This window comes from Quercus lobata, chromosome 5, assembly GCF_001633185.2.
Source record: "Quercus lobata isolate SW786 chromosome 5, ValleyOak3.0 Primary Assembly, whole genome shotgun sequence".
Lineage (NCBI taxonomy): Eukaryota > Viridiplantae > Streptophyta > Magnoliopsida > Fagales > Fagaceae > Quercus > Quercus lobata.
Genome location: NC_044908.1, coordinates 54,927,596 through 54,999,684, shown reverse-complemented (window position 1 = coordinate 54,999,684; position 72,089 = coordinate 54,927,596). Strand labels below are relative to the sequence as shown.

General features: G+C 33.1%; 4 protein-coding genes across 4 annotated transcripts; 2 read left to right on the top strand and 2 right to left on the bottom strand.

The window, feature by feature from the left end:
• Positions 1 to 3,124: 3,124 nt before the first annotated feature.
• On the bottom strand, positions 3,125 to 18,145 carry LOC115991680 (protein PLASTID TRANSCRIPTIONALLY ACTIVE 12, chloroplastic). The gene is made up of 12 exons (XM_031115521.1): positions 17,926 to 18,145; positions 17,650 to 17,708; positions 17,465 to 17,529; positions 15,008 to 15,667; positions 14,075 to 14,187; positions 9,577 to 9,836; positions 9,023 to 9,144; positions 7,873 to 7,941; positions 5,291 to 5,344; positions 5,042 to 5,149; positions 4,391 to 4,550; positions 3,125 to 3,541 (listed from the first exon to the last, which is right to left on the bottom strand). The coding sequence occupies exons 2-11, from the start codon at positions 17,681 to 17,683 to the stop codon at positions 4,455 to 4,457; spliced, it is 1,581 nt and encodes a 526-aa protein (XP_030971381.1). The 5' UTR covers positions 17,684 to 17,708; positions 17,926 to 18,145; the 3' UTR covers positions 3,125 to 3,541; positions 4,391 to 4,454.
• Positions 18,146 to 31,896: 13,751 nt separating this feature from the next.
• On the top strand, positions 31,897 to 40,043 carry LOC115989709 (hydroxyproline O-galactosyltransferase GALT2). Its single transcript, XM_031113530.1, has 7 exons — positions 31,897 to 33,453; positions 35,829 to 36,061; positions 36,393 to 36,683; positions 38,688 to 38,816; positions 38,933 to 39,106; positions 39,433 to 39,540; positions 39,640 to 40,043. Exons 1-7 carry the CDS (start codon positions 32,544 to 32,546, stop codon positions 39,847 to 39,849), a joined length of 2,055 nt encoding a protein of 684 aa, XP_030969390.1. The 5' UTR covers positions 31,897 to 32,543; the 3' UTR covers positions 39,850 to 40,043.
• A 5,650-nt stretch (positions 40,044 to 45,693) lies between these two features.
• Positions 45,694 to 48,627, top strand: LOC115993091 (flotillin-like protein 3). The gene is made up of 3 exons (XM_031117370.1): positions 45,694 to 46,251; positions 46,731 to 47,126; positions 47,954 to 48,627. The coding sequence occupies exons 1-3, from the start codon at positions 45,718 to 45,720 to the stop codon at positions 48,452 to 48,454; spliced, it is 1,431 nt and encodes a 476-aa protein (XP_030973230.1). The 5' UTR covers positions 45,694 to 45,717; the 3' UTR covers positions 48,455 to 48,627.
• Positions 48,628 to 66,764: 18,137 nt separating this feature from the next.
• Positions 66,765 to 68,576, bottom strand: LOC115992366 (tyrosine decarboxylase 1-like). Its single transcript, XM_031116546.1, has one exon. The coding sequence runs from the start codon at positions 68,519 to 68,521 to the stop codon at positions 66,965 to 66,967; it is 1,557 nt and encodes a 518-aa protein (XP_030972406.1). The 5' UTR covers positions 68,522 to 68,576; the 3' UTR covers positions 66,765 to 66,964.
• Between the last annotated feature and the right edge of the window lie 3,513 nt (positions 68,577 to 72,089).

Below are 72,089 nucleotides of genomic sequence, written 5' to 3'. Positions count from 1 at the left end.
TTTTTTGCTGAATAAAAATAATAAAATTTTCAATGTAGACTCATCAATCACACGTTATGTGACGTCAATGGATAATATCACGTTTATCATTGGAATCTTGATGGGGCTAACTATAATCGTGTACACAACACATTCATTGAAGCACTATTACTCAAACCACTTAACTTCAATCAAGTATTATATAAAGCGATATGAAAACTCTTACAACTAGATCACGTCTCTACAATGGTATAAAGAGCTAGCGGCTTTTATGATCTTGCAAAGGCATCACTTAGATAGTGTAGGCCAGAGGGGAATAAATTAAGGTAGACGGGAGAGGAAGAAATACCTCTGGACTACTTTGTTATATTATAGTATTTAATATGGTCCGGAAGTCACTGAGGGCCAAAAAGAAAATCTGGGCTATAATTTTCAAAAAGGCAAAATCTGCTAAGATAAGGAAAATCCTACTTAACGCCAAAATCTTGCTCTAATTTAATTCTTGTATACGATTCTTTAAGACTTTTGCTGCGAAATTTCAAGGTATCAAAATCAAAACTCCTAATAATTGATTTTTAAAAAGAAAATTACTTTTTTATTGGTCTGCCTTTAAAGTTAAACTTCAGTTTACCGTGTAATAATGAGAGAGAGATTATTCACTTACAGTCAACGTAGACTTCTTTAATCTTGTAGAAATATAAAATAAAACAAAATTACAGCTCTTGCTCCATAGTTACTGAAAATTATTACAAGGATAAGATATCCAACATTTTGTAGGCAAATTAAATCACAACTTTGAAGCTACAAACTCCACTATATATATTTGAAACTTTTAGTTCCTTTTGTCAAGGTAATTAAATCGTCATTTGTGAATAAACTGTGAAGGATTAAAATTAAGAAATTAATTTCAAACATGTGGTTATGATCTGAATAAGTTTCCAAAAAAAGAAGAAATTCTTAAACTTTTTCTTTTCAAATAATCTGCTAAAATTTATGACTTGGATATACTATGCAAACAATCTATATGAGATATTGCCTTAAATTTCGTAACTTTAGTGTGACTAAAATGATTGCAAAATGCTCAAATAAATTGGATGGAGCCATCAAGACACCATTGGGTTGTTGCAAATTGCAAGTAACTAAACAATCTCTGTCACTTTACAGAGACACAAAACTTGACCAAATTATCACAGAGTAGTACAAGTTGTCGGTGAACAAGATGAATTCAAAGAGTTACTAGTGTTGAGCATTGAAGTTCAACGAGTTCCTAAATTTTTAACCTACTTTAAGTATTTATGAAGTGCCCACATGCATCTTAAATGAAGAACTTAAAAAGCTAGTATTTATAGCCCACTACTTTCTTGAGTCTCATTTAAGCTTGCAAGAAGTCATCGTTTCCCACGTACTTTTGCGGTTTTGCCTATCTGTTAGGCACTCACACTAGCTGCCTTGCATATTGGCCACACAAAAAATCACTCTTTTGTGGCACGTTTTGTCACAACTTCAATGCGGCATATTGTAAATGATGAAAAAAAGAAGAAAAAGTAATGGATTTATGTGAAAGTAACAAACAGTCCGTCATAATCTACTCCATAAGATCATTGTAGAAAAGAGTATGGTAGATGTTGTGGTCTCAGAATTACTCCCGAGCCCATCTCATCTCATATACAGTTATATAATACTGTTGTTTATCATTGTTCAAGGCTTTTTTCGGATATTATATATTGACTTCAAAGCCTGAATCTACAACAGATAGAACCAGGCCTTTCTAGGACACGGGTCCAACTTACTACACAAATACCGAAAAGGCCCATAAACCTAACCCAAACAATGAATAAGATGGGGCTTCCATAAGGCCACCCTATTCAGAAATCAATACACCAAAGGCTTAATTTCAGATATAGTCCATTTATAAGCCATGCTCGGAATTTAAATTTTATACTACATAATAGAGTTATCATATATGTTGTAGTTGAACAAAATGGAAGCCATCTCCCTTTTATTTTATTTTTTTTTATTTTTTTTTTAAAATATCAATTTGTTCAATTTTTTTTTTTCCTTCTTAATGTCATGTGATGCTATAAATGCATTAAGTTACTAATATGGTCCTCCAACTATAGTGCAAAGTTCAATTAGGCTTAGGCTATAGTTTCTTTGAGTGAAACTCTATTGCCAAAGTTCCAAAAAGTTTGAAAAATATTACTTCAATTAAAATTCTACTACCAAAAGTGTTTAGAAATGTAAAAGAATTTTCATTTTTTTTAATAGTTTGCCATAATTTTTTTGTATTAAAAATAAAAGCTAAGTCATACACGACGTGCTTACACTACGTGACTTATCGTAAGTATTACAGGTTTTATGACTTAAAATAAAAAAATTAAAAAAAAATTCAATTGTCATTCCAAGATGTGTAAAACGAGTTTCATTACTTAAAACCACCCAATTCAATAGCATAGGAAAACCTCCCCTTGTGGCTAAAACCAAGTTAACTTAGCATAAACTGTGTTTGTAAGCCAAGGATAAAAGTGTAACAAGCTCTTGAACCAATATAGTTTACTGCTCATGATGACAAAGGTTTCTGATTATCTATCAGCATAAGTAACATGTCTTCTTAACAAAGGATCATTAACCACCATAAAAGAGCAAGAACTTAGATAAGGATGGGACAATCACTTCTCCTCCTAACCATCCTTTCAGCAAATCCCAAAACATACATTCATCAAGAAAGTATTTGTATCTATTTCTTGTCCCTTCCTAACTCACTCTCTCTTGTGCCTCATTTCTTAATTTCAATTTACTAACTCCAACTTATGGCTGGACACATTAATTTGAAAATTTTGAATATGTTATTAGTTTGGGCTTGCTACAGATGTTAAGTTGGTTTTGCCAAATATGTTAATTAAGCTTTGTGGTTCACAGTTTTGACCTTGCTAAAAGCAAGTCAGTGTACTCCATCACTTCTTCCTGTGTCTTGTGTGTAGGTTGGGCTCGAAGTGCACAAGTAGTAGCTAACATGAGATCTATTGGCAAGAGTTTTAGGCTTCACTCCTAAAAGAATCTGAGTTCAAAGACCATTGAACAACCACTTGACCCGTGACAACATAAAGAAAAAGGACCTCCCAAGTTCTCTCGGCATCGTATCAAATATTTGGAACCAAATTTCAATTTCATAAACGATTGAAATGATATAAAAGTGGGGACAGAGTACTCATCTATTTCACTCTAGTTATGAACTCAACAAACTTCTAATCAACCTAACACATAGATATATGCTATTCTAAAACCCCCAAAAACAACCAACATAAACTATAAGTACTGTATACTAGTACAAGCCATAAGCAAAAAAGAGTATGTACATCCAAATTGGTTGCATGCATACCATTAAGACATTAACCATTTTTTAACAAACTTCTAGGACATGAGCTACTACAATACAAATCACAGCCCAGACTTGACCGGCTGAACCCATATTCTAATGGAGGTCATTGATTACAATCCCCCTCTCCTTTCCCTTGAGAGTTCAGTCGTCCAAAAGAAGAAAACCTTTGCAGCTTGCTCTTGGCTGTGAGAAAATAAAAACCAAAGAACATAAAAAATTAGAAATATTTAGAGAAGCTTGAAGCAATGTCCTAGGCCCCTCACCCTAAGCTTATTTTAATACTCAAGACCAAGTTGGTCGAACCAATCCCATGTTCTACCTTCAAAGTTCTTTCATTCTCTGTGTGTGTGTGTTTGTGGTGGTTTTTGGGGGGGGGGGGGGGTGGGGGGAGGGGGTTGTTTGAATCCAAAGACAGTGACATAAAAAGGTAATATGATTTTGACATAATGAGCAAATTATTAATCTATAATAATTAACAGTTTTTTAGGACTAAGTGGGATCATAAGGATACTCAGTAATGATCTTATCTAGTGGTTTTTTTTTTTTTAAATTACATTATGTTATTTTTTACTAATGTAATTATTTTCTAGTATTAGAGTATTTGCAAATACACGTGGACAAACAATTCTTATTTCTGAGGACAGACAGCTATCTTGGTTTTTGAAACAATAAGTTTCTATTTGGTTCATAATGTTTAAGAAGTTGCAATCAAGTTATTTTAAATTGTCTGAATAAAGTCTTTTCATTAACCTCTCTCAAATCCTGCATAAATAGCTTTGTGCATTGAGTACTACCTTTTTAAAGTATTTCATCATCCTTATTCTCAATAACGACTTTAGAACAAGTCATCAACCTTACTCAAAGAGAATAGTGAACACTCAAAGCATAAATTTGGTGAAATGTAGCAGTAGAATAATTCGTAAAATATTATTAGTAAATTGTTTTTCTCTGTTTTTAATAATAAATAAAAAATTAAAAAAATAAATATTTTTATTGAGAGAAATTCAACTTCTTGTAAATTTCAGAAATCACCTTGAATTTGTGAAGCTCTGGAGTACTTTTCAATGTCACTCTCTATTTCTGAGACTTGAGAAAATCAGTTGTCTTCTTCAAAGTCCAGTAGAAAATCAGTCAAGTTTTCGGAATCATCTATGGCTTCTTCCAGAGACAAGGGTTCCTCCTTAGGTTTGTGCTTCAAGTTTTAAGGAAAAAAACAGACCAGATTATACAGCTTGAAATGAAAGAGAATTGTTAAACAAAGAGCAATATGAGTGGCGGAGTATCTTCCACAAGTTAGTGCTCTAAAATTTCAATTTCTACGTCCTTTCTCTTAGAGAACTTGTTGCTGCTATCTGGTGGATAGTATTGGTTCAAAAAATAAAAATTATTGACACCTTTTTTATCAATAAGGGATCCAACATAACATTTAACCATGTTCATGCAAGTATTAGGGAAGATGCACATTCATTTTAACTGATATATTTTGCTTGCTGCATATGAGATCCCACCTTTCCATTCTTGCAATTGTAGCTTCATTATATTTCTGTACCTTTTCTTTTTCCAAAACGAGATATATGAAATTTGTGAATTAATATTTATCTCAGAAAATCAACCATAAATTATGGAAGCCTGCAACAGAAACAGGATCGAATGAAGGATGGACAGAAATTCAAAAAAAATCACCTTGGTTTTGCGCAGCTCAGGAGTATTTTTCAAGACACTCCAATTGCGTGTAATTTTCTCCTCCCCTTCTTCCTCAACCTCAACCTCAACTTCACTATCCTCTCCATCCTATTGCAAATAAGTCAAAAGGGAATGACATTACTTAAAGAACAACCATTAGTGGCTTAGAATTCTGATCAAAACCAAGGGCGTCAGCATGAATTGAAGATGGATGAGAAGGATCAGAAAAGATGAAGAAATGAAACTTACATCATCTTCACCAATGTCAACAGCTTGTGCCATAGCGTCATCCATAACTGTTACCTGTGTGTATTGCAAATATTCAAGAGTCAAACAATTAACAATTTAAGGTCAGAAGCTATATAAAGTTCAAAAAATTTTCCTTATAGTGAGATTTCTTAATTTTTTGATAATTAACATACTTAAACAATTTATATAATATTTCAAGTATCAAAATCCATCACAGGTCAAATGATTCTTGGATAGATAACTTTATCAATAGAAAACAATTTCATATATGATTGTATCAACTTTGAAGTTAGGCAAGAAATTTCACATTATAGATGTTCTTCAAAATGAAAAGAGGGATAAAAGGTAAAAGTGCTAGATGGTAAAGAGGAATTGACAGCATAGATAACTAGTATGGATGGTCCACTCATTGGGCCATTTCGTAAATGTGGTTGACACTGACACCCCACCCCACCCCACCCACCCCATAAAAATCAAATTCCCAGAAAAGCCTACCCTTCTTTATGATATATTTATTTAGGTAAAAATCAACTAGATCAAAGACCATGTTAGATGGTTTTTTAAAGGCCACAACTCATTATATTATTGTGAAAATCCAAATGGACTTTAAAAATGCACCTAAACATATTACACTTTTATTAGTACAAGGTTACGCTATATAATTAAAAAAGAGTTTGATACACAACAGGTTTAATCAAATTGTCTGTCAAGTAGCAACATTACCCTACTAGGTTGCCAAAATGTACTCATGGGTGAGTGAAATTCCCCAATGCAATATCTAAAATGGAAGAAAAAGAAAAGGACTGATACAGAGAGAACTGTTGTGCCAGGGCTTCGTTTCAACATAAAATAATTTAAAATGTAATCAGAATTAGGGGCTTACATTTTAATATCTCATCCTTTTTCTGTTGTTTGTCTTTCTCATCAAAAAGACAATACCACCCTCACTAGATCAATTCACCGGCCAAATTAGAAAACCAAATGATTAAGAAATTGGATCCTATGTACCCTCAAAAACTATCAACAGTGGACACAAACACAAGTTAACTAAGCACTAGACTACTACTAGATCCTATTTCCATTAAACGTATCAAGAATATTACTCAACCTCTCTTCCTCCCATATAGTTAATACCATAAGAAGCTTGAAGAGATTTAAAATGAAAATAGCAAACGAACCACATATTCCAGGAACTACGTCCACAAAAAAGCTGAAATAGAGAGCAGTAGCAATTAATTGAGAAAATTTTAAGTTCCTTGAATTCCAGATTAGATATGTGATTTCATGTGACTCGAGAGTTCCTTAAAAAAATAGAGAACTGTGGATAATTTACAGAAAAGACAAATTATTGTAACAGAATGGTGCTATGTGTAAGAACTCTGGGGAGTCTGGATCACCTTCTGCTTCACTGCCCTATAGCTACAGAATTGTGGAGTATGGTTTTCAGCATGTTTGGGGTTCAGTGGGTTATGCCGCTAAGAGTTTTGGATATGTTCTCTTCTTGGCGAGGTTGTTTTGGGCTTCATCAAAATAGAAGAATATGGGAAGCGGTCCCTCACTGCCTTATGTGGTGCCTTTGTCGCAAACGAAATGCAACAATTTTTAGGACAGAGAAAGAACTATTCCAGAACTGAAGATGTTTTTTTCTTAATTCTCTGTTTTCATGGCTGCCTTCATTGGGTTCTTTTTCTTTTTCTTCTCTACCCCATGATTATGGTGGTCTCTAGTATATATCCTGTATACATTGTTTTTATTCTTCAATAAATTACGTTATCTATAAAATAAAAAAATAGAGAACTGCCTTTGTGTAGAGAGAGACAATGGATGGGGCCTGAAACATGAGTTCAATGAGAGAAATAGAATCTGACAGACCTGCAATGGTGGTTGCTGGTTGGACGGGAAGCAACACAAAATTACAACCAAGTGAGATAGAAAACCTAGGAATCAGCACCTTGGGTTGATTAGAATCAACATCAAGCCATTGGAGAAATTCCATTAACCAAATCAGGCTATTCCCATAGGAGTACAATAGCACACGTACATCAACTTCCAAGACTAATACCTAATCCTAGTTGACTTGGATAAATGCCCAATTATTAAATTATGAAATTAACTTTGACTCTAGGAAATTAAATAAAACACTAATAACCTAATTAGCTAATAAAACCTATAATAAAATCTACTGGACCAACAGTAAAAATACAATTGACTTACTAAATTTTTTTTTTTTTTTTTAAAAAAAAAAAAAAAAACCTAAATTTAAATAAATATGTATTTATGCTCCCTGCATCAGTGATGATCAGTCATTCTCCAACGTCAACCTCTAACTAGCCAATTTTATGACACAACTTAACATAGAAAAGAAATGGAACATGTACTTTTCTTCCCAATGCTCATTTTAAAGCAGAACAAAGCAAGGCCTAAACAAGCAAAGAACAAATTGAAGGACAACGATAAAATTACATGTCACTAGATACTACATATATATTCACAGTTTTGATTAGTGAAAATATAGTCTACCCAATTTGAAATACAAAACAAAAATCAACACACAAGTAAAGTTCATATGTATTGCTTCAAACCTTGAGATCTTCAGTCTTCTCTTTTGCTAAAATCTTTTCAAGCTCCTCCCTTGATATGATTTTGCCGTGCTAGTAAAATTGAAGGAAAAACGTTAGAACTTAAAATAAGACAAATAACTACAGGTGCCGTAGAAAATATTTAAATATTCTATTTATTGACACACACACACACACACACTCTCTCTCTCTCTCTCTCGATCGAACAACCACATCAGGCCTTGATGGAAACTCTATTTAAAAACAAAAAACAAAAAATGCCACCTATGTTTTCATTTATTCCCTCCATCCCATTTTTTTGATCTTTCTCTATCATTCTAATTATCTAAGGGAACATCAGATATTTCTTAAACTACATCACACTTATGCTTTGACTTGGTACTTGGATATAATGAAGGTGGTACGTGCTAGAAAATCTCAGCTTTACTTCCCATATAATTTGCCCAAATGCAGAAGTAATTATTGTAAGTATCTAAGCCCAAGTAAGCGATTCAAGCCCAAAGACATAATAACCAGATGAAAAGAATTATTTTACCCATTGACTTCTTCAAGGCAGAAATAAGAAAAGTAAAATTAATCCTCACTCTGTCCGAAAATAGACAGACTGTGCAAATGGCACACATTTTAATGAAACAAAATAAACATAAAAATCTCCTAAAATGCCTTTGGTGGACCAAGAAAGGTGGGTTCAAATGTAAGGATGGTATAGCAAGTAAATGGATTAATGCTTTTATTTTTGTAAACAATCATTTATTTTGGGACAGCACAAAAAGAAAGCATCCCATCAATTTAGTACCAGGACCCATCAAGTAACTGGATGGTAGAAAGTTAAAGTTGTCAGTAATTTGTCAAGTTTAGTCCATGGACCTATCAATCTATCCACGACCCTCTGTAAGCCATAGACTGGTCAATATATTACAAATTCCAGTTATCTGGTGAATGCTCCAACATTGAGCTGTGTCATTGTCACCCAAAGAAGACAAAAAATTATTCCCTTCCAGTTCAGCAACTGAAAATTTATTTTATTAAGAGTATGATTAGAATGTCATCAAGATTGATGAAATATTATGACTTGCTGCCTGACAATAAGCCTCTCTGTAGTGTTAGAGAGAGAGAGAGAGAGAGAGAATGAATTTGAACTTCGAGTGTTTACCTCCTTCAGGTGATCCAGCATATTGGGCGTGGGTTCATGAAAATCTGGACCTCTGAAATCAATCACTTCATCAGGATCTTGAATGTAGTTCACAGTTGGGTAGACAGGATCTCCTCCCCATACTGCAACCCCAACAGAGTTCTCAATTACCAGAACATAATAAAACAAATATGGCAAGAGAGTAATGGATTGAAAATTTCCAGCTTTGTTGCTTTAACAGAATAATTGTAACTAAAAATCAAATCTGACAGTTTTGAATGGTTAATGGCACAAAATATGCATAGGCAATGGTGACTGTCATTGTATAAGGCACCACGATAAAAGCACGAACATGAAATTTGTAGGTCAATTACACGACCAATATAGAAGAGATTAAAAATGAAAAAAAAAGACAGAAGAATCCATGCAAACAGATGTTTATTATAACAATAAACCCAATCACAAAATCGTAGAACTTGTACTTATTCATATGGAAATTAAGATGATCAAGCAATTTGATTAAACAATGAAAACATAGAAATAACGCACAAAAGTATTAGCTTTGGAGTAGATACTTTGCTTTATTTGATCCTCCCGCATTCGCATTGCTAGAGGATCCCTACGAATACGCACATCAGTCCCCATCATTATGCGATACTCTCGATCTGTTTGATGGCAAAACATCTCAATCAGTTGGGTGTTTTCATCTTCACCAGTCTCTTCGAAATGTTTCTGAACAGCTTCAAGTGATGTGTCCCTTTTCCATGCTTTTACCCATTCAGAGTAGTATGCTATTGGACCTATTCTGTCTAGTCTCTCTTGTTCAGCTCGAAGCCTACAAAACCAAGAAAGTATCTTTGTTCATAACACTACAATACAACTGCAATTGTTTGTGATCAAAAACTTTCAGGTGGCCAAGCAGTCAGGAATTGTAAATTAACGAAAAAGAGAAAGGAGGGCAAGTAGAAATGGATTCATTTCTTTTTATCACTCTTTATATCAAGCATCATACCAATGCACAGATACTTGCATAAATTTTTGCACAAATATTTAACATATAAACATAAGAAGTTAAACATGTCCTTTTACTTTAAGAGATAACTAAGCTTCATACATCAGCAATTAGGTTTGTTGAACTTCCATGCTTACATCTCCTAAAGTATCATTCAAACCAGGGTTCATTTAGCAGGCATGTTGAAAGAGTATGAACTACGATTTCAGTTGACATACATCTCTTGCCTGAATTCTAATGTGTACAACAAATGGAGAGAAGGAAAGAGAGCATAAGTTTTTTTTTTTTTTTTAATATAAGTAAGGAAAATTTTATTAAAAACCAAAACAAACCCAAGTACATCGCAGATTTGCTGCCTAGGAGATTAACTAATGATGTAGAGGAAGGTTGAAATGGGGGGGAAAATACCCCTATGGTAGAAGAAAATTGTGTGTTGTATATTGTGTTTTTTTTATTTATCAGTAAATAAAAACTTTATTGAAAAAATGAGAAAACAAGAGAAGAAGCAAATTCCTTGGCACACAGGATCTGTACAAGGAAAGCAAATGTCTACCCAAAATTACATAAATCTACAAAATCTAAAATAGCAGGTATGTCAAGACCACTCATAGCAGTCCTCCATTCAAACAAAGACAGAAGGAAAATGCACTTCAACTCGATGATAGAACAATCCTCCCCTTCGAAGATTCTGTTGTTTCATTCTCGCCATATGTTCCACATAATAAACTGTGGAATAACATCCCAAACAGATGCCGACCTATGTCGCCCAGCACCTCTAAACCAACAAGCAAGCAACTCAACGACTTGTTTAGGCATAATCCAGGAAATACCAAACAAGCTAAATACAAAGGACCATAAATCAGAGGCAAAAGGACAATGAATAAGCAGGTGGTCCACTGATTCCCAATCATTTTTACAAATACAACACCTGTTAACAACACAAATATTTCTCCCTTAAATTAACCGAAGTTAGAATCCTCCCCTTCGCCGCTGTCCAAATGAAAAAAGCTACCTTAGTAGGAGCTTTCACCTTCCAAATACTTTTCCAAGGGATGGGGTGATTACCTCTATCAGATAAGATTGAATAGAATAGCTTCACTTCAAAAGAACCACTCCAGGTAGCTACCCATACAACTTTATCTTCCTCATTCCTATCCACCTTAGAAAAATAAAGAAAAGCAAAGAAAGATTCCAAACTTGCTAGATTCTTTTACATTATAACAAGAAAGTTAGCATTAGTTAACGGTATGGCACATTGCTGGTGAGCAAGCAAGGTGTGAGAATTGCTCTTATTATTTTTATATTAGTTTGTTATTTTATAAGTGTAGGGCTATTCTTGAAATCTTGCTATATCACTCTAAAATAAATATATGCTCAGGTGAGGGACTAATTGATTAAGCCTTACACTACCTCTCTCTCTCTCTCCATTCTTCTCTTCTTTGTTCTCTCTAAACCCAAATCTTTCATATTTTACAACTCAACTCAAAATAAGCCCTCAAGCACTTCGAATTAAAAAGGTTTTTATCTTGTTGAAGTGGACAAAGAAAACATTTATTTTAAGTAAAGAAAGCAAGCTTCATAACATTCTATTCTTAAGGGTCCAATTGTTTTGAAATAGAACATTTTATTGCTAAAAGTATGTAGTGCAAAATGCCCATGAGCTGTAGCTCAAATGACTCCTCCACTTGTGAGCACAAGGTGGAGGTGAGGTCATGGGAGCCACTGGATGCATGTATTACATTTTTAAATGTAATAAATTTTATTGATTTGAAAAAAATCCATCAAGTATATAGGGGGTATATGAGATGAATAATGCATTAAGTTCTAAGATTACAATGACCCTTGAATTCTAATAAGTTATCAAAAGGATATGCTCCTATTGCCATCATCCACTCCAATAGTGTTTGGAAGAACTGCATTTTTACTTCTAAGATAGACTGTGAACACCCCTTAAAATTCTAGCATTTCTTTCATGCCATATGCACCACATCAAGCAGTGAGGGATAGCCTTCCAAATTGTGTTGTTTCTATGTCTTCCAACTCGGCCTTGCCAACATGCTAATAAATCTACAACATCCCTAGGAAGCACCCAATGAACACCAAATAGCCCCAAAACCAACTCACCAAAATTATATTATCCATCCTCAAATTATCTGCTGTTAAAAACTTAAATCTCCCCAAGGATGCAGTTCAAACAAAGAAGGCAACTTTTGAGGAACTCTGGGTTTCCTAATACTCTTCCATGGAAACTTTACAAATTGATCATAGATATACCAACCTCTATGCCAATTGATCAATAATAATAAGTAATAAATTAATATAACTACATATATGGATCTTCATCGTGCACAGGCAAGCCGTCCTAATTGAATGTTTCTTATCCTCAAGCAGGTCTGTCTCTACCTTCTCATGACTCGTTCTATTTGCCTTGTCTTGCCAACCATCCAAGTAAATATCCTCACTTTAGTCACAAATGTTTTTCAAACATGTTTACCAATTGCCCACTATGTACCATAAGGTATATTACAATAATGGTGAAATGATTAAATCTACATTCTATTAGCTTAAGTTTTTGGAACAAGTGGTAATTTATCATGGTATCATAGCAGATAGTCTTGAGTTTGAACCTTGTTTCCATTCTACCTTCCACTTAAAAAACTTCAATTTTCCATATATTGAACTTTGTTTCCACACATGAAAGGGAGTGTTACAATTATGGTTAAATGATTAAATTCCCCATGTTCTATCAATTTAAACATTTGGGACAAGTGGTAATTTATCAATATAGCTAGCCTTAAAATATCCTCCTCTTCTTGTCTCTCCAGATATGCCATATCAAGCACAATGACACCACATTCCATATTCTATTCCTAAAAGTTTTAGGACCACAATGCTAGCAATGAAGCACTTTACGTACTTTCTTTGGAATCACCCATCTCACCCCAAAAATTATTAATATAAACACTGATAGTGATGCAGGGAAGAATGATGGGCTGATATGATTTAGAACTAGATGGAAAGTGAGGTGCTTAGAAAAATTGATAGGTGGTTAGGCACCTCTACAAAGACCACACAGTTCTCAAAGAAAAGCTCTCAAGGCTTAATTTCAATCAATATCCAAAACTGATTTACAAAGTGCTTCCTTTCTGGTACTTATACCAGTTGTTTGGCATTGGCAGCCTTCTAGATGATCGACCAGTTTCTATATCCTATTGTCCAATGCTTAAAGAATCATCCAACTAACTAACTAATTAGTTACAAGAGGATTAGGGTGGCTACTGCAGCTGAAACTTAGCTGCTGACTTAGCTACTGTCGCTACAGGTTGTGTCAAGGCTGCAAATGTAAAAAGGCTCTTGAAATGCCCTGCATCAAATAGTTCCCTTGCTATCGAGCAACATAACAACAAATGATCAACATACTCACCATGTCTCACACATACACCAACAATTTCCTAGAGACCTACACCATTTAATAAGATTGTCTTTAGTGATTATCTTGCCCCATGATATAGAACACAAAGAAAGCTATTCCCAAAGGAACTTTCATATGCCATGTTGCTTTCCATGGAAATTCTACTGAGTCAAACCCTCTTAGCACCCTGTAGTACAAGCGAACACTAAAGCACCCTTTTTACTTAATTTCCAGAACACATTACTTCCCACCTCATAACAGTTGGTACAGTCATGGATATAGCTGATAGCCCCTAGATGGCACCTTTGGTTCTTATTTTTCCTGTGTTTTTTTAACTCCAAACCCTCTATAATCCCCAAACAAGCTTTCTTAATCATTAAATCCTAATATCTAGAGCCTTTTAGCCCATTCATATAGATTTTAGGACACCCTAATCTCTAAATAAAAAGACAATTGGAGATCACAATTAGTATACGTCCTTAATTAGTTCCTGGCTTGATAGGAATTATAGTACATATTCTCTCTCTTTGAATAGAAACGATAGAGAATTGTGTGTGTGTGTGTGTTTTTTTTTGGGGGGGGGGGGGGGTGATGCAAATGGAAAAAAAAAAAATTCAAGTATAAAAAATTAAATAATGATCAGATTTACCTTTCTTCCTTGAAAAGATGGCGTCTAGCTCTATAAAGAGAAGTCTCAGTTAATGTTGGATGTTCACCGTAAAGTTTTATTTGCCCAGTCTCAGCCATTGCTTTGAGAAAAACCTGCAAAAATTATTATAGGTCTAAATCAAGATAAAAGGCCACTTATTGTGTCCTAGGGATGTCTTGGATTTTGTATAAAGTGTGACAGACACATTTCAACCAAGTAATGCACAATGCTGATGTGAACATAATCCATCATGCAACTAATGCATAAAAGTGCAGAACCCACTAATGAAAGGGTACCAGAAAAGGGATTATCTAATTTGAAAACCAATTCAACGGATGGATTTTAACATTAGAGTTAATAAAACACCGTTAAATCACAAAGCTCAAAAATGGTCTAGCCATTCTGACTCTTTGGTTTGACCTATAGATCCCTCATGGTGGTAAAGCTCACATGTATGACATGTGGGCGTATACATGCAGTACATAATTTAGTGCCATCTGACCTTTGGTCATGTTAAGTACACCCTTAAGGCACACATTATGAAAACATTGAGAAAAATAAGCTGAGATGACAAGATCTCTAGGGTTAATTTAAGCATAGTTTAACAAGCACATATTGTTGATACAAGATAACATTCCTAGGGTTCTATTAAGTATACTCAATCAAACACGTTTTTAAGAAAACATATGATGAGAAAACATTTGAAGATGACGTACGAGATACTTTAGAACCAAATATTGATCTCATTAAATACACACCAGCTAGCATTGGGGTATATATCAAAAGCACATGTCATTTAGATATGCTTGCACTAACCCTCTGTCTCTCTCTCTCTCTCTATTAAATTTTTGACCCATGACAATGCAATCACAATCAACATCAAGCATTGCACTTAGGTTGCATCATTTTTTTTTTTTAAATGTTTGCACTAACCGTCTCAGAATCAGGTCTCCTCCTTTGCCACCTGGACCATTGCTCTTTCTCTGGCTTTCTCCAGTTCCACCATAGTTCTTCGCTAGTAAGCGGATCCTCTATAGGCTTCTTCACTTTTGGATCAACAAAGGGATGAGGACGTCCAAGTTTTTTGTCTAGATCAAATCCAGTTTCTTCTTGCACAGGTTTAGTGTCATAAACAACATAATCAGACAAGGAATCTTTAGGCTCTTCTGTTGTGTCCACTGAACTTTCATGTTCCAGTGGATTACTTGATTCTAAAATCACACTGGAAGATTCAGAAGAAGCAAACGATGTTTTGTACTTTTTTCTCCTACTGCCAGGATTTTTTCCATAAGATGGAGATCCTAATGATTCACCAGTTGGTTCAGGAGCCCTGGCAGCCCTAACTCGACTAACTGTGCCTTCTGGCCAATACTCCTCCCCTAGAATACTTGCACGAGCACCAGAGGCTGGTTCCATCTTCCCAGATGTCGAGTCCAAGTAGCTATAGTAGGGTGGACGCTCAACAGATACTTCTTTGTAGGGTTCATCTTTCTGCTCACACTTTATACAAGGACGTTGAAGAGTCCTCTGTGAATTATTCAAGCAATGTCTAACTTTCAATGTTCCTGCTGGAAATGAACCTATAAATGATGACTAGATAGTTCACAGAACATTAAACAAGTTAGTGCCAACAAAAACAATAAAAGAAGACAAAAGGAAAAAACTAAAATGAGGCTAAGTGATTTGAGGATGAAGCATCTTCAAAATAAAACAAACATATTTTGTAGTTTGGCATCTACCCTTTGATACATACTCATTGAATATGATCCAGTATACAATGTATACACGCTGAACAAATCCTATAACTCATAAACAAATTCTGAAAAAGAAAATGGACACATACAGGAACTATAATATGGGTCAGATATGGCCCTTTTTCAAAACTATAATTTCTATAAGTAAAACAATATAATATTATAGAAAGATTTAAACTAGGCTAGACAGAGAGAGAGAGAGAGAGAGCCATGGAAGCCCTAAACAAACTTGATAAATTTCTTACATCTTCACATGTGGTTTGCTTCACACCAATTATAATAACTCTTGAGCATATTATTCTAGATGAATTAACTAAAACATGATGTTTCTTCAATATCTTTTTCCAATTACATTTTTGTTTATCGTCAACTCCCTGCCATGTCTATATTTTACAAGTACCCCATGTCTTGATTCTCAATGCTATTTAGAGGCAGAGTATAATATTGAGTAAGCGTGATTCTGAATTTCTAACTATTGTTCTATCAGCAATTCTTAAACACAGAAAAATCTTGGAAAAAGGAAAGAAGGAAACACTTGGAAAGCAGACTTTTTGCCCAAAATAGAGAAAATCAAATCCCAAGCTAGACTCCCTTCCTTATGGAATGGAATGATGAATACAGCTCCACATTAAGATTAGATAAAGATATGTATTTGTTTTGCATAGGTCTGATCGATAGAAAAAATTGACATATTAATGAAGACTGATATAGGCCATAAAGAAACAGTCCGGCATATAATGTCTGTCCCAAATCGTGCTTTGGATTTAATTGTGCTTTATTTATTTTGAATTGTGATTAGTAGAAGAAACATGTTATAGTTCAATTTACAATTCAACTTTCGTTTATATTTGTGGACCAATAAGTCACAAGAAATTAAGAAAGACGTTGTTGAATTTGTGGTTTTCAAGCTATCTAGCCAAATTCCAAACCTTATAGTTGTCACTTATCATATTCAAGTGAACCAATTCATTAAAAAGCACAACAAGGGGTGCAACCCTAGGAACTATGTACAATTTGTAAAGTATGTCTCCATTAGGAAAACCATTAAAAAGCACAACAAGGGGTTAACTATGTACAATAAAGTAATAGGAAACCTAAGTACAGAGTATATTTAACTATTAATTAGTAGTTTTTTTTTTTAAGTAATAATGATTTTATTAATAGAGGAAAAAGAGTACTCTTAAGTTCACGATGATGAACACAAAGTACATGAAAAGAAATCAACCAAATCAATTAGAAAGGTTAACTTAAGACTGAAAATCAAAAATCAAAGTAGAACGCGTAAACCCCAAGCCCGAGACCAATCAAACAAAGACCTGATAACTGCATCACATCAGACATGCTAGTAGTTGTTTTTTATTTTATCCTTTTTATTTAATGGGTGATAAATAAAAACGATGGCAAGAGTTATGTTTTAATTTCTTCCAACGATTAAATTTCACAATTTGTTGATATCTTGGACCCTTTTTTTTTTTAGGCTACTTCATCCTTTTCAATTGAGCTAGTACTTTTTTATTATTATTTTTTTTTTAAATCTTACTTATCAAAAAAAAAAAAAAAAAAAATAATTCTCACAAAATTTGCAAGCATAAAATCTAAATCCACCCACATAAAAAAAAGGTATGGATAAACAAACCTTCAAATAATTCGAATATGGCTTCCCAAAGCCATCTGCAGAAGCTACGCCTCGAAATCCTCTGTCTACCATACACCCAAATAAAATAAACAGAATTATCATTTTCAAATTTAAATTAAGAATTAAGATAATAAAAAAAATAAATAAGAAATTCATGTATGTAACAAGAAAAATAAAAAACAAACCTTGATAGAACCAAAATGCAGAAACAGATGCCATTCTTTCTAATTCAACACATGGGTATCTGTAGAAATGACCAAATTCAAACAAATCAATCAGCTTTTTTCACAAATCACAGAACCCCATTCCACAACACGCACACACAAAGTGAATTTTGTATGCAACAAAGTTTCCTTAAATTTTGTTACTTTTTTTTCTTATCACTCTTAAGGTTTCATTAAGTCAAAAAAAAAAAAAGAAAGGAGAATGAAACCAAGTAAGGGTTGAGACATGGAAAGCACCGTTTGTTTGGTGAAAGATTTGCAGTGCTCCAGAGTTGAAAGTGAAGGAGGAAAAAAGGGGTTTATATGGTTGAGCCGTTAAGAGTTGTGCTTCTGAGAATGTGTGAGTTCGGTTATAACTTAACGATAAGATTTTTAACCGAATTTTGGGATTTCAGGGGTTTAAGCTGGAACTGGGTTTTGAGCTTTCTTGGGGTTTATCTTTTTTTCATTTTTCTTTTTTTGAGAAAATTCTGGGGGTTTATCTAATGGAATTTGTGAAAGTGGGACCCGCGCCAAGTTATATATTTTCATAACATTTTTATAATTATTATTGGTTGTAATTTGAATTCATAACTTAAATTACTTATTTTTTTGTCCATATATGTTTAAACACTTTCGCAACAAATTATATATGATAAATTATTATTGGATTTAATTTGAATTCATAACTTAAATTACTTTTTTACTCATCCATATTTTTAATGATCAACAAGTTAATAAAATACATACAAAACAACTGCACACCCTTAGCATGATAGTTATTTCACAAATACAAAGTTCTTATGGGATGTAAGGAGGAAGAGCCAAAATTTAAGTTTCCACCTTTTGTGACATCAGTTTGATACTGACCTAATGATCTGTTTGGATACCGCTTATTGCTGAAAATTGAAAACTAAAAACACAATAATAAAATAATTTTTAAATGTGTGAATAGTATTGTGGGACTTATTTTTAATGAAAATTTTGTTAAAAAAAGAGGCTTGTAGATCCCGTAAATAGTGCACGAACCATTGCCAAACGCTGGATGCAGATAAAAATAAAAAAATTTAGCTTTATCCAAACGTTCACTATTCCAATACCAAAATTAACAATGATTTTATTGAAAACACCTTTTAAAGATATTATGTATTAAAGTTTTTTGTTTTTTTGTTTTTGTTTTTGGTGATAAACCAATTTTCTTTGTTGATTTCAGCTCTTAGCGTTACACCAATTCTCCAATTGCATTCCATTTGCTTCGGTATATATTTTCAAACCAGCCAACATATATATAAAGAGCCTTGTTATAAAGATAAAAATTTAACTTTTCAATTGCAAAATTGCCTATTGTATCTATCAGTTATAACAAAAGAAGGTGGATGACCATTTTTTTTTTTTTTAAGAATATTAATTATTTTAACACACACGGGGAAAGGGAAGAAGGTTTTAAAGAAATTGAAATTGATGTATATCCAAAGGGCCTTAACTCTCGAATATACAGCGGAGAGAGAAGAATGTCTTAAAGAAACTAACAATAGTGTATATTAAAAATGACCTAATTCTTGGATACACAGCACAGACTTTAAACTTTTTTAACTCACACTTATTTTCTAATGTGGGATTAACCTACTATTTTAGGTTCTAAGATTTTAGGAACTAAATGTATTAGAACTTCAATTTATAATGTGTTGGCAAACCCTGATAAAAACTTAGAGTCTAGATTTAGGTTACTCAAAGTGTATTTATTTGTAAAGTTGGAATCGAGTGACTATAGAATTTATGTCTAAATTTGCAAGACTCGATAAATCGAAAATTAGACTTGATCAATCGAACCTCGTGCAGATTATTTTTTCTGCAGAATTTCCAACTCAGTCCAAGCCCCGTTTGACGTGTAGGGTTTTATATTTTACTCCAAGTATAAAAGGAAAAACTCTAGCTACGTTTTAGTGGTTTTTGATGTGTTGTGTGTTAAATCTCTTGTGAGATCTAGAAGTGTTTACCTTCATACACACTTAGGGTTATCAAGATTAAGATTATGTCAAGAACTTCGTGATCGCTTCAGTTGCTGCATAAAGAATTTAAAGAAGATCTAAAACCTTTGAATGGAGTTTCAAAGCCACAAGTAGGAGTAATTGTGATTACAATGGATCAAGAAAAGAAGTAGTCCGTGGACTCGGAGCTGTCAAGTGGTCGTAGTAGTAAGTTTTCTATACGAGGTAGTAATAGGATGTTAATGGTTTAAGTTCTATTATAAAAACTTCAATTCTTTCATAATAGATCTATTTTACCTTAAGGATCGCTAGGTTAAATCCTCCCCAGATGTTAGAAACTGAAAAAAATATGGATGGACACCCAAAGTGGGCATGTCCTCCTGTATACCTCAAGATAATTGTAACATCCAAGAGTTATGGAGTAATGGTTTGGACCGTTACTCTACCCCACTAAGTCAACTATCCCACTCAATATTAATGGAGTAATGTGTATATAAACACCAAGAGTGACTGTGAACGAATTCTACATTTCTCATAGTGTTTACAAAGTGTTGTGAGGCTCTTAGATTGTGGGTTATGTTTGCATCACTCTAGTAGTGTGCAACACCATCGAGAAACGTTTTTTTTTTTTTTTATCGTGGGTTATACAAACTGGAATTTAGAACGTGTTTGAATAGCTGGTCTGCGTGGAGGTTGGCTCTAGACAACGTACAACAATCTTGAAGCTCCTGTGTGATTGTCAGTTTAGGCCAAGAAAGGTATGCCGAATAACCGATTGTTTATATTCCGCTGCAAGTCTCTGTTTCTTACATTGGTATTAGAGCTTTTATAGGTTGTTCTCAATATCATAGACATATATATATATATATATATATATATGATTAGTTCTTAATGCATTTTATGCTTCTGAGATATGTTATGAATATCTATGCACCTTACGTGGCCTTCAATGGCAAGTTTTGATTTTGAGCATTTCGTGCCTTGAAATTAATATATGTTGTTTATATTACATGTATTTACTCTATTACTATTAGCATGCACTGTAAAGTAGACTCATGTGCCACGTTTGGGATCCTTGTCTTTGGTGAGATTTTTCTGTTTTATGCATATTAAACCTATTGATAAATGAGTTTCTTTAGGTGAAACGTACTATTCAGCCTAGCATTTATTTCTCATGAAACATAAAAGGTATATGCTTCAATGATATGAAATTGATTTAATTTTGTAAATTATTTAATTCCATTATTATTTCTTAGTGATATATGGTATTAATATATATATATATATAAATATATATATATATATATTTACACAACATTAAATATTATATTTAACGCGACAAAGAAATAATTATTTCTTAGTGAAATAATGAGATGCCTATATGAATTGTTCTCATGAGTTTAAATTGTAACAACATGTTTGGCTTAATAGTTAATTGATAATATTGATGAATTATTTTCAATACATATATTTTGTAAATGTTTAGAATTCAAATATGAAATAGTGGGAGTATGGTTGAGTTGTGTTATCTCCCATACATAATTTTGCACGAATAGATTAAAATTAAGCTTAGTAATAAACACTAGTGGCATAAGAGATGATTAAGAAGCTTAGCGAATTTTCGATCTTGCAACATGTGTTGATTATCTAAGTTTATTTTAGATCGAACCTCAAAATTTTTGAAATGTGTGTGTAATGTCCCATTTGTGAAATTTTGTAGTGAAATGGCTTCCAAAGATTTAGTTGTTGATCTCAATAAAGGAGAGAAACTAGATGGTGAAAATTACAATATTTGGCACTGCAAAATCCAGTATGTGCTGAATGAGCAAGAAGTCCTAGAGACTCTGACTCATTCGTTGAGTAAACCTGATGAGGGAAGCATTGAGCAACACCAACGTGATCTTATTGCCTATGAAAGTTGGCACAAGAAAGATTTGTGTGCACGCTTTACAATGTTAAGCGACATGCACAATGACTTGATTAGTGAATTTGAGCAGTATACAACTGCGCAAGACATATGGAAAGCTCTACAACTAAGATATGGAGGGATATCAGCCACTAGACTGCGTGGCTTAATAATGAAATTTGATTCATATAAGATGCGCTCTGAACATAAAATGAAGCAGCATCTCAGGGTGATGTCCTCCATGATTCGAGAGCTCAAATCAGCTGGAAACAATCTTACTGAAGAACAATAAGTCCAGGCAGTGATTTCGTTCACTACCAAGCTCATGGGAAACGATGTGTCAAAACTTGACACATAATGAGAACATCAAAACATTTGATGATGTGGCTTGTCACTTGGAACTTGAAGCTTAGCGCCTTGAAACAGCCAAGCCGATTAGTTCTGTGCACATGGTCGAGACTAGCTCGCATAAGGCATCTAGGCCTAAATGCAAGCAACCTGAATATGCTCCTAGACAAGAGAGACCTAATGGGCCACCGCCTAAGAAGACTAAGTTTGTTAAGTGCAATACTAGAGGAAAGCGTGCAAAGAATGATAAGTCTAAGTTAACTTGTTATAATTGTAGAAAGAAATGGCATTTTGCTTATGATTGCATTGAGCCAAAAAAGGTAACACCTAATCCTACATCTTACCATGTTTTTGTAACTAGTCATGTCCTTGTTGCTAATTTTGCTCCTATGTGGACTGTAGACTCAACAACAATGGAACATATAGCGAGAGATAGAGTGGGATTTGTAGAGTACCCTATTGGGAGTAGAGACATCAAGGTGGGAAACGGAGCTAGCGTGGAGGTACTACCTACAAGCTAGAGTTGCGAGGTGGTCGCACTCTATTACGCCATGACGTATATATGCTTCAGAGATCCGGAGGAACTTATTTTCCGTAGTTACTTTTTTAAAACTTGGTTTCCGGTTTATTTTTTAGAATAATTATGTTTTATTGCATTTGGGAACAATTTATTATGGTCGTGGTTTTATTTTAAATGGTTTTTTAATTTTGGATATTGAATATTATAATAATGATAGTTCGTTTTTTTTTTTACTTCATCTGATAATGCTTTTGATAATTCGAATATATGGCATGCTAGGCTTGGCCATATAGGGCAAGAAAGGATGACTAAGTTAGCTAGAGAAGGCCTTATGGGCAATCTCACTAAGGTCACTTTGTCCACATGTGAACATTGTCTTGTGGGAAAGTCAAAAAGAAAACCGTTTGGAAAAGCCACAAGGGCATCTTTTCCATTGCAACTAATCCACTCTGATATATGTGGTCCAATGAATGTGAGGGCAAGGCATGGAGGTTTCTACTTCATCACATTTATAGATGACTAGACACGTTACGGTCATGTCTATTTGATTTCTCATAAGTCTGAGACTTTAGATTGCTTTAGATGATACATAAGATTGGTTGAGAATCAATTAGACAAGAGCATTAACGCTTTTAGAACTGATCATGGGCGTGAGTATCTATTTGAACAATTTAGGGAGCTCTGTGATGAAAAAGGATTTGCAAGGCAGTTAATGATGCCCTATATGTCGCAACAAAATGGTGTGGCAAAAAAGAAAAATTGAACATTGCTAGAGATGGTTAGGTCAATGATGGCGCAAGCTAACCTACCAATTTCGTATTAGGGGGATGCACTTTTGATTGCAGCCTATATACTTAACCTAGTGCCCTGTAAATCAGTATCTTCCACACCTGATGAACTATGGACCGGCAAGAAACCTGACTTGAATAACTTGCAGCCATAAGGTTTAATAGGTGTTCACAATACTTCTTATAGATATGGGAAGTTAGGACCTAAAGGAAAGAAGTGTATCTTTATAAGATATTCTGAGCATTCCAAAGGCTATGTGTTGATAGGTGAACAACCAGATGGAAGTGTCACTAAATTGGAGTCACGTGAATTCCCTAACATAAGTGAGGTTGAAAAGAATTTGACTCTTTATGAAATGATGGATCAAGAGGTAGGCGCCCCAAGTAGACTAGTAGAGGACAAGGAAGAAATTCTTGAAACTCCTAAAGATAATGGAAGCGACTCACGACCTAGTGGGAGCACACCACTAGAAGTTGATCCACAACAACCTCAACCACGTAGAAGCAACCGTGGTAATGTTCCTCGTCGTCGTTTTGAGATTGAGGGGGAAGCTTTCATTATTGCTTCACAGGATGATGATGAGCCAAAAACTGTGCAAAAGGCTCTCTCATCTTCTATTAGTGATGAGTGGATGAAAGCAATGAATGATGAAATGGAGTCTATGATGACTAGTCAAGTTTGGGTTCTGGTAGACCTATCGTTGGGATGAAAAGCAATTGGGAACAAATGGGTTCTTAAAATCAAACGCAAGGCGGATGGGTCAATAGAAAGGTATAAAGCTCGATTAGTGGCAAAATGATACACTCAAAAGAAAGGTGTTGACTACGAGTAAACCTTTTTTCCGGTTGTGAGGTTTGCCTTTGTTCGGCTCATTCTGGCCATTGTTGCAAACTTGAATTTGGAATTATACCAAATGGACTTTAAGACAGCTTTTCTTAATGGAGAACTAAATGAAGAAATATATATGGATCAACCTATTGGCTTTGTGACCAAAGGTCAAAAGCACAAAGTATGCAAACTTAAGCGATCCATATATGGTTTAAAGCAGTCATCTAGACAGTGGTATTTGAGATTTCATCGAACCGTTCTATCAAATAGGTTTACGATGATCGAAGAAGATCACTGTGTCTATGTAAAATGATCTAAGGGAAGTTTCATTATTTTATCATTGTATGTCGATGACATATTATTGGCTTGTAATGACATGGAAATGATTATTACCACAAAAGGATGGATGTCCTCTAACTTTAAGATGAAGGACATGGGTGAGGCAAATTATATTCTAGGGGTTAAAATCCTTAGGGATCGCTCAAAGAAACTTTTAGGTTTATCACAACAAACCTAAATTGAGAAAGTTCTTGAGCGTTTCCAAATGCATAATTGCAAACCCATAGATACTCCTATTGCAAAAAATGAGAGCTTAAGCCTTGATATGTGTCCTAAGACTCAAGATGAAAAAGAAAAGATGGCTCGTGCTTCTTATGCTAATGCAGTTGGAAGCTTGATGTATGCAATAATGTGTACTTGGCCCAATATATGTTATGCAATTAGATTAGTCAATAGATTTCAGTCTAATCTAGGACTTGCTCATTAGAAAGCTGTCAAGAGGATATTAAGGCATCTTAAAGGGACAGCAGACTACATCCTTTGTTATTAGGGTTCAGATTTACGTACGATTGGCTATAATGATGTTGATTGGGGTAGTGACCTAGAACGCAAATCTACATCTAGATATGCTTTCTTGCTAAATAATGGCGTCATCACTTGGAGTAGCAAGAAACAACCTTGTATAGCATTATCAACTATGGAAGCTGAGTATGTAGCATGTTCAACAGCTGTTCAGGAAGCAGTTTGGTTGAGAAGGTTCTTTCAGAATCTTGAGGTTGCCAAGGATGCCTTATATCCCGTTACGGTACATTGTGATAGTATGGCAGCACTTGCTTATGCTAAAGACTCTTAAGTATCATGGTAAAACCAAATACATTGACATACGATATCACTACATTCGAGACATGGTTGCTCACAATGAAATGGTTCTAAAACACATTCCTACAAGCCTTATGATTGCTGATCCACTAACAAAGCCTATAGGAAGGGATGTCTTTCAGGCTCATGTTAGGAGTTTAGGGTTACGTAGAATATGATAATATATTGTTTTTTAGTTATCATTTATTGTACTCTTTTGGGATATTTTGTTTGAGATGCATATGATGTTATTCAGTTAATAATATGTATATTTACACACATATATACCATATGATGAGTTCTATGGTATGAAAGGTATGTCGACAGGCTTAGGCTGGCTTACTCACGTGAGCAATCGCCTCTAGCACTTGAGTAGTGAGCAGAGATGAAACATTGTGTCATTTAATGCTTATGTAGCATATATAGATGGTTGACACAAACAAATGTCACCTTAGTTGGAACTAAGATGAAGTCTATAATATATTTATCTTAATTAGACCATACATGGATAGCCCATGATCCATGTAACCTGTGGTTAGCTAGATGCGAGACCTTAATTTGACGCCTGAGGTACCAAGCGAATAAATGACTTGAGTTAGGCGCTTGAGTAGTGACTAGACCAAGATTTATACGGTGTATTGAGTTAAGATATACGCTCTTACTTAAGAGAACTCCACCGTAGCATGTATTGAGTTAAGACTTTAGGAACTAAATATATTAGAACTTCAATTTTTAATGTGTTGGCAAACCATGATCAAAATTTAGAGTCTAGATTTAGGTTGCTCAAAGTGTGTTTATTTGTAAAGTTGGAATTGAGTGACTACAGGATTTATTTGTCTAAATCCGCAAGGCTTGATCGATCGAACCTCGTGTAGATTATTTTTTCTCTAGAATTTCCAACTTAGCCTAAGCCCGGTTTAACGTATAGGGTTTTATATTTTACTCAAAGTATAAAAAGAAAAACTATAGCTACGTTTTAGTGGTTGTTGATGTGTTGTGTGTTAAATCTCTTGTGAGATCTAAAGGTGTTTACCTTCATACACACTTAGGGTTATCAAGATCAAGATTATGTTAAGAATTTTGTGATCGCTTCAGTTGCTGTATAAATAATTTAAAGAAGATCTGAAACCTTTGAGTAGAGTCTCAAAGTCACAAGTGGGAGTACTTGTGGTTACAGTGGATCAAGGAAAGAAGTAGTCTGTGGACTCTAAGTTGTCACGTGGTCATGGTAGTAAGTTTTCTACACGAGGTAACAATAGGATGTTAGTGGTCTAAGTTCTATTGTAAAAACTTCAATTTTTTCATAGTGGATCTGTTTTACCTTGAGGATGGTTAGGTTAAATCCTCTCCAAGTTTTTTATCGGTTTGGTTTTCTTGGGTTATCATATCGTGTGTTCTTTATATTTTCGCATTATTTACATGATATGATTTGATTGTGTTAACCTAGATTTGAATAATTTATCTAAGTAATTACTTGGCTAAATAACTAGGTTAAACAACTTGTGTTTTAAGGTGTCTAAAAACGTACATACTGTTTTTTCTTTTGAAAATACTAAATATTTTGTTTTATTTGTTATGTCTACTACTTCCTTTTATTTTATAAACAAAAAGGATTGATTCGTGTACTTATTTGATCAAATGGTTAAACACTTACCCTTATGAACAATCCACCATCATAAAGTCACAATTGAAACTCAAGGTAAAGTCATTTGTCTTACATCGGAGACACCTGGATGGTGGGCTCAATCAACTTGAAGGACGTGTCGTAAATTTAAAAGTTTCAAGTTTCATCCATAATACTATCGATTTACAAGATTTTTCAAGTGTCTCATGGTCAGATAGTGATATATATATATATATATATATGTGTGTGTGTGTGTGTGTGTGTGTGTGTGTGTTTAGATACATTAGTATTTTTTTTATGATGAATGATACATTAATATTTCAAACTTATGACGTTTTCTCTATGATGATTGTTTTTATCATTACCAATTAATTTTTAGTGTAAGTGGGGATCAAGCCTTAGATATTTTATTCGACAATAAGAGGCTTTCGCAATTAAGCTAACTTGATACTTTGGTGAGTATATATATAATATGTATGACAAAGTTTTGCTACAACTTGACTCGGTATAATTTTTATTGAGTGTAAATTTTGACAAAGCAACTATTGTACTACATTTTCTTCTTATAAAAGCTTGCGGGATTTCCAAAAGATCAAATGTCAATAACAATAATATCAATCAAATGTTAAAATTTTAAGTTTTTATAGTTTAAAATTATACATAAAAAATAAGTGTATAAATTAAATAGTAAAATGACTTGTGATTGACACGAAATTTGACATTAGCATAATAATCATGTAAGTGAAAGCTAGACTTTCAAAATGAGAAATGCTATGTCCACAATATTTTCACAATAAATATTAAGTGGTAGGTTGTTATTGATTGACCTAGAATAACAGTTTTTATTACACACTGCTCTATTACATACACAGTACACACAAATTCTGTGATTTTTATTCTATTATCAGATCACAACACCAAATCAATTTTTTATGTAGGTAGAGATTGAACTCGAGATCTCTTTATTTAATTATCAAAAACTTTATCAATTGAACTAATTAGAATTCACTTGCTTATGCAACAAAAAGTGAGTAATAGCCACTAGCCTAAAATGCATCATTCCTCTTTTATACGTGGGTTTTATTTCTTTCTCAACTGCTGCAAGTTGTAACTTCACATCGATTTAGTTGTAAGAAAATTATTAAAAAAAAAAAAATCCCATCGTTTGAAATTTCTCCTTGCAATTGCTGAAGGGTTCAGTTCAAAGTTCAAACCCATTTGGTCCAAATATGTGATCCTAGGTCAGAGTACAAAGTATTGGAACAGATTTTCACTTTTCTGTCAATTATAGATTACGAATCAGATGTTTTTAATTATACTGTGGCAAAAACTTTAAAAAGAGAGAGACAATGTTTACTTTAAAATAAATTAAATTAAATGAATGAGAATATGTTGATTTGTTTGTCTCTAAAGCGATAAAGTTTATGTGTACTTCGTATATAATAGAGCACACACTGCTATTCTAGATTTTATATTGTAGCAAAAACTTTAAAAAGAGAGAGATAATGTTTACTTCTCCTTTTTTTTTTAAATGAATGAGAATATGTTGATTTGTTTGCCTCTAAAGCCATAAAGTTTTTGATGAACCAATATAAAGGCAGGTTTGAGTAAGTAGTTTACAAAGTCTTTAACATAATCATTATCAAAAAAGACAAAAAACAAAAAACAAAGTCTTAAAGTGCTCTGTAGCTTCTAATCTTTCTCTTCATTTTTTTTTTCTTTAAATTATTATTTTAAAAAGCACTGTACCCTCTCACACCGAATCCGATAGTACATAACATTTTGCTTTTAAATGGAACTCACTCAAGTACAGTATTTATCTTTCCTTCGAGCACAAAAAAAAGTACAGTATTTATATTTAATTATTTATCTGTATTTATTTTTATGGAAATTGATCAATTACACTTAATTGCTTAAATGTCTCATTAAAGTCTTGGGATTATCATTACTAGGGGAAAAAAATCCAAATCAAGATGGAAAATGCTAAAGCTATAAAGTGATATTAGTGATGCTATGCTGCAAGCAGACTACACTTAATGCATATACTAATAAAAATTTGCCACATTCGATGCTAACATATTGCAATTAATGTATATATTGACAAAATTTTAGTATGGTAGGTATAAATTGTGTTTGCATGACTAACGAACCACTTATCATAAATTAACTAAACAATAATTTTCCCCCCCAAAAAAAAAAAGACAAAAATTTTGATGGATAAATAAAAAGGGGAAAAAAAATGCTATAATGAGATCTCTTTCAAAACAAACTCTTGTGAGTATTCCCCTCAAAAAAAAAAAAAAAAAAAAATCTTGTGAGTATTCAATAATTTACTTAGAGGCCCATAAAAAAAAAAAAGAAAAAAAAATACTTAAAGAATGAAATATATCTATTTTTTGGGTATGAGGTATATATCTCCAATCCAAATCTCTTTGTTATATTTTAACGAGTTGTAGAGGTTTCCAACCTAACTCTCTCCATAGAAGAGAATGGAAGATGTCATTACTGATCATTAGGTTAAAAGATTGTTAGTGAATGAAAATTTTTATACTAAAATAAGATGTGCAATACGCTTAAATGATATTCTATGCAATTTAGAAATCCTTTGAACAAAATAAAGCCAACTTTAATAATCATATCATATACATCATTTTAGTACACTTTTATTCAAAGGTTACATTATTATTATTGTTATTATTATTTTAGTATTCAAAGAGTACATTAGATGATAAGCAAGCCCTCCACTTACTAAAGTCACAAACTTTTCCAATACGAATGAAGATGGAATTTAATATATAATTAATGGCAATGATGCTTTCAAGCACCCAACCAAAAAAAAGAAAAAAAAAAGAGGAGAAATAGAAATGATGCTAAGTAAGCTTTAGTAACTAGTATGGTGAGAAGCACCTTTCTTTTGTTGGTTAACACAGGTATTTATGAATTTAAATAGCCTTTATTTTTGAGAAATTAAATAACATTTAGGAAAGGTAAACACCTAACTGTTTTTATAAAAAAAATAAAAAATAAAAGTAATTGTCCCATATTGCTTAAGAGAATGTATTATGTATAGTATAACTTATCACATTATTCCTTGAAAGTTATCATAACTTTTGAGTAAAGTTTTAGAAGTGTTTTTATGTTAGAATCTCGTTCTCTCTCCATTATGTGTGTATTTGTTTCTTAAACAAAAAAGAGAATGTGTTATGTAAACCCATAATTGTCATTATTAATTCGGTATTCTAATTATTTGGTAAAGTGTAATTCAGTTTGTTAATTGATTCAATTTAGTTTTCAAGTTTCAAATTCAAATTTTCACTCAAAAAAGAAAAAAAAACTTTCAAATTCAAATACTTTTAGGCAAAAATATCTTTTTTCTCCCTATATTTTTGTAGCAATTAATTTGATTGATGTTAAAGAGGAGAAATATTGAAAGTTGATGCTAAGTAAGACTTTAGTAACTAGTGATTTGAGTGAGAAGCACCTTTCTTTTGTTGGTTAACACAGGTAGATTTTTGAATTTAAATAGCCTTTATTTTTGAGAAATTAAATAACATTTAGGAAAGGTAAACACCTAACTGTTTCTATAAAAAAAATAAAAAATAAAAGTAATTGTCCCATATTGCTTAATTGAAAATGTATTATGTATAGTATAACTTATCACATTATTCCTTGAAAGTTATCATAACTTTTGAGTAAAGTTTTAGAAGTGCTTTTATGTTAGAATCTCGTTCTCTCTCCATTATGTGTGTATTTGTTTCTTAAACAAAAAAGAGAATGTGTTATGTAAACCCATAATTGTCATTATTAATTCGGTATTCTAATTATTTGGTAAAGTGTAATTCGGTTTGTTAATTGATTCAATTTAGTTTTCAAGTTTCAAATTCAAATTTTCACTCAAAAAAGAAAAAAAAACTTTCAAATTCAAATACTTTTAGGCAAAAATATCTTTTTTCTCCCTATATTTTTGTAGCAATTAATTTGGTTGATGTTATTTTTTCAACTTGCAATCAATTTGGTTCGTATTGTTAACTTACTAACGAAAATTGATTGAAAGTTGACTATAATGTGAGAATAACATAGACTGAATTGACTATTACTCAAAATAGTGACTAAATTGACAGTGACTCCAAAGTGATATTTTTGCCATATATAAATAATAGTTCATATTGATTTGAGCTTGAGATTGTTACATTTTTTTTTTCTTTTAGAATTTCAATTCTTACTCAAAAAGAAAGAAAGAAAAAAGAATAACCTTTCAATTTGTGCTCCATTTGTCACATGACTCACATTAACTAAGTTCATTCAAATTTAAATGGAGTCTAGATTCAAATATGGAATTGGGTTAATTTAGTAAAAAAAGAAAAGAAAAAGGAATTAGCTTAATTTTGAAAGTTGAATAATTTTTTTTTTTTAATTTTCTTGGTATTTGCTATTTGGTAATTCAATCAATAAATAATCTTTATTCCTAAAAAATAAAAATAGGGTTAAAATTGTAATTCAACAAAATTTAAAAACAAAAAACTACCCTAAAAACTTTTTTCCTAAAAGTTAGTACACACTCTCTATATAAATATATCTCACACACATTTGCTCATTTTCAAAATTCAAAATTTTAGTTTCTTAAAAATCCATTCTCTTGTAACCTTACTAACAATAGACAAATTCAAATTGAAAATTATAACATTAAACTTAAAAAAAAAAAAATTCATTGCACGTGCAAAACGTGTGTGATGCGGCTAATTATTACTAAGGGACTAAATTGATTCTAACAATAAAATTTTTATTTTATTTTATTTTCTTGATATTTGCTATTTGGTAATACAATCAATAAATTTTTTTTTTTGATGGGATATACAAATAAATTCAATCAATAATTGATCAACAATGATCATTTATCACCCAAAAAAGGGGGTTAAAATTGAATTAAACTTTACCCTAATTATTAGACCAAGTTAGTGATTTATTAGCTTTTATTTTATTTTTAAGCAAAGCCAAATCATATATAAATTGAATTATTAGACCAAGTTAGTGAGTTATTAGCTTTATTTTTAAGTAAATCCAAATCATATAAATTGAATTTCAAATCCCCCAAAAAATAACTCCTTTTACATTTCTTGGAGTTACCTACCTCTATCTCCTCTCCAACACTGCGATTTGCGGACTTGGTGTTGCGTGCACATACCATACCCCCACTACGCACTCTCTCCCCTTTTTCCATTTCTCTCTCTCTCTCTCTCTCTCTCTCCTCTCTCTGTGTTTATTAGGGTTTTTGCTAGTGGGTCCCTCTCCACCATCCCCAACATCTTTCACCAACTTGATCTTCTGCAATTTTCTTGGGTTGGTTTCTTTGGAACGTGGAGGAATTCAAGAAGGCTGCTTTTTTTTCTTGGTGGGTATTTGCTGCTGAATTCTGACATTGGCTGATTTCTTTGTTGAACTCTGAAATCCGTGGAGGTTTGAGGCTTTTTTGTTCTTTAATCTCACTCTGTTTCGCTTCACAACATTGCATTTCATTGATCGGTATTGGTACATTTGATAAAAGGGCTTTTTTTTTTTTTGTTTTTTTTTTGAAGATTTTGTTGATTTTGGTTTATCTAATTTGAGTGCTTTTTGTGGGGTTTGGAGCTTGTTTTTGGATTCCATTAGTCAATTGGAGAAATGGGTTTGAGAGAATTTTGGTTATTGTGAAGTATTTTTTGTGGTGTGTGTATATATATATTTCTTGGTTGAATAAAGATGAAGAGGCCGAAAAGTGAGCCTCCTGGTTCAAGAAAGTTCAAATGGTCCCATTTATTGTTGGGAATAGGGGTTTTATACTTAGTTTTTATAGCCTATAAGTTTCCAGAGTTTTTAGAGATTGCAGCAATGTTGAGTGGGGGTGATACTGATGTTGGAATGGATGGGGCGATAGGAAAGGAATCCGAAGGTGCAGATTTAAGCAAACCAATCTTTAACTCTATTTATTTTAAGGATGCATTTCACCGTAAATTAGAAGATAACCGAAACCAAGATGCCCCTTTGATGCCTAGTAAGGAACCATTGGAAGAGAGAAAAAATGGTTCTCCACCTATAAAGCCGCTGCAGCACAGATATGGGCGAATAACGGGTGAGATAATGAAGCGGAGGAATAGAACTATAGGTTTATCAGTGCTTGAGAGAATGGCGGATGAGGCTTGGACGTTAGGCTTAAAGGCATGGGAAGAAGTGGATAAGGTTGATGACAAGGAGACCGGAGAAAGCACTTTAATTGAGGGGAAACCCGAGTCATGTCCTTCATGGATATCAATGAGTGGGGAAGACTTGCTGAAGGGAGACAGGTTAATGTTTCTACCTTGTGGGCTTGCTGCTGGTTCTTCAATTACGGTGGTGGGAACACCCCATTATGCACATCAGGAGTATGTGCCCCAGCTTGCGAAGTTGAGAAAAGGTGATGCCTTGGTTATGGTTTCACAGTTCATGGTTGAATTGCAGGGGTTAAAGGCTGTAGATGGTGAGGAACCACCAAAGATTTTGCATTTGAATCCTCGACTGAGAGGAGATTGGAGCAAGCGGCCAGTCATTGAGCATAACACCTGTTATAGAATGCAGTGGGGAAAAGCTCAAAGATGTGATGGTTTACCATCCCAGAATGATGAAGATATGCTTGGTAAGATTTATTATGCTTTAAATACATATTCGTTTTATTCTTATTCTTTAAAAATTGGTATGTAACTCGTGACCTCTGTGGGCATTGAACCCAAGATCTCATTCATGACCCCATACTTATTGGGGATGGAAGTGTGATTCAACCCAAAAGTGATTTGACTTCTAATTTTTCTTTTATAAGCTCTTCCCATTCTACAATAGGGATGAAGACTGACAAAAATATGAGAACTCTACTTTTTTTGCCGTGAGTAGAGGCTCAAGAGAAATGAGTTGTGGGTCATTTGACCTGATATTTATGCTTTGATTTATTTATTGATAATTTGATAATTGGGGGAGGGAGGATTTGAACATGTCGCATTTAGAAACACCAAGAAGTGCCAATAAATTGAGCTACAAGGCTTGAGTTTTGGCAGATATTCATGCTTTGATGTTTGAGTCATTCTTAAAATAATGGTTCAGAAAATTTGAGATCATGCCTTGGGCATACTGTGTTGTGAGGCTCAAGAGAACAGAATTGTGACGCATCCATCAGGCTCAGTTCATCTGAAACTCATGCCTTGAAAAGTCTTACTCTTTTTTTTTTTTGTTTTGTTTTGTTTTTTTTTGTGTTGATGTAGAGTTCTTTCTAATTTTTAAGATGCTTTTCTTCACAACTTAATTTATACCTTATGTCTCAAGGTGTGCAGCATTTAAGATAAGTTTGTAAAATTTCTTGAACAATTTATCAGTACCGGTAAAAGGCCAAACACTTATTGTAGACCTCTCAAGTTTTAGCATATGACATGTTTAACTTATTGATTCTTAGACCATTAACAAATAAATGTGCAAAACAGAAAAAATATTGATATTTCATAATTTTGTGGTCTTCATGGACATTAGGCTGTTACTTCATTTTGTGGTTGTAGCATAGGTTAGCATTAGGGTCATATCTGGTTAGATAATCTATAACATGAACTATGTAATGCAAACATATCATTAAGTTTCCTGAAAATCAGGCTTTAACTTTCTCGACCTTTCTCTTTGGTGGAGATAAAATATGTCATAACACATTTTGGAAATACCGTGATGTATATGGTTCTATATTTAAATGCATAAACATAAACTTGTGCAGTGTGATGTATATGATTCTATATTTGACTGTTACGGGACTTATCAAAAAAAAGAAAAAGAAAAAGAATTTGATTGTTAAGGGTCGAATTTTCAACTTCTTTCTAGAAAAAGAGATAAGAATTAAATGCTTCATTCTCCCCTGAACCTCTCTATTCTTCATGATCTTTTTGATCTGTTAAGGGTTGAATTTTCAAATTATTAGACATTGAGAAACTAATATAGCATTTATTTCTTATCTCTTTCTCTAGAAGAATTTGACTCCAGACTATCAACTAAATCATAGCATGAGCATAGATTTTTTGGCATATTAGTGTAACTTATTACTTATCAAAAAACCTTAGCATATTAGTTAGACTTTCTTCTTTATTTGAGTGGCTCTTGAGCTGCCAAATTCTGGTATTTACATTCCAGATCAGTAACTGCTGTAATTTCCTCTATGCTAATAAGATTCTTGACCTAGAGCTATAGTGTTGTTGTGTGTTAGACTGTTAGTGGGGGTTTAAGTGATAGTCCAATGGTAATGGCATCTTTCACCTCCCTATTATCCACCTATAAAAAAAAGAGGTATTGGTGTGTGTTAGTGTATGGGTTTAAGTACTAGTTTGGATAGTTAGAGCTTGATTTGGGCAGTGTCATTGAAATGGTCTTGCTAATCTGGTTTCTTGCTTGTGCGTAAAATTGAGGCTATAGCTGACCTTCTTTGTTTGAAGTTCACCTATTATGCTGAGTATGTTGAGTTTGCTTTGTAGCAGCTCAAATATGAAGTCACTGTATTTTGATTGCTGATCAACTTTGTTGACATGCTTTTGTGAATATGATTCAATAATATACATATAGGTTTCTATTAAGAACCACATATTCACTTTTTGAATCAATGTAGGAGATTCTTTAGCCTCGATTGCAATCAGCCTCACGAACTTGCTGTTTTGATTGTAACTTTGGTATTCTAGGCTTAAAACCTTTGTTAGCCCCTATAATTGAACTGCATCACCTTGAGTCTTTCTCATTTTAATAAATTCTTGTCTGTTGCTAATTCCCCCTTAACTCTCCCGAACTTTCCCGATTGTTCTGGGCAACAATAACATGCATACTGTGTGAAGGATGGGGAATTTTTATGCTCCTAAGAAACTCAACTTTTATTTATTTATTTTGCATGTAGTTGTTTATGATGTGGTATGACCTGTTTTCTTTTCTTTGCTCTCCCTCCTCTCAACTTTTTATGTACCATTTAAGCTGTAAGGTTTTTCTTTTCTATGTATTTTGCAGTTGATGGATTTGGGAGATGTGAAAAATGGATGCGGAATGATATTGTAGACTCAAAAGAGTCCAAGACAACTTCATGGTTTAAGCGATTCATTGGACGTGAGCAGAAGCCTGAAGTGACCTGGCCATTTCCTTTTGTGGAGGGCAAACTGTTTATAATGACCCTGCGTGCTGGCATTGATGGGTACCATATGAGTGTTGGGGGTAGGCATGTGACTTCATTTCCGTATAGGACGGTAAGTAATGTGGAAAAGCCTGTGACATTTACTACATATGATATCTGTTTTGTACATGTCCCATGGAAATGGTGAATGCTTGCCTTTGAGATCTAGAGTATGTCATATTGCAGTGTAGTTTGGGCCATTGTGCTCTATAGTCACTTTCTATGTATTTTATTTTTAACAGTGGCTTCCATTTTACCTTGTCGGCCTTTCCAATTTAATTTATGATGTTGTTTTTTACTTTTTATAAGATTGTATTTCCACTGCGTATTCTTTGGCCTTGTTGATTTAAAGATATTAAGACACAGTGGGAGATGCTTTGCTGATGGTTTTGCTATAACTTCAGGGGTTTACTCTTGAAGATGCAACTGGACTAGCAATTAAAGGAGACATGGATGTTCACTCAATTTATGTTACTTCTCTCCCTACTTCTCATCCGAGTTTCTCACCTCAAAGAGTATTGGAAATGTCGGATCAGTGGAAAGCCCGTCCTATACCTGAGGGCAAGATTAAACTCTTTATTGGAGTTTTGTCTGCTACTAATCACTTTGCAGAACGCATGGCAGTTAGAAAAACGTGGATGCAATCTTCTGCCATCAAGTTTTCTAATGTTGTAGTTCGATTCTTTGTTGCATTGGTAAGGTTTCTGCATATATCTTTACCCTCCTTAATTATGGGTCAAGAAATTGGGCTGATGAATTACTTTCCAGGATCCATGAGTGTAATGAATAGAACATGGTGATATTGATTATTGAAATGCTTGAAACATAGAGATGTTGATGCTAGTGTTTTTTTTTTTTTTTGGTAAACTGGATAATATATTAAAGAAAACGAGCTAGGTGGTATTCACCACAATATTACAAGTGCGGTCCTAGGTCAAGCCCGACTTGTCCGAATGCAAAATATTAACAATAAAAGGAGGGGGAGACTCAAACACAGTAAAGTCTTCCTCCATGTTTGTTCCAAACTTCGCAAGAGCATCCGCACACCGATTCGCCTCTCTATAGCAGTGAAGCAGCCGGACCTGGGGGATGTTCTTCATTAGGCTCCTGGGGGATGTTGATGCTAGTGTTGCTATCTATTAAAGTATGATAGATAATAGCAAACTATAACACTTTCAATGAAACATAAGTCCATAGTAAAGTGTTGAACAATGTGGAATGCTTATGTAAATTGTTTGTGGTTTTTAGTTGCAAAAGTTCTGTTGATGAACATATAGGATACCAATCAAGAACATGCCAGATTTGAGATAAATTGGGGAATCTATGTGTGCTAGTGGTGGATTAATATCTCAAGAGGATTTTGGATCTAGGATTTAGACTTGTAGAATAAAGGGTTAGGGCTTAAAATTGGATAGGGTTTGATGAGATTTTGATGGCTATTTGATAAAATACTTGAGGTTGTTGGATTTTTGATAGGTAAGAGCAAGGGCTTGACTTGGGTTGTAAGGAAGAAGGAAAAGCGAGGAATATATGGTGCTCAAGGTTTCTATGAACAGTATTTTGTATTTCTTCATTTTTCTTTTTCTATTTCTGCTGCTTTGTGACATTTTCATGTAGTCTCTCTCAATGAAAATTTTCTTACCTATAATATTTTTTTACCATTTTATTTACAATGGAATGGTGAACACTGTTGTATTACAAAACAACCAAGAGGGAGGGGTAAAAAGAGAGAATAAAATGAAAAAGCATACAATATTGGGGTGGTAAATGACCTGAGCTTTCCATAAGCAGTTTAGACTTGGGAAAAGTTTAGTTATGTTATTCAGCAAACAAGCCAAGCTCAATTTAGGTATAAACACGATTATTAAATGTCTTAAGAATGTACAAAATTATGTGTTTGTGAGCAAGTTCATAAGTATAGAGCTCGATTTGAGTATATATAATATTATATTTTGCTTGTATACAGGTATAAAATATAATATCTTATCTCCTTTCCAAAGAGGGTTATCTCTCTATTTTTAGCTCAGCTATATTTACATTCTTCTGCATGTATCACAAGTTTTTATACAAGGCTATTGTGAGTCAATTTTAAACATAATGACTTAAATAGGCTATATGGTATCTAGAGAAGCTATTAATTTTTTATTTTTTACTTCAACTGAAGATGATGACATCTGAGATGCCAGTAGTGTTTAGGACAGTGTTGTCAACCTTGGTACAAATAACTTTGGATCACGTTATTCCCAGTTACTGTGTTGTAATAATTAAATGGTTGGGTTAATGACTATGAGATATTATGTGACGCTTTTTCATCCCTATGAGCATATGACATGAAATCAATTTCCTTGTGATATGTGTTTAGTTATTATATGAGGACCAATGTAAGTTTTATGTCCTCCAATCCAATAGATGGGCTTGTTTTGTTTGTTTTTGTCCTTATGATTCTTGAATTCAGAGATTTGGACTAATACATTGATATATGATGTATGCATATGAGCTAACAAAGTTTCATATGATATATGCCGTGCATATCTGGGTCTGTTTTATCTCTCTATTTTTAATTCCTGTGGACATTCTTCACTGGCTATTTATGTATGTGTTTCTTTTTCATTTTTCCATTTGAAAAATAGTCTTCCATTGTATTATGATTGGGTTTTTGCTTATTTGGTGTTGTTACTCTTTACAAAATCAACATGAAGAATCCAAGGAAGGAGGTGAATGCAGTGCTGAAGAAGGAGGCTGCTTACTTTGGCGACATTGTGATTTTGCCCTTTATGGATCGTTATGAGCTTGTTGTTCTAAAAACAATTGCTATCTGTGAGTTTGGGGTGAGTTTTTGTATTATAATCTAGTTTGTCTTCATTGAACACTTTCCTGGAGCTTCTGTTGTGTTCCCCATGCTGAGTTGTGTTATATCCTTAAAGCCCAAACATTCTCCATGCAGGTTCAGAATTTGACAGCTGCGTACATCATGAAATGTGATGATGACACGTTTGTTAGGGTGGACACTGTCCTAAAAGAAATTGAGGGCATCTCCCCGAATAAGTCCCTTTATATGGGCAATCTCAATCTCTTGCATCGCCCTCTCAGAAATGGAAAATGGGCAGTCACCTATGAGGTACGCTAGTGGGCTGGTATGTTTGTTATTTGGACTTGTTGCCTGTTATGGATCAAAAATCTATCCCTACTCAGTTCTGCCTTTCGGGCTTTTGATTTTTCTACTAGAGAGCTCCTTTCATCAATCAGACACTTCTGGAAATCTGATACATTGTGCTTGCTTGCAACTACGATTGGAAATAAGAAGAGACAATTTCTTCTCATATTATCCTGAGCTTATTATTGTTGTTTTCTTCTAAGTTAAGAAGTTTGTGTTCTTGGTTGGATAGACCTGTTTGATTCCCTTTGCATTGTTCCTATATCTAACGAAATTGTGTAATGTAACAGGAATGGCCAGAAGAAGCATATCCTCCATATGCCAATGGGCCTGGATATATAATTTCCATTGATATTGCTAACTATGTTATCTCGCGACATGGCAATCGAAGGCTAAGGGTTAGTTATATTATTTCTCTACTATGCCTTCCTTTATAGGAACCTACAACCCGTTTCAGCATTTGGTAACTAAAAACTAGTGTTTCTTTTTGGCTGCAGCTCTTCAAGATGGAGGATGTGAGCATGGGAATGTGGGTTGAGCAGTTTAACAGTTCCATGAGAGCGGTCCAGTACTCACACAACTGGAAATTTTGTCAGTATGGGTGCATGGAAAACTATTTCACGGCACATTACCAATCCCCAAGGCAAATGATCTGTCTTTGGGACAAATTGGCGAGAGGTCGGGCTCAATGCTGCAACTTTAGATGACAATGCTTAGGTCACACTCATCTTACTCTTCCCTCCCCCACTTTGTATTTTTCATTTTTTCTCCCCAGTGCTGATTATCATCTGTCTAGGTGGATCAATTTATGAACTCAAACCATTAATTATGAAAATTAGCCCTCCCCAAATGAGTTATCAATGTATGATGTGTTATATAAGCGGCTTTTGATGATTGATAACGTCTTCCACGTAAATCATTTTCACCAACTCATGGAATGAGGTTGTGAACGTGAAATTAATATAAATTTCATATTAATCCACCTAGGAAGTAATATGGTAATTAGCAAAAAGCTGCAGTCATATATGGTATTTGGAAGTTTGGAACACAAAAAAAGTGTACATTTTCAGTCCTCCAAGAAACCAAAAATAAAAACTAAAGTTTTCAACTTGCATGGGAGATAAGAAACAGATCTTACCATAAGTTACTGCGTGAGTTTAATTGAAACTGTGTACTTCTGGGTCTTCCAAAAGGCGAAAATGTTAATGTACATTCGATTCTTGGAGGACCAGAAGTGAGTTTTTTTGGGCTGCATTTTCAATTCCTGGAGGACCGAAAATGTCTGCATTTTCAATTATTTGCGTAAAATAGCATAAGGTCAAAAATTGGCACAATCATTCTTTAAAAAAAAATAAAAAAAAATACCCACATTAGTTTATGTATTTGTTGTGAAAAATGAGATTTAGCTACGGTGTTTGAGCATATATACATGTCCGTGTAACTTATGCAAAATGGCTTCATTATTTTATTTATTTATTTTTTTTTGTGTGGAGGCTAAAGGAAGAGTGTAGATAGCAGTAATTATGTACAAAAAAAGAGACTATAAAAAATTAAAAAAATTGATATATTAATGAAATAGATTTTATAATAAATGATCATATGAGTGTTTTGAGAAATGGTTAACTAAAATAGAAAAAAAAAAAAAGCTTTTTATTTTAAAATGGTTAACTAAAATAGAAAAAAAAGAAAGGTATTTTTTTTTTAAATTTTAAAATAAATGGTGATTTTTGCATAAACTAGTAAGAATGATTCTGATTTTTTTAATTTTTATTATTATTATTATTATTTTTTTTATGATTAATGTTCTGCTTAAAATGACTGAAGCCTTTTTGCCAATCAGCCATTCCTACGTGGAAAAGTAGGTCACGTATCACACCAATTTCGGTTTTCCATGGATCACAAATGAACCAATCGAGAATCAAGTACCAGAATACTTAAAAAAAAAAAAAAACATTTTAACAATGTTTATCCAAATGGCCCAAGAAATTACGTTTTGTAATTCCCGTTGAAAGCTGATCCTTCCATTTTTTTAAGGTCCAACTGTAAACCTATAAAAGTAAAATACCTAATAGTTCCAGGATTTTCAGTGCAATGTGGTTTTTACCTTTTTGGATCAAGACAGGCCCCTGAATAAAGGCCACTCCATTGTCAACTATCATTTCTAGCTGAGGATGCTATATTTTATAAAGTTGTTCTTATATGAGCCCATAGACACAATATGTTTAACAATTTTTCTTATGGTTATCTACATGATTTGTATATAATAAAAGCAGCATTAATGATGTACCCAAATAAAAATTGTGTCACTCTAATTATAATTCATAACGTACTATTTAAGTAATTGTAAAACAAAATAAAAAATAAAGAGCTATTATCAGGAGCGGACGCCATAGGTTGAAACTCTCTAAAAAAAAAAACAAAATGAAAAGAAAAATATTTTGTGCTAGGATCACCATTTTTTTTCATGGGATTAAAATTCGGTGCAATACTTAAGATTCGGTGCAATACTTAAGAGTGTAATATTTTTGAATGGTTGATATTAAAAGATAAATTTTAATCTCAACCCTTCTATTAAAAAAAAAAGGCGAAAAAAATAAAAATAAAAGGGTAAATAATTAGAAAGTGAAAATTATTTATGGAAGGATGAGATGAGAGGCATTATCACACCCGGTATTGCTATTGCTGGATCTCAATCTTGCTTTTACTTTTCAGGCCTAATAAAAGGCTTCAGTGGCTTTTTAAACCTAGCTAAAAGCAGGTGTAAAACTGTGGAACCATGAACTTGTCACACTGAGGGCTAGGAATGGAACCAATTAAGATTTCTCTTTTGGTAGGCTAGAGTATGTGCAAAAAATTTGCAGATAATATAAAGATTCAAAAATAAATAAATACATGTGGGTTTCAGTTAGTTCAATTGGTAAAGTTTCTGATAGTTGTATAAGAAATTTGAGATACTCTAAAGTTAAAAGCTACCCTAAGTTCTCTTATATAATATAAATAATAAATAATATTATATTCTCGTGTCTAATTTGTTAGTTGGCACCTAATTCCAAATTCAAAAAATGAAAATTATTTTTTGTTTGGTTCAACCTTTGAATTTGAAGTTCACCATTATGATAATTGATATGAGCCCACTCCTACCAAAATGGCAAATCCAGCTTGTGACAATTTTTATTAGCCATTTAGTTGAAGATTTCATGTGCTTAAATTAAATTGCTCACTTTCTATCTCTTTTATTGCATTTGGCTTAAACTAGTTGAAGGGTTAAAATGTCTTATATCTCATAAGTCCAATAAAGTCTACAAAAAAATCCTATGCAGTTTATTACGTGTCGAAATTCAAAGTATTGTGCAAGGCCTAAAGAGTTTAAGCCAGGAAATTCAATTAATTCCTAGAGTTATCGATTTTTTTTTTTTTTTTTTTTTTGGAATTTGTCAAGGACAAATGTAGAAATGTATACCATGTACCACGCACAGGTTGCAAATGAATTTCGGATCACACTTTCTTCCTCATTGTAATTGAGCATTGTGTAGAAACAGACACACATATATAAGTAGTAATTAAGATAAGAATTTCTTGCTTCATGCATTAATGTGACCATGTCTCCTCTTAGAGACATTTATAAAATCTTAAATATCTAAGTTTTAAAAAATCTATGGGAGTTGTGTGGTAATATTGAAGCTCATGAATAAAGGAATCTCTTTTGATTTCACATTTGTATGTCAAAAATGTCAAATAACGTATTTGGAACTTTGAAAATAACTACTATTAGTTACGAATACCAATTGGACCCATTGTAGTGCTAAATTTTCTGTTTTCAAAATTGTCAATTTTGTTGCATGAGTCTTGTAGCACAATTGAAGGAGGTGGGAAAGGGTGGAGAAATTCTTGTATGAGTTGGGCATATAAGATATTTGTGAGACTGACGTGTGGGGGTCCTACAACTAGAATTGAGATTGACGTAGGGAGGGGGGTGGAGAGAAATTCTTGTATGATCTAGACATATAAGACATTTGTGAGATTGACATATGGGCCCACAACATGTTTAAGATACTTTCCTAGGGAAAGTTTGTCCTTTGAGGAGCTAATTCTTAAAAATATGAATTGGGATCTACTATATTAATTTATATATATTTTTAAAGAATCAACTTGTTACTTGCTATTAGAGAGATTTTATAAATATAGTTTTTCCCCTGTATGCTGTACGCATTAACACCAAAATTACTATCCTACAATTACATGATTCATGATGGAAGTAACATGTTTTACTTATATGTTTCCGGAACACCTAGAATAATTTTAGGTGAGACCCATAATGCATTTGTGACTTTTGAGTTCACAATTAATGCATTTCCCATATATCCCAACTCCTAGCTAATAAAACAAAGTGGGTCTTATCTTAGATTAAAAAAAAAAAAAAAAAAAAAACACCAAAGTGGGTCTTAATTGCCCAAAATAAATAGGAGAGATATTATGTGCATTCTGGCATGAAGCAGCAAATGAAATATTCCTTCAGTGACATCAATAGTGTTGAGCAAGCCTCTTAATTAAGAGTCCAAATCTTCTATCTCACTTTTCCTGCTCCACTCTATACTCCACCAATAAAAACTTGCCACGTATTCACCTAATTAATTAAATACTACCATTAATCAATAATGATAATATTAATAAGTCAATAATGATAGTATTTAATTAATTATGTTAACACGTGACAAATTTTTATTGGTGGAGTATAGAGTAGAGCAGGAAAAGTGGGACAGAAGATTTGGATTCCTTAATTCATATTAGGCTAAGATCAAAATCTGTACCAATTCAACTAGTATACATTCACATCAAACAAAACAAAGACAAGTTTGGTATTTTTCGGAGTTTGACATATATATTATATTATTATCATGAGTAACTTTATTGCATTGGTGTAAACTAATTGAATGGTTAAAATATCTTATGTCATAATTCTACAAAAGATCGGATGCAGTTTATATTGAGTATTGAGCAAGGCCTTAAGAGTTAAAGCCAATTAATTCTTAGAGTTATCCATTTGCACTTTTTTCCTTTTGAATTTGTCAAGGTCCCAAGGATATATGTAGAAATGTGTGCTGGCTGGTAATTTCCGCAAACTTTCTTCCTCATTTGACTCATTGAGTTGAAAGTTGAAACAAACTTTGTATATAATTATGAATTTCCTGCTTCATGCATTGATGTTACCCGCTTTCTCGCTAGTTTTAGATGGTATTGGTAGCTAGTGCTGAGCATTTGAAAAGAGCATTAAGTTGCTAGATGCATTAAATAATTCAATCTATAACATTAATTTTTGCCACTTTCATTTTTTTACTTTAACTTTTCAACTTTTTAAACTTCTTTTTAACTTTTTTATTTTTTTTTATTTTTTTTTTATTTTTTTTATTTAATGGTTTTAGACTTTCAATCTCAATCGTGTATAACTATTGCATCAGGTGCAATACCTAGAGTATTGCACCTGATCTGAATCCTTTGAAAAGATGATATTAAATCATTACTTAAAGTTTAAAATACTAATTTAATTAAGGGAAATGCTAACATGAAGTTCAAATAAAGATAAGAGTCATTTACAATATTTTATTAAAAAAGAAAGAAAGAAAAGTAAAATCATAAATATAGTTGTGATCAATCAAACCTCTAAGCAAGTAAATCAAATAACTTTTCTATTTCTTTTGAGAACCTGTCATTGAAGCGGTTGAATGGCTGAGTCCATTTGAAGAAGAATTAGTGTCCGTTTAGCAAATATTATTTTTGCCAACTTATTTTACTATTCAGTTTATTTTTGTTATTATTTATAGGTTCTATTGCCTTTTTTGGTACTACTGCTATTTTTGGTACTATCCATGAGTCTTACTGTACTATTTCAACTAATTTTTACCTTTATCTACAGTGTTTTCAGCAATTTTTTTTTTTTAATTTCAGCAAAATAAGCGGATTTCAAACGGACCCTTAGTTTTAGTGAGAGAGACCAAAGAATTATACTATAGGTATTCATTTGACTTGTTATAGTAGCCATGTAGAATTTTGTTGTGTAAGAATTTTTAGTCTTTTACTTGTTTGCTACGCAATCACTTAGCTAGAGTAATACTAATCCTTACTTTTTACATCATAATTAATTGATCTAAATTCATTAATAAGACACTCACGCATTGAATCATTCATTTCATCTCTCACACATGAATACAAATATTTTGTACGAACACACCTGAATCCTTACACTTGTGATTGAAATATAATACTTACACATGTGACCAACACGGAAACTTCGTAAAATATTGATACTCAAGCATGTTGTATGGGTACTTTGTAGAGTTTTCCATATATTTCAACCTCACCCTACATTATTCTATCAAGACAACAAAAGCCTCCTCTCTCTCTCTCTCTCTCTCTCTCTCTCTATATATATATATATATATATATATATATACACACACACCCAGTTTTCTCTCTCGCTCTCTCTAACAAAAGTGAAAAGCCTTCTAGCTATAAGCCCCAGCTCTCTCTTTCTCAGTCTCAATCTCTCTGTGACACATAAACTCCTATACTAGAGCAACATGATGTGGAAAACGGCTGGTCCTTCAGAGTACTTAGCCATCACAGGGTGGGGCATCCCTGACATAAAGCTAGCCAAGAAGGAATGGATATTTCCAGGGCAGAAGTGCACCAAGTTCGACGTGTCTCCTGTCAACTACACCTTCGAAGTTCAAGCCATGTCTGCTGAGAAACTCCCTTTCATTCTCCCAGCAGTCTTCACAATCGGCCCTCGTGTCACTGACATGGACAGCCTCCTCCTCTACGCAAAGCTCATTTCTCCACATGACAAGCTCTCCAACCACGTCAAAGAACTTGTTCAAGGTGTCATTGAGGGAGAGACTCGTGTGCTTGCTGCCTCTATGACCATGGAACAGGTATTTAAGGGTACCAAGGAGTTCAAGAAAGAAGTTTTCGAACAAGTTCAACTTGAACTGGATCAGTTTGGCCTTCTCATCTACAATGCTAATGTCAAACAACTTGTGGATGTGCCTGGCCATGAGTATTTCTCATACCTTGGCCAGAAAACCCAGATGGAAGCTGCCAATCAAGCTAAGGTATACAAATTTTGTTTTGATTTTGCCACACACACACATATATGTTCTTTCATTTTAATTTGGGTATGTATGTGAAAATGCAATTCTAAATTATTAATTTTATTATTATTATTATTATTTTGTTCGTTTGGTTCTAAATTTATGTTCATAATCTATAATTCTCATTGGTGATAGACTAAAACTTCTTAATTTTTGTCATTATTATCTTCACTCACACACACACACACACATATATGGTGAAATTACAGTTCTAAATTATTATTATTAGATTGTAAATTCAGTTATAACTTTTATGGTCATAATCTATAATCCTCGATGGTGATAGAGGAAATTTTTTAATTTTTGCCATTAACTTCACAATGATATGTTTATATAAATACTGTTTTTTTATACAAAAATTAGCATGTTCATCAATTAGCTATTCTATTTTTTGTCACCAACAATAAAATTGATAAAATGTTGTTATACATATGTTATAGATTGATGTTGCTGAGGCTAAGAAGAAGGGTGAGATCGGAGCAAAGGAGAGGGAAGGCCAAACCTCACAAAATGCTGCCAAAATTAATGCAGAGACCAAGATGATAATGACTCAAAGGCAAGGAGAGGCCCAGAAGGAAGAAATTAGGGTTCAGACTGAAGTGGAACTGTTTAAGAACAGGAAAGAAGCTGAGTTGGCCGAGTACAAGGCTGAGCTGGCCACGAAAAATGCCGGGTGGTCTCAGGCGTCTCAGCTTGCAGAGGTGGAATCCACCAAGGCAGTGACCTTAAGGGAGGCTGAGTTGCAAACTGAGGTGGAGAAGAAGAAAGTATTAACTCAGACTGAGAAACTCAGGGCCGAATTACTAAGCAAGGCAGCTGTGGAGTATGAGACTAAGGTACATTTGGTGGTGAAACTAACATGTTTAGTTACACTAGTTAATTTTTCTTCTTGTTCTTTGTGTTGTTTGCTGCTCTACTTAATTCAGAAGGAGTTCTTCTAGTGCCACATAAAGTGGCATAGAAAAAGCCACAACTCGCCCATGTGGCGAGTTGTGGTTGGTGGAGGGGTGTCCCACCACAACTCGCCACATGGGAGAGTTGTGGCTTTTTTTGTGTCACTTTATGTGGCACAAAGACTTTTCCATTCATAAAAGTTCCTTTAACATACTCTAAAGATAAGATTTACTATTAATAGGTGGAATACTATTATAAGTAGGCAAAAGTATATGAATCAAAATTTTACATTGAAAAACAAATGGGCATTCCATAAGGCATTAATTGCTTGAAGATAAAGACTTTTTATTAATAGGAGCAAAGACTTTGTAATATTCCTTTAACATATACTCTTTGTCTCGATAGAATAATTAATGGTGTTATTTTCCATATTGTATACCTCTTTGAATTATAATGTGACCGATATTTTCATTTCATTTCTTTGTAAATCACTCTCACTAATGTCAATATTGACATTATTATTATATGATAATAAGGTATACAAAACGTTCCACAAATACAAGGCATGCTTTTAACTTATAATAAAAAGATATATAGTAAAAATACTTGATGGTAATACAAGTTGCTTTGGTTTTAGTACGTTAGTAAGTCGGTTCACTTTATGATTTTATGTTTATATTTGTATCTTACAAGTCTTGTACACAAGCCAAAACCCCACGATAAGCAATTGGTTTTTTATTAATATAAATGTGAAACATTGATGATATAGGTGCAAGAGGCAAATTGGGAGCTGTACAAGAAACAAAAAGCAGCAGAAGCAACCCTCTATGAGAAGCAGAAAGCTGCTGAGGCAGAGAAGGCAAGTGCAGATGCAAAGTTCTATGCATGCCAACAAGCTTCGAATAGTGCGCTGTATGCAAAGAAGAAAGAGGCTGAAGGAATTACTGCACTCGCACAAGCTGAAGGCTTTTACTTGAACACCCTATTGAAACAACTTGGAGGAAATTACACTGCACTAAGGGACTACATGATGATCAACAAGGATATGTACCAAGAAATTGCCAGAATTAATGCACAGGCAGTGAATGGATTGCAGCCCAAGATTACTGTTTGGTCTAATGGAAAAGGTGGTGAAGATGGTTCAAATGGGGCAATGAAGGATGTTGCTGGGGTATATAGCATGTTGCCACCATTGCTAAAGACTGTGCATGAGCAGACTGGGATGCTACCACCTACTTGGCTTGGCACATTGAGTGATGTTACTCCTTAATGTGTTTGGTTTTTTAAGTATAGTACTATTAAAATAATGCCATGATAAAAGTTACCTACTAATGGTTGTTTAGTTTGACTTTAATGTGGAGGGCAAGGCACATTGGGTAAATATTTGGTAGTTTGCTCTATAATATCAGTTTGTTTAATACTAATTTAATTTATGCTTATTGGATCAGTAAATTTGTTGTTTTCTTTTTCTTTTCAATATTATTTACTTTATTAATTATTATTAACCATATCTCCTTGTTTTGCACTTGACCAATTCATATTTTGAATTCCTGTAATCTTTATTTGTTACATTCCTTATAATGTAATCGTTCTTATAAATACAATACAAAACACTCAATAGACTGTGAGAAGGTTACTACAATCAAATTCGCATCTGTTTCAATTTGGTATCAGTGCAATTTTTTTTAGAGCACTCATGGCCTTTGACGCCTCTTCTTTACCTTCTTCTGCTATCAACCCCATCACATCTCCATAATTACCTTCTTTTTCTCTTCCTTGTCAAATGCTCATCATTTTCTCTCCATTAAACTTACCTTCAATAGTTATCTCTACTAGAAAGCCCACTTGCTTCCTGATTTTGAATGTCAAGAGATCTTGGATTCATTGGTGGTTCCAACTTGTGCCTACCTTCTACAATTTGTGTCTAGTCAACAATGTTACAACCCCAAAACTGGCTTGCCTTTCTTGGACTAGACAAGACCAACTTCTCATGAGCCTTCTCATTTCTTCCCTATTATGAAATCATACCACTAGTTGTTGGCCCCTCTTCTTCTCAAGAAACATGGACCAGTGGGTTGTGGAAGTATAAGACTGGAGCCTAGTTTTGCTTGATTCGGTTTGATGACCCGACCCGACCCAAATAATATTGCATGGTTTTTAATGGGAGATCTATTGAGGCTTAGTCCATGGAGCGGAGGCTTGGGTTGATAGGCCCAAGTCGGAGCACTTATGGACAAGCCTCTGGGGGTTCGGGGGCAACGCCCTCGGGAAAAAATTTTTAGGCCCATTTCATATATATAAACCGACTTTGCCGTGATTAGGATTTTTAAGATTGTAGGTTGTTGTTGTCGCATTCTTGAGGGTGAGAGAAAAAGTATTGTAGCCGCAATTTTGTAGTCTGTATTCTTCCCTGATAATAGTGAAATCCCTACAACTCCGTGGATGTAGGCAAATTGCCGAACCACGTAAATACTGTCTTGTGCGTGTGATTGTTTTTCTTTGGCGTGTGTTTTCTCTATTTTTTTTGTTTCTCACAGGTTGGGATTTCGGTGAAATTCCCTACAAAGACATAAGACTAGGATAAAAAAAACTAGTGCAAGGCTAGCCAATAAATTTAGTTTGTTTGTTACAAGTAGTTGAATAAGTTGTGAGTTGGTTAAAGAACCAATCTTTAGCTTTTCTTTCTCGACCTTAGTTTGATAAAATACTAGGCACGCATGTATTTATTCTTCATTATGAAAGTTGAGGCCAATTCCCCAACTCGATCTCCATGCTCTCTTAGTAATCCCCAATCTTTTCTCTTGGAGGTTGACTACCCCCATAAACTCTCCATTACATCCGTCTAAATGTTTTGAGTCCCATCACTTTAGGACCCTTTTGCTATTCCTAAGAACAAATAAATTATCCTCCGAACTAACTCAATTTGTATTCTAGATAATCGGAATTTTTAGTTCTCTAAAATCCCAGACAACAGAAGCTCCTGACTTGAGCAAAAACTGCTTAGCCTGTTAAGGGTGAATGCTCTTTGGATTGGCATTTTTTGCTCATTATGCTATTTTTGCAAACATATTCGTTCTATGGCCAAAATTGAATTAAAAAAAAAAAAAAACGGAAATATTTGCGATCTTTATGCTCTACTAAAACTTGAGCTATAAAATATTTGTTTTTGAAATTTAACATGGAAAGAACCCAAATGTAGCATACAAAGTCAAGTGACTATTTAAACCTAAATACTCGAATGTATGAATTTTAAATTATATTCCATAAATTGAAACTTATATGGATAAATTAAAATAAATAAAATTAAGTTGCAACTCACAATTTATTATTGCAAATCTCTATTGAATTGACAACATAATTTCTAACATAAACATATATTTAGATATGATATTTGAATGAATTATATTCTCATTCAAAAAGAAATTTTATGATGTTGGATTCCTATAAGAGTTTAAAGAAAAAATCCGTTATGTTTGTTCTAGTTATTGTTGCTTAGAGGAGAGAGACGCTAAGAGATTTTAGGGGAGAGTTTGAGAAAAACACATTTTTTCTCTGTTCTTTTTACTTTGATTTGTTTCAAAAAAAAATTTTATTTAAAAAATGAGTCTCTTAGTTGTAAAAATCTAATGTGGCATGTTAATATTGGATGGTGTCTTCTTTTACACCACATCCTTGTTGAATTTATTAACCTATTGTATTGACTAATCTATTATTCTCAAGAGTAAACCATTTTAGCCCAAAAAAAAAAAATAGTAAATTATTTCATGACTGTAATTGTACATCATCCTTATAAGATTGTTCATAGTACCTATTGTCAGCCATATTATTTTATGACCGTAACCTTATATCATCTATATAAGATTGTTCATAATATGTTGTCTGCCTTAGTGACTTGATTATTGCTGTTAACATCATATGTTACTGATTGATCATAGGAGAGTAAAAAATATATTCAAAACTTGCTGAAACCACTAATTATAATAATGAAAACAATGACAAAGATTAAATGTGTTGATTTTCCACCCCCATTTGAAATTTGATAATGGACTTAACAAAGCCTCTATTATCATAAATAAAGTTGATATCACCATCTGGCTTAAGTGACATGGTTGTTTGGTCATTGAAATGATCATGAATCCTAAATTAAAAAAAAACTAAAGCAAATAAAAGATGCAATTTAATTTGTATTCACCAGCATACGATCATTTGTATATAACATCCAAATGCACTAAGTTTGTGGGGATAATTAATGAAACAAAAGAGTGAAGGATGAATATAACATATGAATGCTTTATGTATAAACATGTATATACATTATATCTTAATATAAAAAAAAGAAAAGATAAACCATAGGAAATAAGACTTTTTTTTTTTCCAAATATTCAATTTTTACAAAAAAAGTACAGATAAACCACTACTTGAAGTTATTTAGTTATGTCTTTTGAAACTTGAGTTTCAAGTGAAAATCAAGTCGAACAAACTCAAGTTCCAAGTAGATAGCTTCTCACTGGGATAGTCTAATGTGGTATTTTCAATTAGACAATCCATGTGAATGGCTATCTACTTGAAACTTGATTTTGCTCAACTCAAGTTTCAAAATGGACTCCAATAATGCAACAAAGGAATGAGTGCTGAATATAATAGATGAAGTTTTTATACACAATGAAATGGACAAAAAAAACTTCTATTTCATATGCAGTTTAATGGATTTTTATTTTTTTATGTATAAACATATGTATATACACAATATGAATAAACATATGTATATCCACTTTATGGGTTCTTTATTGAACGTTAAGTTTGCTTATTTTATTCCATTTATCTAGTGAAACTACTTGGTGCAACCATAACTTCTAAGATTATATAGTAAATATATAAATTTTCAATTTATCTAGTGCATGTGCTGGCAAGGGGTGACATTTACACTCTTGAAACATCACTTGCCTCTGCTGCCAATACTCGTATCCTTTTTAGATTTACATGCAATGCAAATTACATAGTCTTAAACAAAGTGATCTTTATGTCACTCAATTTCTACCCAAAGCAAAATCTCTCTATAATGAACTCACAATTGTAGACCGCCCACTCTCACCTCAAGGCTTCAACAAATGTATCTTCCAAGGCCTCAAATCTTAAGCATTGACGAGCTAAAAGACGAAAATATGCTCAACATTTTTACAAACTTAGTCCCGACTCAATACTATTCTATCTATAATGTATATAAAATCGAAGAAACATTATGAGTTTGAAAAAGTAATGAGCGAATTTTCATCTTTTAGTGCGTCAAACGACCTGTCATTAAGAGATAATAGCATATGATTTGTATGAAGCCTTGATAAATATTCATGTCTCCACTTCAAGGTCATTGATAAATATGCAGACGGGCAATTCCTTGAATAAACTTGCTTTTTATGATTGCTGTATTAACATTAACGTTGAGTATCATATAGAAAGAAGAGGTCTTAGTTTAATAGATGAATAGTGACTAAGGTTAAAATGGGTATTAGAAACAAATTATGATATATTTAGGCCAATGCCTCACGGCCCTCGTCATTTTGTAGCATTAACAAATATGGCCTTGACTATAGTACTAAGGACATAAATTTGTCTTCATCTGGTGATTTGGGCCAATGCCTTATCTTTTGTAGCATTGATATATGGCTTGAAACACTGAAGCCTTTAACCTGTTTGAATAGAAAAGAGGACCAACTGTTCAAGCCCAAACCCAACTCACTAAGAGATAAATGAGAAGAAGATGAAAAAGGTTTTTTCTGTTAGTCACGTTCCCGTGGGACACCAACAACGGAAATTGGAAACCAATTTGATTTCTTTAATAAACTAATAAAGACATTGTCTGAATGACCAAAATCCAATGGGTGGAAGAGAGTAAAGGACACATCAAAATTAAAATGGAGCTCAAAGTTCACCTTTTCATTCTCATAGCCATGCTACCTGCAGCACACGAAAGAGATCCTCATTTTCAATCTAGCTCAATTTTGTTTTTGTTTTTATAGATAGAATAAATTTAAAATTTATGACATTCACTCAATAATAATAACTATTTACTATAAACAAAGAGATAAAAAAGAGTTATTTACTATAAGCAAAGTCCTTCAATGATAAATGCTATTTACTATAAACAAAGAGATCATAAATTTACTATAAGAGATCAATAAAATTATTTTCGGTTTTGACACAAGTGAGTCCTTTAAGAAAGTGGTTTTGAAAGACTCTCTCACTACAATTTTGGAATTCATATTCACCTTATAACAAGTTAAAATACAACTGAGAAATAAGAGCACCCACAGTAGATGTGGGATATGTGCCAAATGCTAAATATTTGGCACATATCCCACACCAATTAAACCCAATTTGAGCCCATTTAGCAGATGTGGGATATGGTTTTTTTTTTGCAACATTGAACAGTACTGTGACAAATTTGCCACGGTACGGAAGATGTGTGGTATATTATTTATTGTTTGTTTATTGTGTTGATGAGTAGTAAATATTATTTTAATGTGTAGTAAATATTATTTTAATGTATAGAATTAAATTATAAAACATCTGATAAATGGGATGTTGTAAATTGATGTGGTAAAATAATAAAGTAGGCATTTGATGTGGTAAAATGACATAATTTTTGGAGCATCTGCTACGGATGCTCTAATAATAATAATAATAATAATAATAATAATAATAATAATAATAATCACGAACGGAGCTATACATGGACTAAAGGGCCAATGCCCCCCTATATATATATATATTTTTTTTTTTTTTATATAAAAATATTAGTATATTAATAGGTACTAATTTTAGCAATTTTGTTCAATACGATTACACTTTGCCCCCCCTTAATAATGCCATCAATTCTTTTGAGAGTAATGTTATAGAAAAAAATGTTTTCACAAACTATTGAGGTAGCAAGTTCTTATTGGTTCGCACACTTGCATCACTTTTTATTTATCAGTAACCATTGACCGAATTAGCAATTTGTAAAAATTTTGTAGTTTTAACATTTTTCACCTTTTAAAAGCCATAAAAAATTAATAGATTAAATCTAAAACAAAATATACAAGCCCAAAAAAATTAGTCCAATAACAAAAATTACCTATAATAAAGTGAAAAAAAAATTAAGCCCAATCAATCTATTTTACTCCAAACAAACAACTTGGCCATTTAAAAAATTTTAAACAAAAATCTTTAGTGGTAAAACAGGAGAGTCAAAGGTTGGCGCCGCCGCACACAGTCAATAACAGAGCCGCCCCCCTAACTCTAGGTTCGGACTCTGTCCCTGATGATAATAATAATAATAATAATAATAATAATAATAATACTTTTATTTATTAGGAAAATTCTGGCTCAATCTCAATAAAAAGTTGGTGGATTGAACCCAAACTAACCCCTTTGGCGAGCCGGACGTCAATAAGCAAAACACCTATTACATAATAAAATACTAAACAACTTTGACATTTTTTTTTTCATGACTAACTTGTTTACATGATAAGTTGTGATTCTTGTGAATGGTACACGATCACTTTTATGTGGATTAATTCACCACTAATATCATCTTTTTCTCACACCACTCATAACCTACCACTTTGATAAATTGTAAAAAAAGTTGTGAAACGAGTCATTTTTCTTCTACTTATTCAAAATCTAATAATGAAGAATTAGAACATAGTAAACATGCATCATTCATATCTGATCAGGACTTGACCGTAAGACAAGGATTAGGCATATAGCACCCCGAATAATGTATGCTCCATCAACCAAAGTAGGAGACATGTACACTTTGCCTGACCCATTGATTGACTCTAGCAGCTTCTTGTTTAGCTGATTTGCACGTTCTACTTGTTTAGCCTCATCGTTCTAATAAATTTCAATGTTTTTCAAGTTTTCTTTGTGAATTTAAGGGTTTTGTTAAGCTAGAATGAGAGATCTAGCTCATTTCACTTAACGCTCACAAAAACGTCATTTTATTAGAAAAACAATAACTTAAAAGAAATTTATTGGCTATCATTGTTTGAAACTAGCATTAATATTACAATAATTAATAAATGATTTTCAATCTTTAAAGAATTTAAACTCTTTACATATTACACCAAATTATATAAGTACCAATTTGCATGGAACCAAATTGGTACCTTTCAATGATGGAACCAAAATTTAATTACACAATACATCTTTTGAAATTTGTCATGTAAAGAAAGAATTTTTAAGAAATTAAACATGAAATTTTATTTTAAATATATGGAATAAATTAAACCATTTTTTTCATTCATTCTATAGGGGTGAAGGGCCCAAAGGTATATATTGGGCCGTGGGCCTTGTCTGAGGATGCATAGTAGTTTGAGGATAGATAAACGATAGTGGAGATGTAAGAATTAGAACTTCTCAAGCTGGCTATGATTAAGATAGTGGGGAAGGTGGGCCGAGGTGGAATGCCTCCTTGGCTGAGCAAAGCTGAGGTCAGAAGGAATGGTCTGCCATTCGGGGCAACGTTCCAGGGGATTCTATTATAATGATATGTATCATGAAAACACAGGACAGAGGGAAGCCATAAAATATCTAAGAGAAAGTTGTTACTACCGCATTGAATACCCTGTAACTAACTCTCTGACTGCATTAATGAGGAAGTGATACATGAACAGTGATTTTTAGCCTTATAGCTACTCCCAAAGACTTCAGGAAGGTGCTGATGGGACAAGGATCAACACTAGCAGTTTAATCTACACGTGAAAGGTAGAGATGAAAGGAAGAAGGTAGTATAAAATAAAGGGAAGACCCTAAGGGAAAGGGACTGGAGAATTAAGAGAAAAACATTGTAGCAACAAGAAGTGTGCTTGTAACCAAATTCAAGAAATATATACAAGAGCCGATCTCCTCGGATTGTGCTGAGGATGATATTCTTTAGATAAAACTAGTTTATCTTTACTTTATTGTGATCTGGATTCATTATAATTGTTACCCAACTCATTAGAGCCTAGTTTTCTAATCCATTCTCTACAAATTCATTGTATTGGGCTCTTTGGGCCTAGGTCTTTTTATTTTTTGGGCTTAGGAATCAAATTGTGTCCTTACACATTCTATATGTGCACATTTTTTGGTATCATGCTATACATAATTTTTATTGTTATCAAATTTGGTTATTCAGATTTCCTCTAGCTCTGCCATTGGTCATCTCAAAACTTTACTATCATAGAAGGATATCTACATATATTCCATAATTCTGAACTTCAATCCTTACGATTTCACTTTTGTAGTGGAAGAAAAATACTATAACTTTTCATCCTTAAATCGTAGAAGTTTACAAAATAGAAGATGGTTCTCGTGGTGTTTGATTGGGTCGTTGAAAATGAAACATGCTAAGATGCTAAGAGAATTTAAAAATGAAAAGAAAAAAAAGAAGAAAAAAGATCTAGTGGGTTGTACATGGTGGTGAATGGGTTGTGAGACAGTGTCCTTACACATTCTATATGTGCACATTTTTTGGTATCATGCTATACATAATTTTTATCGTTATCAAATTTGGTTATTCAGATTTCCTCTAGCTCTGCCATTGGTCATCTCAAAACTTTACTATCATAGAAGGATATCTACATATATTCCATAATTCTGAACTTCAATCCTTACGATTTCACTTTTGTAGTGGAAGAAAAATATTTTAACTTTTCATCCTTAGATCGTAGAAGTTTACAAAATAGAAAGATGGTTCTCGGGGTGTTTGATTGGGTAGTTGAAAATGAAACATGCCAAGATGCTAAGAGAATTTAAAAATGAAAAGAAAAAAAAGAAGAAAAAAGATCTAGTGGGTTGTACATGGTGGTGAATAGGTTGTGAGACATCACAATTTTTTTTTTTTTTTTTTTTTTTGATTTTATGTTGCATCAAACATATGAAAAATATTTTACATATCATTTTAAGGAATGAAACCAAATATCGGAAAATAAAACATTTTTTAGAAAAACAATTAAGCTAAAAATATTTATATCCAGAAACATCAACAAAACAAATGGATCCTTATATATCAACATGTATTTTATTTATTTACCATTTTTTAAACGTAAACATAACTTAAACATAAAATGGTACTTTAAACAAATAAAAGTACTCTAAAAAATTTGAATAAATGAAAGTACTCTAAAAATTGAAAGTACTCTAAAGAATTTAAACGTTTTATAGATTACATTTAATTAAATAAGTATCAACTTGCATGGTATAAAAAATTTGCATATATGGGATGAAAGTAAAAAAATTTTCATTTCATATGTTAAAAAAACAAGTTTATGTTTAACTGCATGTATATTTTTTAAAAATTGATTTTTTGTTCTCCTTTTTTTGTACACAATTCTCTACATATGCGTTAGAGCAATTTATTCCTAAAACTCACTAAATATTTCCCTTCATTTGCCAAAATTTTTAAAAATCATGACAAGTATTACAACAAATGATGTTCAACTTATACTCTTGAATTTAGACTTTTACATTTAATATGAATCAAACTATAAAGTATTAACATGCATTTAATTATTTGTTAATATAAATGAATTTAAAAAACATTTTTAACATACGTATGCTTAAACATACATTCCAAACATATGAAAGAAATTAAATAGTTATTAGAAATTTGGTCAAACTAGAACTTTGTTTGTTTGGGGACAAGTTCCGACGAGGATTTCAGAACTGGCCGATTACAAAATTTAGAAGACACATGATTAGTAGATTTACATAAGTGATCTTATCGAAACTCCATTTATATTATATTACTAGTTGCCCAGAATAGCAGCTGCAGTAACTCTTTCCCCATACCCACTCTAAAGCGTGTTTTCCACAGGTGTAGAGTTCAATCCTTGTGATTTCACTTTTGTAGTGAGAATATTATAATGTTTTATCCTTGGATCGAAGAAGTTTACAAAATAGAAAGATAGTTCTTGTGGTCCTTGATTGGGCCGTCGAAAATGAAACATGCTAAGATGCTAAGAGACATTTAAAAACGGTAAGAAAAAAAAAGAAAAGAAAAAAGATCTAGGGTTTAAAAACGATAAGAAAAAAATGATGATGAAACATGTTAAGATGCTAAGAGATATTTAAAAATGATAAGAAAAAAAGAAAAGAAAAAAGATCTAGTGGGTTGTGTGTTTGTGTGGATCTGGTGGGTTGTACATGCCTGGGGTGAATAGGTTGTGAGACATCACACTTTTTTTTCACTTTAAGTTGCACCAAATATATGGAAAATGTTTGTGTATCATTTTAAGGAATAAAACCAAACCTTAGAAAAGAAAATTTTTTATTTTTCAAAAATAAAAAAATTAAACTGAAATGATTCAAATCAAACAACATTGTACAACGAAAAAAAAAAGGATCATTATATATCAACTTGCATTTAATTATTTATTTACCATTTTTTTAAACTTAAACATAAACTTATATGTTAAAGGAATGAAGGTATTCCAAAGAATTTTATTGTTTTACAGAGTACGTACATCAAATTAAATAAGTATCAACTTGCATGGTATAAAAAATATGCACATATGGGATGAAAGTAAAAATTATTTAATTTTTTTCATATGTCGAAAAACAAGTTTATGTTCAGTGTATGCTTAAAAAATTTTTTTTTAATTTTTTTTAATTTTTTGATTTCTTTTTCTTTGTACACAATTCTCTACGCATGCATATTAGAGTATTTTATCCCTAACGCTCACTAACTATGTCCTATTATTAGAAAAAAAATACTCAACCAAAAGAATAATCATTAGCTAAATTTGTTAGAAATCAAGACAAATTTATGCTAAATTCTAGCAGACCAAATATAAAAAACACCCCTACATCAAATGTGTCAAATGGTAAAAAAATAATTTTTTATTCAACTTCTTTCTCGTCTCTACTAAATATTTGTCTTCTCTCTCTCTCTCTTTCTCTCTCTTAAATCCATTGTAGTACCTCAAAATCAGGAGCTCAAGGTGTGCGATTTTTACTGAGTTTAGCCCTCTCTGTGGTGAGATCGGCTAGTAGTGATCAAGATTGGCGTGGTGAAATCTGTTGATGGAGATTGGTGTGGTGGATTGTATATTGTGTTTGGTTTTGGAATGGGTTTTGTAATTGTGATTGTGAATGGGTTATAGAAATGGTGGAAGTTAGGGGTGAAAGTTAGGAAGACATGGGCATATGTTTGACATGTTGGGAAGAGAAATGGAGTAGGCTAGAAGGTGAAAAAATTGAGATCGAAGGAGGTGGGGAAGGTTGGAGAAATTATTGTATAAGTTGGGTGTATAAGATATATATTTGTGAGACCGACGTGTGGGTTGTACGACTAGAATTAGGATTGGCGTAGAGGGGGGGGGGAGTGGGGGGGAATTCTTGTATTATCTGGATGCATGTAAAAGACATTTGTGAGATTGACATGTGAGCCCATAACATGATAACTTTTTATCATTAGACCAAGACAACAATCGGTTTTTGGTGTAAACGGAGATTAAATTTCAGATTTCCTATTCAACTATCAGAGACTTTACCAGTTAAGTTAACTGAAACTCATAAGATCTACTATTTATTTATTTATTTAAAGAATCAATTGGAATCTACTTGTTACTTGCTATTAGAGAGATTTTATAAATATTGTTTCACCCCATATGCATTAACACCAAAATTATTATCCTACATAATGAAAGTAACATGTTATATGTTTCCGGAACACCTAGAATAATTTTAGGTGAGACCCATAATGCATTTGTGACTTTTGAGTTCACAATCAATGCATTTCCCATATATCCAATAAAACTAAGTGGGTCTAGTTCCTCCAAAAAAAAAAAAAAAAAAAAAAAAACTAAATGAAATATTCCTTCAGTGACATCAATAGTGTTGAGAAAGCCTCTTGATACATCATTAGGCTAAGATCAAGATCTGTACCAATTCAACTAGTATTCATACACATCAAACAAAACAAAGACAAGTTTGGTATTTTTCGGAATTTGACATATATTATAGTATCATGAGAGACTTTATTGCATTGGCGTAAACTAATAGGATGGTTAAACTATCTCATAGGTCTACAAAATCGGATGCAGTTTATTACGCGTAGAAATCCAAAGTATTGACTATTGAGCAAGTCCTAGGAGTTCAAGCCAGGAAATCCAATTAATTCTTAGAGTTATCTATTGGCAGTGGCACTTTTTTCTTTTTGAATTTGTCAAGGACATATCACTACAAGAAATTTGGTCTTTAGCGATGGCATATAGTCGTCGCTAATGCTTTAAATATCGTCGCTAATTATATTGGCGACAAAAAATGTCGTCGCTAACTTTCGTTAAACGAATTTGGTTACAAAAAAGTTTTTTAGTGACGATATTAATGTCATCGCAAATACAATACTATTAACAACAACAAAGTTGTCGCTAATGGTGACAATTGTTGTCATAAATAACTCGAGACCCCAAGACGAAATGTCGTCGCTACTATCTCATTAGTAGTAACAAATTTTTTTGTCATCGCTAGTAGATTATTATTAACGACGACATGTTTATGGTCATTAATATATCATTACTAGCGATGACGCTTGCTATCATCACAGATAACGATATATAAGTGACCGCAAACGTGTCATCACTCAAAATTGCATATTAGCGATGATATTATTTGTCGTCACTAATAATATGATAAAATATTAGCGATGACATTGTCGTCGCTAATAATATTTTACATTTTTTTTCTTTAAAATTTACATTATGAATTTTACATGGGTACCTGTTGGGTAATAACAAAGTACAATCCTAAGCACATAAAAAATTTTCAATCACAAATACTCATATAAGCATAAAAACTGCTTAATCAATAACTACTAATAAGGGAAAATAATATTCAAGTTCAATATCATATACATAATAAAAGCTCCAATTTATTCACTCAAATACTAATCAAATGATAACGAATTCCTCGTGAAGATATGCAACCAAGCTGAAACTTGTTGCAATGAAATATATCTCCCCTCTTCATCATCTCATTAATGCATGGACATGTGCGCTTCCATGAAATCATAGGGAGAATGATGAAAAGAACCAATCAATGGTGAAGTTCCTTTGCAAGTTTCTCGAGCAAAAGTTGTGGAAGAAGCTCTGCAAGGGAAACAATGGTCAAAAAATTTAGAGAGGTTTTGTGACCCATAGCCTAAGTATACTATTTTTCAGTAATATCAATTAATTACTGCATACCCTTGGTATGATAGTTACTTCACAAGTATAAATTCTTGTGGACTAGCTTGAACAAGATATTTATTTCTGATATATTTCCCAGCTTTTGTGAAACAAAGAGTTGAAAAAAACTCATCAGGGTATTGAAACTGATCTATATCTCTTTGAAGCATCACTTGCCTCTGCTTCCAATACTCGTATCTTTTAGATTTACATGCAATGCAAATTACGAAGTCTTAAAAAAAGTGATCTTTATGTCACTCAATTTCTACCCAAAGCAAAATCTCTTTCTAACGAATTCACAATTGTAGACCGCCCACTCTCACCTCAAGGCCTCAACAAATGTATCTTCCAAGGCCTTAAATCTTAAGCATTGACGAGCTAAAAGACGAAAATATGCTCAACATTTTTACAAACTTAGTCACGACTCAATACTATTCTATCTATAATGTATATAAAATCGAAGATACATATGTTGTGAGTTTGAAAAAGTAATGAGCAAATGTTCGTCTTTTAGTGCATCAAACAATCTGTCATTAAGAGATAAGAGCATATGATTTTTGTATGAAGTTTTCATAGTTGTCAAATCGTGAATCGTATCGTGAATCAATTTTTGATTTTTTTGTTTCGTGTATCATATCGAATCGTGCATCGTAAGATACACAAACACCTAATAAAATTATAAAATAATTATATATATATATAATGTATATTCATTATAAATTCAAAATATATTCAATTAATGACCAATTTAATCATTACTTATGCAATGAAATTTAACAAAGCTAATTAAATAAATCAAATTAACTTATGTTTATAACATGTACATTCAAATTGATTAAACTCAGAAGTAATACATGATATATGAACCAAAATAATAATATCTTTTCGTCATCTTAGCTAATCAACTCCATCTAAGTCAATGTTATCATCATGTTCAGCATCTTGCAAAATTATTTTTTCATAGACATTTTCTTTATTATTATCAGCATTTACTTTTTTTTTTGGTTTTTTTATTCTAATAATTTTTTCTTTATATTTTTTCTTGGCATTCTAGCTTTTTAGATTCAACATAATAATAAAAAAATAAAAAATAATTATATTTTCATTTAATACATTATTAATAGCATAGAAAATAAACTTGCACATATGAAAGTGAGTGTTATGAGTATAGTCTAAATTTTGTAGGAGAAAGAGAAGGGAGGAAAAAAAACTCATGGACTTGCTATTTCATTAGATTCAATTAAGTTTCCCAATAATTTTGTATTAACAAAGTCTAACAACTTGTTTAAATCAAATAAAATTACAAATTTTAACAAAAAAACCCATTTTAAACCCACGTGTCTATGTATCGTACGATACGTACAATTCATCGATATGATACAATTCATACGATACGTATCTATGTATCGGACGATTCATGAGCACTTACGATACGAAACTTTTTGTACACGATACGATACGTATCGCGTATCGTATGATACTGACAACTATGGAAGCCTTCATTGATAAATATGCAGATGACAATTTCTTGAATAAACTTGCTTTTTACATTGTTGTATTAACATTAGCATTGAGTATCATCTATATACATCTAAAAGCTAAAACGTAGCATTTATTATTGTTACAATCCAGTTAAGTCACAATAGAGTCCACTTCATTATCCTTTTTTCTTTCCAATTTTTCTATAATTTTTTTTATAATTTTTTTAACATTCACTTATTTTTTTAATATTTACATTTTCTCTAACCTTTCTCTCTCCCATACCTTTTCATCTCTCCACTACCTCTACCATCTACCTTAATATCACTATTCATCTTTCCCTTTATCTTTCTTTATTTTGTCTCTTCTTATTTACAATCTCTTACTATAAATTTGTCACCCTCTCTTCCATTCTTTGCATAGTTTTCCCTCACCAAAAGGTTATTTCTCTCTCTCTCTCAATTTTTAATTTGGTGGATTTTTTTAATTTTATTTTTCTTGCATCTCTACTTTAGGTTGATAAATTTTTGCCTTTTTTAGAACTCTAATTTGGGTTGATAAGATTTACTTTTGTGTTTTTAGTTGTTGTTGTTGTTGTTGTTTTTTATTTTATTTTATTTATTTTATTATTATTAAATGTTATCCTATTATTGCATTATAAAGAATTAAAGATAGTATATAAAAAATAATATTATTCTATTATATGGCATGATTTGAATAATTTAGTGTTTATTGTTATATATTTTCTTTTTACTTTTTTTTTTCTTCTCATCTTATTTTATTCAGCATTAAAATAAGACGAGATCCTCCATATCATTAAATTATTTATATTTTCTCATCTTTTTATTTAAAAAAAAATTAAAAATATAATATTTTACACTTTTTTCAACCTTTCTCATTACCTTTACCTTTTCATCTCCTCAAACCCTCTACCTTAATATCACTTTTCCTCTTTCTTTTTAACTTCTTTTATTTTGTTTCTTCTTATTATTATTCTCCTAGCATAAATTTGTCATTCACTCTTCCATTCTATGCACAATTTTCCCTCATAAAAAAAGGTTATTTCTCTCTCAATTTTTTGGTGGATTTTTTAATTTTTCCTGCATATCTATTTTAGGTTGATAAATTTTTGTGTTCTTTAGAACTTTATTTTAGGTTGGTGTGATTTAATTTTGTGTTTATGTTGTTGTTTTTTTTTGTTCACTTTGATTGTTGAATTCTATCATATTGCATTATAAAGAATTAAAGGTAGTATATAAAAAATATTATTATTATATTATATAGCATGCTTTTGATAATTTGGTGTTTATTGTTATATCTTTTTTTTTACTTTTTTTTTCTTCTCATATTATTTTATTCAACATTTAAATTTAGCAATATCCTCCATATCATTAAACTATTTATATTTCCTCTCATTTTTTATATTAAAAAATTAAACATATAATATTTTACTTAAATTCAATAAATAAAATTCTTCTCATAAAGTGGAGTCATGCTAGGGAATCACTCATTCTCACACCCAATACATTAAAGAAAAAATGGAATACAAAACAAATATCAAGTTAGAAACACTTAATTAAAAAACAATCATGAGGATATCAAACCAAATATATCATAAAGAAACTAATAATGCATATTTAATGCCATAGAATCATCATCAAATTTTTAAAAACAATAGGTTTCACAGAGAGAGAGAGAGAGAGAGAGAGAGAGAGAGAGATGGTAATGAAAAAAAAAATTACAAAGTACAAAAGAGTATATAAATAAAAAAAAAAATCAAACGTCATTAGTAGACGTTAATTGGAAAACAAAGAGGCTATAAGGAGAAGTAAAAAATAAAATAGAGATGTCCATACGAAGAATATTAAAACCTTTATAGTGTAGTAAAATAAACTATTACTTTCACTTAAAAAATTAAAAATTAAATCAATAATCAACAATTAAATAGTACTAAATTTAAACTTAAAACTAACCAAACTTTAATCATAGAAATCATATTTCCAATCATAACTAAAAAAGTGACACTCTCCTATAATATTTGAAATTACATAATAAATAAAGTTAGAAAATTTTAAAATCCATTAAAATTGCATAAGAAATAATATATATGGCCTTGACTACTAAGGGCATAAATTTGTCTACATCTGGTGATTTGGGCCAATGCCTCATCTTTTGTAGCATTGATATATATGACTTGAAACACGTAATCGTTTAACTGTTTGAGTAGAAAGGAGGCCCAGCGGTTCAAGCCCAAACCCAACTCAATAAGAGATAAATAAGAAGAAGATGAAGAAGGTTGTATTTGTTAGTCACGTGGGACACCAAAATGGAAACCAAATTGATTCCTTTAATAAACTAATAAAGACATTGTCTACATGAGGAAAATCTAATGAGTGGAAGAGCGTACGTAAGACACATCTAAATTTAAAATGGAGGTCAGAAGTTCACCTTTTCATGCTAATACCCATGCTACTAGCGCATGAGAGACAAGACTCCATTTTTGTTTTGTTTTTTTATTATTATTTATTTTTATAGATAAAATAAAATTTAAAATTTATCACATTCACTCTATTGATAATTGCTAATTACCATAAGAAAAAAATAAATAAAATTCTTTTCGGTTTTATCATAACTGAGTCCTTTAAAAGAAGGTGGTGTAGGCTCTCTTACTACAATGTTGAAATTCATATTCACCTTATAACAAGTTTACGTACAACCATATAATAATAAAATTTTATTTATTAGGAAAAGTCTGGCTCAATCTTAATAAAGAGTTGTCTTTCCCAAAAAAAAAAAAAAAAAAAAAAAAAAGAGTTGGTGGGTCAAGCCCAAACTAACCCTTTTGGCAAGCCAGAGGAGTCACTAAGCAAAACACATTTTCCATAATAATAAAGCTAAATGACTTTGACACAACTTTTCTCACATCTAACTTGTTTACATCATAAGTTGTGAGTGGTGCACAAATAACAATTACTTCCATATAAATTCATTATTATTTTTTCTGTTAATATCTATTACATATTTTTATGCATCCACACGAGTAAGTAGCAAGTTTTCCCCTTATTTTATTCTCTCACTCAAAACCTACAATTTTATAATAAACTGGTAAGTTACTCGTGCGATGCATGAATAATGTTGTAATATTTTATATAAGATAGTTTTGGAGAATGTTGTATATATATTATAGCATAATTGTTATAGAACTTTATTAGTATTGAGTTCATCATAAAAAACAAAAATTACAAATTGCACACACATATTTATTATAATTATTCAATTGAAGTAACGAGGGGAAAAAAAAAAAAAAACCAACTTTAGAGGAATATTATAAAAAAAAAAGGTTGAGAATGTGTTTTTCTTTTTCTCTTTAATTCTAAAACAAAATACACATTTCAAACACCCACGGTCAATCACATTATTTACAAAACCCATAAATCCACAACGTCCGACCTTAATATCAAAATTGTAATTGTCATTATCACTCAATATAAAATGTAAGCCCCTCTTCCTTAGTTGTAGCCAACTCATACGGGTTAGGCTTAGACGAGACAACAATATTAGTGCTAGGTATCGAAAGATTAAAGGTAAATGACATTGTTTTTGGTCTATATATATTTGACATGGTGGGATGACATGAAAGACGATGGGTATGTATATATAAAGGGGTAGAAGTGCAAGAGGTGAAAATGGTGAATTGAAATGTAAAGAATTTTGTGTGTATGTGTGAGGGATGAAAAGTCTTGAAATATTGAACCAAATAATACAAAGAATATTAATTCTTTAATTAGAAAAGTCTTGAAACATTAAACCAAATAAATAAATAAATAAAAAGTCAATATTTAATTTGTTCTTATCTCTGATATGACACTTGAGAATATTTTAATTTTATTTGCATAAAATGCGTTACTTAGCAGAATTTCATACATAGTATACATAGATCATACATTATCTGATCAGGACTTCACCCTAAGACAAGGACTGGGCATATCATCATATGGCCACTTCCTTGCACACTTATTGTTTCACGTTTGAATGAAAAGCACGTATCGTAGTGTTGCACTAAGGAAAACTTAGGACATACAGGTTTTTTCCTATCATATATATATACATGGTTAGTATTTGCTGAGTAAAGTAGCTGCATGCTCTTTAACAATCTTCCAAGCCATGATCACATGTCTTTCCTCTGTCAGTGTCGCACCTATGGCACACCGAATAATGTATGCTCCATCAACCACAGTAGGAGACATGTACACTTTGCCTGACCCGTTGATTGACTCAAGCAGCTTCTTGTTTAGCTCATTTGCACGTTCTACTTGTTTAGCCTCACCTTCCTCGTATCCATCCATACCTTTTGGCGAAGGCAAAACCCTAAAGCAGACCAAAGCAAAGTTTCTTGGGGCTATAACCTCAAACCGATTGTCAAGGCCTACAAGTTCTTCAAAAAGCTTGGCCATTTTCACATGGCTTCTTAAAAAGTTCCTAAGGTTAGCCACCCCATAGTTTCTCAGCACAAGCCATAGTTTCATGGCTCGGAATCTTCGGCTTAGGGTTATTTGCCAGTCTTTGTAGTCCACCACTTGTTTTGAATCACTGGCCTTGTTTCTCAAAAACTCAGCATTAGTTGAGAGCGATTTTATCAAGGCGCTTGGATCCTTCACCCAAAGGCAGCAACAGTCCAAAGTTGTAAAGAACCATTTATGTGCATTCAAAGTAAATGAGTTTGCACCCTCAATCCCATCAATGAAATGCCGAAACTCTGGGCAAATGAAAGCACTTCCGGCATATGCAGCATCAATGTGGACCCATATGCCAAAATCTTTTGCTACTTCACATAATGGGCCTATTGGATCAATGGCATTTGTTGAAGTAGTCCCCACTGTGGCACATAAAAACAAAGGTACTAGTCCAGCTTGAACATCTGATTGAATTGTAGCTCTTAGAGAGTTTGGGCATAACCCATATAATGTTGACTTTGTAGTCTTAATGGCTCTGAAATTCTTTGGGTAGATTCCAGCAATTTGAGCTGCCTTTTGAAGTGCACTATGTGTTTGGTCGGACCCATAAACCACCAAATTGCCTATCTTATCTCTCCCAAATTGGCTTAGCATTTGATCCCTCGCTGCAGTTAGTGTACACAAAATTGCCTCACAAGTAGTCCCTTGCAATACACCCCCACCATTGCCAGAGAAAAGGAAAGACTTGGGTAGTTTAAGCATTTCTCCAAGCCAATCCATGACAATGCACTCTAGTTCAGTTGCTGCAGGTGATGACATCCAATTGAACCCAACTACATTAAAGCCAGTGCTAAGCATTTCTCCAAGAAAACCAGCAACGCTACCACTTGAAGGGAAGTAGGCAAAGTAATTAGGACTCTGCCAATGTGTGATCCCAGGCATAATATATTTTTGCACATCTTGGAGGATGATTTCAATTGGTTCAGCATGGTAGGGGGCAGATTCTGGCAAGAGTTTTCGAAGGTAACCTGGCTCAACTTGGCTTAGGACTTGGTACTTTTCTATGTTTTGGTAATAATCTGCAATGAAGTCTATGACCAAGTGGCCATTCCTCCTGAATTCTTGTGGGTCTAGAGGGTTAGTGATGATGTGAGAATTGTTTTCATGATCATGATCAAACTTGAGGCTATCCATGTTCGAGATATGGAATTCCATGTTTGAGTTTTGGTGTTTTTCTTAACCGACTGCTCTATGATAAGGAGAGACAGAGTATAGAATCAAAAGTGGTTGATTGAGATATAATGGAGAATAAGGGACTAAATAAAGAAAAGAGAGGGCTAGGAAGTCTAAATCAATTTAATTCTCAAGACCATTTCATGAAGGGGAGGAGGAGCTCTAGGGGTGGGACACAAACTGGTGAATACAGAAAAAACTTAGATAGTTTTGAAGCCCCACCTCTAGCTCCCCCACCTCTAGCTCCCTATATAAGTTTTTTTCCTGTATTCACAAGTTTAAGCCCCACCCCTAGCTCCTTTAAGGAGAGCAAATCCACCCCCCCCCCCCCCACACCCCCACACCACACACACATATAAAAGTTAGTGTTTAAGATAATCTTATACAAGATTGATTTGAATTTTAAGAAAAAGCTAATAAAAGTGGACGAGATGACTGAATCGAATAAAGTTGATAGCAATTCTTAAATGAAAGGACTAATTGAATAAGGTTGAAACTTAGATAAATGAATTGAACTAAAGTGAAGTTACAAAACTTAATTGAATACAGGAAAAAACTTAGATAGTCTTGAAGCCCTACTAGGGGTGGGGGAACTATCTAAGTATTTTTCTTGTATTTACCAGTTTGCGCCCCACCCCTAACTCCTCCCCTTCATGAAATGGTCCTGAGAATTAAATTAGATAGTCTTAACGCCCTACTAGGGGTGTGGTGTAAACCTGTGACTAAAGGAATAAACTTAGATGTCTCAGTGTCCCACCCCTAGCTCCTGCTTTTCATGAATGGTCCTGAGAATTAAATTAATTTAGTGCTGCGGGCTCTCACATAGGGGGTAGGTCCTATAAGTGAGACCCACCATAGGGTCCACCCCCTATGTGAGAGTCTAGAGCATTACTATGGGACTATCTAAAAATTTTCCTATGAATACATAACCACTATATATCATTTAAGGAGAGCAAACCCACACACACATATAAAATTTAGCATTTAAGATAATCTTATACAGGGTTGATTTGAATTTTATGAAAAGTTAACGGAAGTGGATGGGATGATTGAATTGAATAAAGTTGACAACAATTCTTAAATGGAAGGACTGAATTGAATAAAGTAAAACTTAGATAAATGAATTGAACGAAAGTAAATTTACAAGACTTAATTGAATTTTAGGCAAAGTTAAAAGGTGCAATATATAATTTAGCCTAGAATTTAATCAAATGCCTAAACATGTTTTATTTATTTATTTATTGATAAATTATGCAAGCCAGATAATTGCACAAGCAAGCCTTGTCTGGTGAGCTGAGCACTTATATATGTTTTATGATTATGCTGCTTATATGAATATGAGACGAGGCTTAAAAATTCCTGAATTCAACTCAAAATTTAAAATCCTTCTTACCCCTCACCTTATTTAAGAGCACTAGCATCAACTGTGTTAAATGCTGGCACACCAAACATCAAAAACCTCTACATCAAATGTGTTAAATGCCAAAAAAAAAATTAATGTTTGTCTATGCATGCTTCTATTAGTAAAAGTGTACGAACACAAATGCTAAAAAGAAAAATAATTTTTATTCATTTTCTCTCTCGTCTCTACTGACTATTTGTCTTATATCTCTTGCCTCTTTCTTCTCTTAGTTCTTCTCTCTCACTCTTTATCTTCTCTCACTATCTATCTCCTCTCTCTCTCTCTCTCTCTCTCTCTCTCTCCCCTTGTAGATCTCTTCTCTCTCTCAGCCATTCAAATCCATCACAGTACCTCACAATCAAGAGTTCAAGGAGTATGTAGCGCTATTTACTAAGTTAGCCTTCGCCATGGTGAGATTAGCTAGTGGAGATTGAGATCAACGTGGTGAGATCCGCTAGTGGAGATCGGCATGGTGGATTGTTGATTTTGTTTGGTTTTAGAATGGATTTTGTAATTGTGATTGTGAATGGGTTATGGAAATGGTGGATTGTGAATGGTTTTGAGAGTTTAGGCAGGGTTTTTTATTTTTATTTTTATTTTTATTTATTATGGATCGCAACACCACAACATTCAAATGCATCAGCAGTAGCAACAATCAAATGAAAAAAGAAAAAAAAAAAAGAGGAACCCAGCAATGTTATAATACTGAACTTAAGGTCTCAGTTAAAGACTTATTCTAAAATATAAGTCTTGCAATCTAGAGATAAAAACAAGGGCTCATAGTCAGGAAAACTAAATAGAAAGAAAATAAAAATAAAAAATTCATTCTTTTAATACATTTTTATCTTGGGTTTTTATATCAAACATGTAGAAGGCACTGTATTATAAACTGATATCGCTTCGAATCAGTAAGGTAGATGCTCTAGCTTCGGTGGGCTACTGAACGGTGGAAGGCCTACAAAAAGCAATCACGCTATCGAAAAGGGGACCGGAGAAGACCGGCCAAACCCCCTTCGATGGCAAAGTTAGTCTCACAGGAATGAAGTTCCAACTTTTTGGGAGTCAAGTCTCAGAATGTTCTTACCCATCTTTGGTTCAGACCGGTCCTTTATATAGAGATCTTGGGGACGGTTATTTGTCCAATAACCTCCCCAAGATTTGTAGAAGCCAATGAGTCCGGAGTTAACTTCCTCAACGGCTACTAAAGTTGTAACCGCTAATGGAAGTTAACTCATTTGAGGGATTCATGACGATAGCTACGGGTTTAGTAACCACTACAAAGAGTCGAAAGTTTTCTAAGTGTTGTGCATTCGTCTGTCTAGTGTATGACGATTTGGTCGTCCCTAGACATTTGATGATCGTCCATGGACGACCTTCATGGACGAGCTTATCGTCCATGGGAGACTTCATTGATCAAGAGCAATATTATCGTCCATGAATATTTTTTCTTCTTCTGGGGTGATTCTTGATCCAACTTGCTCTATTGGCTTTGGACGATACCTTTGGTCAAATTGGAGTTGGACTAATTTTCCACTTCCCCATCAGTTGCCCCTTTGTTCAAAGGGTCGTTTAGGATATTGTTGTGATTTTAATAAGATTTCACTTTTTTGTGAGCCACGTGTCGCGAAGCTGTTGGTCGACCAGTCGTGTCGATCTCGTTTCCCGAAGGAACCGCCACGTGTCAATTTTTGAGTGGCGAGCATCGTTTCACTGACCCTGTTGCTGGGGCCTATAAATAATGCATTCTCTTTCATGCCCCTTACTTTCCTCTCATTTTCCCTTCTGCCATCTCGTCCAAGAGCCTCGTCTAGCTCTCCTCCTAGTTCTATCAGGTATTTCCTCTTTCTTTTTAGGTTTTCATCTTAAATCTTTCTACATTTCAACCATGTCTTTGTCTAGTAGTTTAGAGAGGGAGATAGACGAGTACTAGGACGGTTCTTCTGGGAGTGAGGGTAGTGAGGAGAGTAGTGTAGATAGCTCGTCCTGTAGCGATTCTTCAGACGAGCATTATTCGTCTGGGGTTCCTGGCATTCCCTTAAAGGAATTCCAGGAACTACAACGTAGGATGGCTTCTGGATCTGGGGCTAGCTCGTCCAGACAGCCATCTAGCCCTCCTCAAGACGAGGAAGAGGACGAAGCGGATGTCAT

Excerpts from the sequence above, each read along its gene's own strand:
- LOC115989709 (XM_031113530.1), top strand. The coding sequence starts at position 32,544 with ATGAAGAGGCCGAAAAGTGAGCCTCCTGGTTCAAGAAAGTTCAAATGG. Across the intron at positions 33,454-35,828 it reads GAATGATGAAGATATGCTTG|TTGATGGATTTGGGAGATGT; the intron begins GTAAGATTTATT and ends TGTATTTTGCAG. Across the intron at positions 36,062-36,392 it reads CTTCATTTCCGTATAGGACG|GGGTTTACTCTTGAAGATGC; the intron begins GTAAGTAATGTG and ends CTATAACTTCAG.
- LOC115993091 (XM_031117370.1), top strand. The coding sequence starts at position 45,718 with ATGATGTGGAAAACGGCTGGTCCTTCAGAGTACTTAGCCATCACAGGG. Across the intron at positions 46,252-46,730 it reads AAGCTGCCAATCAAGCTAAG|ATTGATGTTGCTGAGGCTAA; the intron begins GTATACAAATTT and ends CATATGTTATAG. Across the intron at positions 47,127-47,953 it reads CTGTGGAGTATGAGACTAAG|GTGCAAGAGGCAAATTGGGA; the intron begins GTACATTTGGTG and ends TTGATGATATAG.
- LOC115992366 (XM_031116546.1), bottom strand. The coding sequence starts at position 68,521 with ATGGAATTCCATATCTCGAACATGGATAGCCTCAAGTTTGATCATGAT.
- LOC115991680 (XM_031115521.1), bottom strand. The coding sequence starts at position 17,683 with ATGGCATCTGTTTCTGCATTTTGGTTCTATCAAG. Across the intron at positions 17,530-17,649 it reads TGCATTTTGGTTCTATCAAG|ACAGAGGATTTCGAGGCGTA; the intron begins GTTTGTTTTTTA and ends GGTGTATGGTAG. Across the intron at positions 4,551-5,041 it reads CTGAGCTGCGCAAAACCAAG|CACAAACCTAAGGAGGAACC; the intron begins GTGATTTTTTTT and ends TAAAACTTGAAG.